The sequence below is a fragment of the Lolium perenne genome, chromosome 6 (genome assembly GCF_019359855.2).
Source record: "Lolium perenne isolate Kyuss_39 chromosome 6, Kyuss_2.0, whole genome shotgun sequence".
NCBI classification, from domain to species: Eukaryota; Viridiplantae; Streptophyta; class Magnoliopsida; order Poales; family Poaceae; genus Lolium; species Lolium perenne.
Window position 1 is genome coordinate 126,696,563 of NC_067249.2, and position 72,089 is coordinate 126,768,651.

General features: G+C 42.1%; 1 protein-coding gene and 1 non-coding gene across 2 annotated transcripts; both read right to left on the minus strand.

The window, feature by feature from the left end:
- Positions 1–45,813: 45,813 nt before the first annotated feature.
- Positions 45,814–45,893, minus strand: TRNAL-UAG (transfer RNA leucine (anticodon UAG)). Its single transcript has one exon. It is a non-coding gene; the product is annotated as a tRNA-Leu (tRNA).
- An 87-nt stretch (positions 45,894–45,980) lies between these two features.
- LOC127334602 (protein ORANGE-LIKE, chloroplastic) lies at positions 45,981–49,721 on the minus strand. Its single transcript, XM_051361102.2, has 8 exons — positions 49,427–49,721; positions 47,575–47,689; positions 47,353–47,466; positions 47,175–47,261; positions 46,968–47,044; positions 46,757–46,884; positions 46,525–46,631; positions 45,981–46,309 (listed from the first exon to the last, which is right to left on the minus strand). The coding sequence occupies exons 1-8, from the start codon at positions 49,642–49,644 to the stop codon at positions 46,232–46,234; spliced, it is 924 nt and encodes a 307-aa protein (XP_051217062.1). The 5' UTR covers positions 49,645–49,721; the 3' UTR covers positions 45,981–46,231.
- Between the last annotated feature and the right edge of the window lie 22,368 nt (positions 49,722–72,089).

Genomic DNA, 72,089 nt, shown 5'->3' on the forward strand with positions numbered 1-72,089 from the left:
CTGCTCTTGGAGGCCCAACACTGTCTACAGGAAAAGGAGGGGGAAGTAGACATCAAGCTACTACTTCCGCTGCCCGCTGGAACGGGGAGGTGGACGTCGTCTTCATCAACAACCGAACGTGTGACCGAGTACGGAGGTGCTGCCCGTTCGTGGCGCCGGAACCGATCGTGATCAAGATCTTCTACGCGCTTTTGCAAGCGGCAAGTGAACGTCTACCGCAGCAACAAGAGCCTCATCTTGTAGGCTTTGGAATCTCTTCAAGGGTGAGACTCGATAACCCCTCGTTGCTACCGTCTTCTAGATTGCATCTTGGCTTGGATTGCGTGTTCGCGGTAGGAAATTTTTTGTTTTCTATGCAACGTTATCCTACAATGGAATACTGTCAAAATTTGAACAACTCATTGTTTTCATTTGACCAGAACAAAACAACAATTATGAAGTTCTTTATTATAAATCTGAAGGGCTAGATAGAATGCCAACGACGAACATAATAACACTTTATTTTTGTTCCAGACGTGCATTCCTATCATATTCCTTGTCAATCACTTAGGCCATTGTATTCTTGTATTGCGTTATTTTGTATGACATTCATACCAACCAATATAGTACAAATACTCAAGAATTTCATTGTGTGACCAAACTAGGAATACAACCATAACATGTATATCATTTATATGCACCTGAGCTAGACTTTCTAGTCTTTTCTTTCTTTCTGCCAATAATCTTTTGTAGTTTCTCTTTTAGCTTTCCTCATTATTCAGAAAACACTTCAACATCAATAACTTCTAGGTTTGTTGGTCAGATACCAATAACCTTGAGGTTCTTACTTTGAAGTTGCTCATCATATGACAAGTATTCCAGATTTCACTATTAGTAACTTTGTAATATGATGAACAATTTAACTTATAATTTTATCCATCATGTCATGACGACTTTCCGAGACCACGTCTGTACATGCTAGGCTCGTAAAGTTTAACCTCAGTACATGTGCAAATCTGGCTTGCACCCATTGTATGCACACATAGAATCTATAACACCCGATCATCACGAGATCCTTCGAAACGACGAGTCTTAGCAACGGTGCATACTAAGGATGATCATTTCATGGATATGCGAATATCGTTAGTGCCCCAATAGTTGGAGGATTGGGATGCCTGGCGTCTTCAACCTTCATACATTCCCATAAAACTTATGAGTTTATGTAGTCTCACCAAATTATATTCTATCACCTTGCAATAAGGTCTTAGATATCACATATATCTCATACCTCGCTTATTTCTGAAAACAAAATTTTCAGCTCCTTACTTTTCAAACAGATTTGAACTCCAAGTTTCACGGAGACAAGATGATTTTAGGTACTAATTGAAACCATTCTTCTTTGAATTACCAATGTGAGGTTTACTAAAAGTTTGCAATAGGACTTAATCATTTCTTGATTCTTTAACAGTACGGTACCAGTCCGTAAAGTTTCTTGTCAGACTTAACAATATTTCTATCTCAATTACAAGACTAGCGCATGGTAGAAAACCGATGCCAAGTCTACAAATTTAATTCAAAATACTATTCAGACTATGTTCATGATAATTAGTTCATGTTTTAATCTAATTACTAATGAACTCCCACTTAATACAAGATCCCTCAGAGTTGTTTAGTGGTACACGATCCATATCCACTACACCAAAACCGGTCATCACGTGAGATGATGTAGCTTCAATGGTGAACATCAACATGTTGATCATATCATCCATATGACTCGTGTTCAACCTTTCGGTTTCCTGTGTTCCGAGGCCATGACTGTACATGCTAGGCTCGTCAAGCAAACCCAAGTATTTCCGCGTGTGCAACATGGCTTACACCCGTTGTATGTGAACGTAGAATCTATCACATCCGATCATCACGAGATGCTTCAAAATGACGAACTGTAGCAATGGTGCATACGAGGGGAGAACACTTTATTATCTTGATATTAATGTGAGGGATCATCTTATAATGCTACCGTCGCGATCTAAGCAAGATAAGATGCATAAAGGATTAACATCACATGCAATTCATATGTGATATGATATTGCCCTTTAGTCTTTGCGCCTTTGATCTTCATCTCCAAAGCACGGACATGATCTCCATTATCAACGGGGATGATCTCCATCATCGTCGGCGTAGCGTCAAGGTCCATGGCGCCATCTTCATGGTTGTTCACCACATGTAGCAACTATTACAACTACTTTGAAATAACACTACTACATGAAATATAAATACAACCATCAGGCTCCTGCCGGTTGCCACAATACAATAATGATCATCTCGTACATATTAATCATCACATCATGGCCATATCACATCACCAAACCCTGCAAAAACAAGTTAGACGCCTCTAATTTGGTTTGCATATTTTACGTGGTTTAGGGTTTTCGAGTAAGATCCAATCTACCTACGAACATGAACCACAACGGTGATACTAGTGTTGTCAATAGAAAGAGTAAATTGAATCATCACTATGGTGGGAGAGACAGACACCCGCAAAGCCACTTATGCAATACAAGTTGCATGTTGAGCGTGGAGCAAATCTCATGAACACGGTCATGTAAAGTTAGCCCGAGCCGCTTCATCCCACCATGCAGCAAGATGCAAAGTACACGAACCAAAGACAACAAAGCATCAACACCCACAAAACTATTGTGTTCTACTCGTGCAACCAATCTATGCATAGACACGGCTCTGATACCACTGATGGGATTCGTAGCATAGAAAACAAAAAAATTCCTACCGCAAGAACGAATAACAAGCCAAGATCCAATCTAGAAGATGGTAGCAACGAGAAGATCATGAGACTAACCCTCGAAGATTTCCAAAGCCTACGAGATTAGATCTTGTTGTTGCTGTAGTCGATCACTTGCCGCTTTCGAAAGCGCGTAGAAGATCTTGACGGTGCCACAGTCGGGCAGCACCTCCGTACTCGGTCACAGGTATGGTGTTGATGAAGACGTGCTTCTCCCCATTCCAGCGGGCAGCGGAAGTAGTAGATCCTCCTCGGAATCCCGCCAGCACGATGGCGTGGTGACGGTGGTGGTGGACATCTCCGGCAGGGCTTCGCCTAAGCGCTGTGGGAGGTGTATGAGGAGGGAGGTGTGCTAGGGTTTGAGAGAGAGGGAGGGGGGGTTAGGACGTCGGCCAGGGGAGCCCTAGTTGGTGTGGCCAAGTCATGGGCTGCACCCTCCCTCTCCTCCTCATTATATAGGTGGAATCCCAAGGGTTAGCCCAAAGTCTTCGAATAAGACCCCAATTCAAAAACTGCATTATGGACGAAACCTAGAGGGACAGGGACTCTCCCCTCCCCCCTTTCTTTGGTCGGCCAAGGAGGTGGAGTCCTCCATGGACTCCACCCTCCCACTTGGTTGGCTGGTTGGGTTTGGTGGAGTCCAACCGGGACTCCACCTTCCATGGCGATTTCATCCGGAAGGTTCTAGAACATTCTAGCGCCTTCCATAATTCACCGGATCATTTCCAAACTTAGAAAGTAACTTCCTATATATGAATCTTATTCTTCAGACCATTCCGGACCTCCTCATGATGTCCTGGATCCCATCCGAGACTCCGAACAAAACTTCGAACTCCATTCCATATTCCATATCTACTTAAAACAACATCAAACCTTAAGTGTGTCACCTTACGGTTCGTGAACTATGCAGACATGGTTGAGACTCTTCTCCGACCAATAACCAATAGCGGGATCTGGAGATCCATAATGGCTCCCACATATTCAACGATAACTTAGTGATCGATTGAGCCATTTACATACGATATTGATTCCCTTGGTCTCGCGATATTTTACTTGTCCGAGGTTTGATCATCGGTATCTCTATACCTCGTTCAACCTCATCTCCGACAAGTACTCTTTACTCGTACCGTGGTATGTCATCTCTTATGAACCATTCATATGCTTGCAAGCTAATTAGATGACATTCCACCGAGAGGACCCAGAGTATATCTATTCGTCATCGGGATGGACAAATCCCACTCTTGATCCATATGCCTCAACTCATACTTTCCGAATACTTAATCCCACCTTTATAACCACCCATTTACGCAGTGGCGTTTGATGTAATCAAAGTACCCTTCCGGTATAAGTGATTTACATGATCTCATGGTCGAAGGACTAGGTAACTATGTATCGAAAGCTTATAGCAAACTGAACTTAATGACGTGATCTTTATGCTACGCTTATTTGGGTGTGTGTCCATTATATCATTCACCTAATGACATAACCTTGTTATTAATAACATCCAATGTTCATGATCACGAAACCATGATCATCTATTAATCATCAAGCTTGTTATACAAGAGGCTTACTAGGGACTCCTTGTTGTTTACATAACACACATGTATCAATGTTTCGGTTAATACAATTATAGCATGGTATGCAAACATTTATCATAAACACAAAGATATATTATAATAACCATTTTATTATTGCCTCTTGGGCATATCTCCAACACGGGCAGGGCAAGGGTTTGGAAGGAATTTTGTGCATGGGGAGCCTAGTGGTGCAGCCGGCATGAACAGTGGTCAGGGATACTATGAAGACAATTGGGGTGGTGGCCATATGAATTATCAGAGAGGAGCTCATCAAAATAGCAACAAGTTTGGCTATGGATCGAATCCGCAAAGGTGGAACAGTAGCAACAATGGTGGCCGGGTGACATAGGCACACCCAATGGGCCTGCCGAAAGTGGTACCCGGGGTTTAATGAAGGCCCACGACCCGAAGAATAAGAAGATTCGGAAGCCCAAGATATTATTAAGGAAAGTTAGAGTTGTAATAGAAATCATCGTTTGTAATCTTGCGGGATGGGTTAGAAACCCTCCCGGACTCTGTAAACTTGTGTATTACGGATCCCTCGACTCCGCCTCCTATATAAGGGGGGGTCTAGGGACAAAGAAAGGATCGAATCTACTGTCAACACAACCCTAGTTTTTACGTTGTCCAGCACTTTTCGGCTGAAACCTTCGAGATCTACTTGCCCTCTACATCCAACGAAACCCTAGTCTACAATCCGTAGGCATTGACAAGTTAATCCCTTGTCAATTGGCGCCGTCTGTGGGATTTAGAGGTTGCAAGGAGCTGATCTCGATGGCACGTCCAGAATCATCGACTTCGTCGGTAGCAAGCAATGCGATGGATCGAGGTAAACGGGAAAAAACTGATCTACTCGATTTTATTCCTCACCCGCCCTCCCGTTTGGATGCATGTGCTTATCTGGAGGAGCCCATCGTCATGACGTTCGGAGAATTCCGATTTAGCGTCAACAAGGAAGGATCTTATCGTCTCGAAGTTCCGATCTCGTCGGAATTTTCAGCGATCGATTCTGACTTTTCATCGAGCAATGAAGAACTTTCGTCGCCACGATTCATCAACACCAAGGCAGGCGGAAAGCTCGCCAAGATATTCAGCGACACATCCTTCGGGTCGTCTGCGGACTCCTTTATAAGCAGCGACTCCGACGGCGTCGACAGCTTCAACTTCATCGACAAATCTGCTGCCTTTGGAAAGGTCTTCACCAATCTTCATGATGGTGTCACCAATCCTGACAAAAACCAACACCCAAAATATCATCAAGTCTATACAATCGAGGAGGCAAGCCGAGCAGCACCAGAGACGTCAGAGGCTTTCGACGATTTGGGAAACCCATACGTCGATCCCGCTGATCTCAGAAGAGGCCTAGGCACTAAATATGTCGGGTCTTCACCTCGTGAAAGAGTCCAACTCCCGCAAGCAGCATGGGATAGAGCCGCAAGAGCCATGGACGGTTCAGAACCAATGACCACAACTGCTACGGCAGAAGAATTACAAGCTTATCAATATAGACTTGCTCGTGTGAGTAGGGAACTGGAAAAACAAACAGCTTCCTTGAACAAGAGAAAGGAGGTAACTTCTGCGTCAAGCAGGCAAAGAGCAGAACTAAGCCGATAATCAGGAACCTCGGGAGATAGTCATAGAGAAGCTCGGAGAAGAGCAAGATCTCGACTGCAAAATATACCTGAAGCAGAGAGGGAGCATCTGGTTCAAAACCTCGACATGTCTTTCATGACGATCGACACCAGGGGAAATATTATCCCTAAAACACCAGAAGCTGGGTACATGGCAATGCAAGCTTATATCCTCGCGTCCAGACCACCCCCTGGGGATCCGAGAGAAGCGTTGTTCAACATGGCAATGGCAGGAATTGGAGTCATGGGAACAACATTCACAACTACACCTCCCGAAGGAACTGCAAGGCAAAATAGTCCATGACCCATTGCAGTAGTGCAAGATCCACCGAGAACAAGTGGAGCAAGAGATACAACGGCTCAAGTAAGAGTAGACAGAGCGCGGCAAGAAAGAAGAGAACATCGGCATTCACCAGAAGTAGCCGATGAAGATCTGTGCGGACTCCCGTGCTTTACGAGACGAGTCCGAAAAACTCGAGTCCCGTCAGGGTTCAAGCTACCCGAAAACTTCAAGAAATTTGACGGTTTACAGGATCCTGAAGATTGGCTCGTTGACTATCTAGAGATGGTGAAGTTGATAGGAGGAACCAGGGCAACAGCTATGCAAAGCATCCAGGTACATCTGAGTGGAGCCGCACGATCTTGGATAAAGAAACTTCCCCCAGGTTCTATCGACAACTGGGATAGTTTCAAAGACATCTTCGTGAAAAATTTCCGGTCCACCTGCAAGAAACCAGCATCATTGGAAGAGTTGAGGGCGTGTAGACAGAAACACGACGAATCTATGAGAAAATATATACAGAGGTGGAACATCATCAAAAACTCGGCAGAAGATATATCTGACGAGAGGGCAATAGATGCGTTCGTGGCAGGAATTCGACGAGGAGATTTTGTCGAGGACCTAGGAAGAACTAACCCAAAAACAATATCAGCATTGATGGAAATAGCAAACAAATGGGCAGATGGAGAAGATGCTATACATAACAAGCGACACAGGTTGCCAGAGGAGGACCGCAGTCGAAATTTTCAAAATAGAAGGCGATTTTCTCGCCAGTTCTACAACAATGATGCTCCTGGCCACATATCGGCTGAGTTCCGAGGAAACTCTGGAGGAAGCAATCAAGATAATTACCAAAGAAGTAACGAGCAACAAGGCGACAACAGAGGTGACTACCGCGTTAATAGGCAAAATAGTGGACCAAGGTTTCAAAGACCATATGTGTCTCCCGAGGAAATGATGAACGGACCATGTCAGATGCATTTTTACCTTGACAATGATGGGAAGAGGCAGTCAGGACATCTGCAGAAGGATTGTCGAAACTTTCAAGCAATGTTGTGAACCGCAGGAATGGCCAACGCTCAAGCGATGAACAGAAACCCCCAGGGGCCAAGAAGCGAGATACATCTCCCACCCCCTGCCGCAATTACGGACGAAAATCAACACCAGCTCAGAATAGCGGCAGCACCACAACCACCTCCATATGTTGACCCTAACTCTAATGGTGCAGTCTTGATGATTCTGAAAGCCAGGCCATCTAACAAGGTGCAGAAAGTAATTTCGCGGCAAGTATTCATGGCAGAAAAGATGCCTCCACCAACAGTCGAGTACCTAAATTGGTCAGGACAGGACATTGGCTTCACAATTGCGGATCACCCACAGCAGGTTCCTCGACCAGGGCAATCCGCACTTATCTTACCCGCAGTAATTGCTGGTTTTGACGTGTCGAGAGTCTTCATAAATGGCGGCAGCAACTTAAACCTTATGTACGCAGATACATTAAGGAAGATGAACATATCCCTGGCAAATTTAGCACCAACTGATACACGTTTCCACGGGATCACGCCAGAGAAACCAAGTTATCCGTTGGGCAAGATCAATCTCGACGTTCAGTTTGGGACCCGAGAAAACTACAGGATAGAGAAATTGGAGTTTGAAGTCGTGGATTTCCCATCGCAATATCACGCTTTGTTGGGACGACCAGCATATGCCAGGTTTATGGCGGTACCTCACTACACGTACTTATTGTGGAGGTTGCCTGGACCCAAAGGACCAATCACAGTCAAAGGAAGCTTTGCGTTAGCTGACAAGTGCGACAGAGATTTTCATCAACTGTCAGAAACTTTCGGGATGCAAGCAGAATATATGGCGCCAAGGCTCACTGAGTATGATGTGTTGCTAGACACAGGGAGGCCACTCAGAGAACCAACCTTTAACACGACAAAGGATTCAAAAGAGGTGCAGATCCACCCGACGGACCCGAAGAAAACGACGTCCATTGCAGCGAATATGGACCTCGCATAGGAAAGCGCGCTCGTCGAGTTCCTCCGTGAGCACTGGAAAATCTTCGCATGGTGTCCAGCTGACATGCCAGGAGTACCCAGGGAACTTGCCGAGCACCACCTAAACTTGGATCCTATTGCGCGACCAATCAAACAACCTTTGCGGCGTTTTTCGGAACCAAACCGCAAAGCTATGATGTCAAAAATTGATCGACTCAAAGATGCTGGTTTTATTAAAGAGATATCTACAGAAGCCACGTGGGTAGCTAACCCAGTGATGGTGCCGAAGAAAAACACGAAAGTCCTTCGCATGTGTGTCGACTTTACGTGCCTCAATAAACACTGTCCAAAGGATCACTTTCCCCTCCCAAGGATCGATCAAATTATCGACTCCACGGCAGGATGCGAACGTCTTTCCTTCTTGGACGCATATTCTGGTTATAACCAGGTCCGATTAAAGGAAGACGACGAACCCAAGACAGCGTTCATCACACTGTATGGCGTGTTTTGTTACAGAACAATGCCTTTTGGTTTGAAAAACGCGGGAGCAACATATCAGCGGATGATGCAGAAATGCCTAGCAACACAGATTGGAAAAAACGTACAAGTCTACATCGACGATGTCGTCATAACTTCAAAAAAGGGGGAAACATTGATCGAGGATTTGAAAGAAACTTTTGCCAACCTCGACAAGTTCTGTCTCAAGTTGAATCCGATGATATGTTCTTTCGGCGTTCCTGCGGGAGAACTTCTCGGGTTCCTAGTCTCAGCAAGAGGGATTGAAGCAAATCCCGAAAAAATCCAGGCTATCGTAACAATGAGGAAGCCAACAAAGTTGAAAGAAATACAGCAACTAACTGGGCGAGTCGCAGCTTTAAGCAGATTCGTCGCCAGGCTGGGAGAAAAGGCGCTACCTTTCTACGCCTTAATCAAGCAAGGAGAAAAGTTCCAGTGGAACGAAGAGGCAGACAGGGCTTTCGAGGATCTTAAACGGACAATTTCGACACCACCAATCTTGGTGGCACCAAAAGAGAACGAAGCTCTCCTGCTATACATTGCGGCTACACCCCAAGTGGTCAGCACAGCACTAGTTGTCGAAAGAGAAGAAGAAGGAAAACTTCACGGAGTGCAGAGACTAGTATACTTCATCAGTGAGGTTTTATCGCCCTGAAAACAGCGGTACCCGCAGTACCAGAAGCTCGCATACGGAGTGTTTACAACCGCAAGAAAATTGCAGCAGTATTTTTCGGCGCATCCGATAATAGTGGTTAACGAGGCTCCCCTATCCAATATACTAAACAATCCAGAAGCTACAGGCCGTGTCTCCCTTTGGGGAATAGAACTTTCCCCTCGGGACATCACGTATGAAAAAAGAAAGGCAATAAAGTCGCAAATTTTGCCAGATTTCATCGCAGAGTGGATGGAGTTACAAAATACAGGACCTCCGGATTTATCGAGAACTTGGACCATGAACTTCGATGGATCCAAGAGATTAGAGGGAGCTGGAGCAGGCGTGATCCTCATATCACCTGAAGGCGACAAATTAAAATACGTCTTACGGATGACGTTCCCAAACGCGTCCAATAACGAAGCAGAGTACGAAGCTCTTATACATGTAATGAAGATGGCGAAAGCTTGCGGTGCAACCCGACTAAAAATCTTTGGCGACTCACAATTGGTGGCACAGCAAGTCATGAATCAATGTGATGCAGTCAATGAGAGTATGATAGCATACAAGGAGATGTATAATGAGCTAGAAAAGCTGTTTGATGGATGTGAGGTAAATCATATCAGCAGATTGAGCAATGATGAAGCCGATGTTCTTGCAAATATCGGGTCGCAATGCCTAGCGATTCCTCCAGGTGTGTTTTGGGAAGAAATAAGTGAGAGATCCACCAAGCCGATGAAATCTAAAAAGAAGGAGAAGGATGCAAAACCCTCGGGTGCTGCAAGAGAATCATTGGACGAAGAAGAAGAGGAACAGGAGCTAGTCATGATGGTGCAAATTCCATGGATGGAAGCGTACATATCATATATCCTAAGGAAAACAATACCGGACGATCCAGTTGAAGCAAGGCGGATAATTAGACGTTCTAAAGCTTTTACTGTGGTCAAAGGGGAGTTGTATAAGCGAAGTATTTCGGGTGTGCTACAGAGGTGCGTCACACCCGAAGAAGGAAGAGTAATCCTGAAGGAGGTACACGAAGGAGTATGCGGCCATCACGCAAGTAGTCGAGCCATCGCGGCCAAGGTTTTTCGAGCTGGATTTTACTGGTTAACGGCAATTGAGGATGCAAAGGAAATAGTGCGAACCTTCGATGCGTGCCAGAGATTTGCCGCAAAGCCTCATTCTCCAGCAGCGGAATTAATGCCAATACCCTTATCTTGGCCCTTTGCTCAATGGGGTCTCGACATGGTGGGAAAGTTACACAAAGCCTCGCCAGGAGGATACGAGTATATGCTCGTCGCTGTCGACAAATTCACCAAGTGGATAGAAGCGAAGCCGATAAATTCACCAGATGCAGTGTCAACAATAAAATTCGTGAAGAGCATTGTTTTTCGGTTTGGGGTACCTCATAGCATCATCACGGACAATGGCAGTAACTTCACATCCAAGGAATTCAAGGCATATTGCGCCGAAGTAGGTATCAAATTGCACTTCACGTCAGTCGCGCATCCCCAAACTAATGGTCAAGTCGAGAAAGCCAACGGTATCATCTGCAATGGCATCAAGAAGCGTCTGTTAGGGCCACTGGAAAAAGCTCGACACACTTGGCCAGAAGAGTTGCCGAGCGTGTTATGGAGCATCCGAACAACGCCAAATACAGCGACACAGGAGACTCCATTTTTCCTGGTCCATGGGGCAGAGGCAGTATTGCCGATAGAAATAGAGCACGACTCTCCGAGAGTCACGGAATACAATGAAGAAACTTCCAGAAGAACACTGGAAGACGATGTTGACGCACTCGACGAAGCTCGAGACGAAGTACTGTCAAGGGTCACCAAATATCAGCAAGACTTGAAAAATTACCACAGTCGACGATTGCGACCCTGGTATTTTCAGGTTGGAGACTTAGTTCTGCGAGTCAATCAAGATCGTACGGAAAAACTCGAGTCACCATGGCTCGGCCCTTACATCGTCACAGAAGTCATCGAAGGAGGAGCATACAGGATCAAGGATAAGAAGACAGGGGTTCCCGAGAAAAACCCCTGGAACGTAGCGCAGCTAAGGCGTTTCTACGCCTAGTATCAAAATATAGCTCTCCTTTGTAAAAATACAATGTACTGAAACGCCCGCGAGTTTTCAGACGCAATCTTTTCCTTTTTCGGGGCACCGAATGGGGCCGGGAAAGGTTTTTAATGAGGCGGACTCGCGGTGCTGTAATATAATAAAGATAGTGGAATCATATATCTTTTCCGTCGACATGCTGAAGTTACAATATATATACAATATAGATGGGTTCAGCTGACAAAGTTATTTCGCCTTGGTACCAAATACCTCGCCAGATAAAGCAAAGATACAAAATAGCAGTCAAAACAGAGCAAAACACTCGGGGGCTAGTACCCGCAAAAATAATACAAAAACCCGGTTGCTTTGGTTTAAAACCTCGCACATACAACACAAGGATTCAATATCGAAACACTCGGGGGCTTGAACGAAGAAAAGTATATACAACTTACAACGTACACACAGTGAAGATATAGATCTTATCGACAAATACAAACTCAGTTACGACCCAACAAGTCGTCAATATTTACTCTGGCTTCTTCGGGAGCAGCACCCAAAAAGTCGGCATAATGGCCGTCTGAAAAAAAGTCGGCGTCCATCCGAAGAAGATCATCAATTATCTCCTCGGCTACTGGGGTGATCCGTGCATTGATTTTATCAACACCTCTTCGTCGTTGCCGCAGCTTAGTATGCACAGTCTCCACCACCTTTGTCATATCAAGTTTGGGGTGGTAGATTTGAAGCATAATAAGGGTAACTTTGGCACCAGCTATCAGTTGAGCCCTTACAAAGCCATGGATCTTTTGCACATCCTTAAATTTCTCCATCAGTTCGAGAAGAGATTTTGGTTGAACATTCCGAGGAAACATAGCATTGAAAATCTTGGATAAAGTACTGGAACAAAACTCGAGAAATCCCCGAACCTGGCACGAACGGTCTTGAAACCTGACAATCTGTCGGGTACGTTATGGAGTGGCCCAGAAAAGAGAACCGTGTTCAAGAGAAAGGTTAACAAGGAGATTTGTCCTTGCATTTACCCTTTCGTCTTCTGTAGCAGTGTCGACAAAGGAACCTATTCGGCGACAGCATAAGAGTCTCGAAAAAGAAATAACGAAGGAGTTTGGGTTTACAAAAGCATACCTGACATGTCCGCACTCGCTTCAATCATCAAATCAAGCATCGAGTTTTCTCGAGTAGTTGCTTTTTCAGCCTCCGAAATAGCAGCTTCCTTGGAAGTCATGGCTTCCTTAGCTTGTTGAAGGGCAATCCTCTCCCTCTCGGATGCTTTGCGAGATTGTTCCATCACCGCAAGAGTCTGCTTTTTCATGGACTGCAGTTGATGGCGAAGTTCTTGAAAATCTTGTGGGGAGTGTTTAATCGAAGAATCTTCGACAAGGTCATCAGCAACAAGCGTTTTCTTCAAAAAGGAGGAAGCAGGAAAAACGTCGGCAGGATGAGGATTCGCGGAGTAGTTATCAAATATCAACTGGAAAAGCACAATCTCAGTATCAATGATCAAGCAAAAAAGAATTCCATTGATTTTCGAGACATTCACACAGATCTTACAAGAGGAGTCTTCAAAATAGCTACTACGACAGTTGTAGCCAAAGTTACCATGGCGACAATTTCAGAAGAAACAAGAAAATAGAAAAAGATAAAGCATTCTACTAGACCTCCGGCTTTGATGAGCTAGGCGCAGCTGTAGGCGTGAATCCAAGATAAGCAAGGATCTTCTTTGTGTTGGGCTTCGCAGCCTTGATCAGCGATCGCCACTTTGTGGTCTCCATCTCCTGTGTGTCGCCAACTTTGGTCCAGTCGATATTTTGTTGGCTGTCAGCGACCAGGGCGACAGTGCTTTCAACGGCGACCTTCATATTTTCTTGGCGCAGCTTCAGTCCAAGATCTCCTGGTGGATTGAAACACTTGGCAAGAGCAAGAAAAGTCGTGGGTTCCTCTTTCTTCGGGAAGAAGTACGGGAAGAGCCGCGATAGTCCTTCCTTGGCCTGATTAATGCCCTCACGTGTTTCTGTCCCATGAAACTCAAGGAATGCAAGTGCATCAAGAAGAGGATCATTGTCGGGATCTTCAAGTTCAAATTCCTGAGATGTCGTATCTGTTGAGACAGAAATTTATTGCTCAACAAACGAATAAAGAAAAACAAGTCCAAAGAATACAGAATAGTTTAGGTACTCACTGGCAAAGCGACGGTTTTGCGACTTCAGGCGCTTAATAATCGCATCTTCGCGAGCAGATTGTGCGGTTATATGCTCGCTCAGCGAAGTATCGGCGTCGTGAAGCCTCTTCCTAAGTTCTTCGACACCAGCAGCGTCAGCTTTGGCCTTATCAGCCTCTGCCTTAGCCTTACTAGCATCTGATTCGGCCTTCTTACGAGCCTCTTCACTTTGCTCTAGTTTTTGGGCAAGGGTGTTGGGATGCTCGTTGGCCCTTGCCAGTTTTTCTGCCAAGATAGTTAAAATCACGACAAGAAAGGAATGAGAAGGCAACGGTAAAGAGAAGCAGAAAGACATTACCTTCAGCTTTGCTAGCATAATCACGGTACCCAACAAATTGGGCACCGAAGCGGATGAATTCCTTAATCAAAGGCTGTTAAAAAAAGATGGAGATAGAAAGTGTTGGTAAGGGAAAAAGTGCGATAGCACAAAATCAAAAAAGAAGCAACTAATGAAATCATCGACAACGTCAGAAAGCAGTTGAGGACTTACGTCATCCAAAAGAGGAGTCGAGGAGCTACCCAATTGCAAGGTAGGCTCCATGATTGTTTCAACCCTTGCCCTTTTTGGAGAAGGGACGAGAGGGCTTGCAGGAGGAATAGGTGCGTCGATGTTTTGTTGAGGAGGCGAAGATTCTTCTCCTTCAACTGGCACTTCAGAAACAACTAGAGTATGCGACGTACTCGTTCGAGTAGGCGCATCAATAGCTGGCACTTCTTACTCATCACCACTTCAATTACATTGCGGAAGTATAAGAAGGTATATAGACGAAAACTTTCAAGAATTAAAACAGCGAGAGCCACGGAATAACTTATGAACTAATGAGGGCGTCAAGGTATGGATCGAAAGCTGCCTTCTGACGTGAAGGGGCAGGTTCTTCGGCTTTGGAAGTGCCGGAATTTTCGACGTCTGCCCTTTTCCTTTTGTTCTTTGGAGAAACAGCAGGAGGAGGAGATTGTGCCGATGCGGTAGCTTCAGAGGCAGCCTCTTTTTCAGAGGATCCCGCAGATTTTCGAGAACCTGCGGGTTCATTCTCAAAGGAAGGAGCATCTTGGTTGTCATCAGTGACAACAGCTCGTTCTTCGACTTCTCCACCCTCAGGAAGGGGAGGAAGAGAGACAAGGTTTGGATGATTCTATAAAAAAGAAAAAAAGAGATGTCAATAAAAGAGTTATGGAAAGGATGTCAAACAAATATGAGAAAATCGACAAAGGTTACCTTGGGAAGCGCATTGGTGGCGCTATATGGTTTTACGCGACAAGAAGAAGGGACAGGATCTTTCTTGCTGAGGGAAGAGATTTTTCGGATAAGTTTTTCTAAATCTTTAACCGATAAATCCACCGACAAACGATCCACATCATCGTCGCCAGTATACTTCCAGGGAGGATTTTTGCGAGCCTGAAGAGGCTGCACTCTGATTCTAAGGAAATACGCTGTGATCTGGATACCCGACAGTTCTTTGCCACGGGTGTTTTGCAGATCATGGATACGGGTCATCAATGCCTCTGTCGCCGTCTTTTCTTCGTCGGTAGCCTCGGCATCCCAGGATCGGCGACGGCAGATTTTTTCGGCACCATCAAAAGGAGCGATGTTGTCTTCAATAGAGCCATGATTCTCCTCATGGATGTACAGCCATTTTTTGCGCCACCCTTGAACTGAATCAGGGAATTTGATGTCGAAGTATTCGACGTCAGGGCGGACGCAGATCACAACGCCGCCTATGTTATAGGCGACGCTGGGAGAGCCATTATGGCGACAAAGAAAGATACGTTTCCATAGGGACCAGTTAGGCTGGATCCCCAGGAAAGATTCACACAATGTGATAAAGATAGAAATGTGGAGAATGGAGTTGGTAGTAAGATGGTGAAGTTGCAGTCCATACATGAAAAGCAACCCGCGAAGGAAATCATGGATGGGGGTGGAAAGACCACGGATAAGGTGGTCGACAAAACTAACCCGATATTGCATTGGCGGGGCTGGGTAGCTTTCTTCCTTGGGGAAGCGCAGCACGTCTTGTTTCCCGCTGATGCCAAGCTTCTTCAGCATATTGATATCCTGTTGAGAGATTTTGGATCTCTCCCACTCCAAGTTCCCCAGATCTTCCGAAGCCATCTTTGATTCTGGAGTGCTGTGCCTGGTGAGTTTGCGCGGTGGCATCAACAAGCGTGGAGTAGAAGAGTAAAAGGGCGAAGGAGCACAAAGAGTTCTGGGCGCAGCGGAGAATTTTCGTAAAGAAAGAACAGAGGTGCGGCGCGAGCGAAAATGCCAGAGGAGGAAGAAGATAGACCTAAGTAGAGGTGCAGCGAATCAGAGCAACCGTTGGATGAAGGAAATTGTGTGGTAGATGGACTACACGTGGACAAAGGGTAAAAGCGGACTTTTACTGAGAAATGAAGAGACAGGCGGCACAGTGCGTGTGCCGGAAAAAACGGACGACGTGTGTCCCCCACTTGCACGACGTGTCAATTGGATAGGAAAATTGGACCCACAAGGCAGAGAGAGAAGCGGTTCTCGCATGTTCCCAATACAGTAATCGTGGCTATCGTAAGCAATGGTGTCACCGTGAGAAGAGAAAATTTCGACAAAGACGCTTGACAAGAATTTCGACAAGAAAAGATCATTGATTATTTCGGGAGCCTTTGAACAAATACAAGTTTTTGCCCAAATGCTCGGGGGCTACTTCGGGAAAAAGAAATGTTCAAGTGTGACTAAATAGAAATAGCAAGAGTCTATGATCAAATACAAGTATTTGTTCATAGCCTCGGGGGCAACTCCCATCGGGAGCGCTGGTCGCGCACCCGAGAGATTTGAAAATTTTGGGAGAGAAAGAAAATATGGCGGCATAGAAGCGTGGAGCCTACACCCAAACACAAGTCCTTGGTTGTAGCCTCGGGGGCTACTCCCATCGGGAACGCTGTTCGCGTGCCCGATGAAATTATAAAAAAAAAAGATAGAAGAATAAGAGAGTATATTTCGAGTTAAAGAAACTCTACATATACTCCCATCGGGAAGACAAAATAAGTCATCAAATATGACTCAATAAAATGTGCTATTCCAACAGCCGAATAAGCACTCGACAATATATTCTCAGAGCGCCAAAGTTGCGACTAAATCTCTGAATGCCGCAAAATTCGCGAAGGTAAGACCCCAGATCCGTTATGTGCGGCGTAGCGCCGTCTCTGACGTCGGTTTGCTACTTTTTTCCGTATCAACAGATACGAAGAAAAATCCTAACGGACGCGTTAGGTACCCGATAAATATGACTGGGACTCGACAGAATGGTAAGACCTTAAGCGGCACCTGTCGAAGTTTACACCAGTATCCCGAAATCATGTCCAGGGACGTGATTTTGAAGTAGGTTTTTGCGGATTGCCACTAGAGCAGTTAACTAGTACCTGATCCGTCAGATGAACTATCCCCAACTACCATTATCCCTGTACAATATAGAAATTTGTATGCAAAGATATGTGCGAAAATTCAGAGTTGTCGAATAAATATAAAAGTGGAGATTTTCCCTGATTCTGCGATTCAAGCAAAATCTCGGGGGCTACTGACATAGGCACACCCAATGGGCCTGCCGAAAGTGGTACCCGGTGTTTAATGAAGGCCCACGACCCGAAGAATAAGAAGATTCGGAAGCCCAAGATATTATTAAGGAAAGTTAGAGTTGTAATAGAAATCATCGTTTGTAATCTTGCGGGATGGGTTAGAAACCCTCCCGGACTCTGTAACTTGTGTATTACGGATCCCTCGACTCCGCCTCCTATATAAGGGGGAGTCTAGGGACAAAGAAAGGATCGAATCTACTGTCAACACAACCCTAGTTTTTACGTTGTCGAGCACTTTTCGGCTGAAACCTTCGAGATCTACTTGCCCTCTACATCCAACGAAACCCTAGTCTACAATCCGTAGGCATTGACAAGTTAATCCCTTGTCACCGGGGTGGATATCAAAACCGCTTCAGGGATAACCCGAATGGAGCTGTGGCAAAGGGTGCTATTGACGCATACTTTTTACAGCAAACGGTGCAAGCGGTGGTGGCGGCAGTGACAGCGGCTCAGAAAGCGCCAAAGGTTGCTGGGATGTCGCAGGTGCAGACTGTAGTGGGGACTGAGGTTGGAGTTCCAAACCAAGAAGCAGTGGTGTCGGTTTCGGTGCCCACTATACTGCAACAAGAGGGTGAAGCTGCAATTCAGGAGTTGAGTGATCCTCAGGTGGCAGCAGCAAAAGGGAAGAAGAATGAAGGACCGGGCCCCTTGAAGAAGAAAAAAGAGGAGAAGATGGCATGCTTCAGATGCAATAAACCAGGTCACTATATCGATGATTGTCCTACGCCTTTTTGTGATCTATGTGAATCTATTAATCATACAACTTCTGCTTGTCATCTTATTCATGCTCCTAAACCCACTGCCACCATAGATGGATATGCTATTGAAGCCCTAATGTTTTTTGAGCTTCCATGTGGGGCTTTCAAAGCAAAAGTTGAGAATCCTAAGTTGGCCAGGGTTACTGTAGATTGTGATGCTATGACTATACCAGAAATAATTAATCAATTGAGGAAAATTGTGCCTTATGAGAAATTTAATTCGGAGGTTTATCACTACAAGGATAATGTTTTTAGAGTCAAGCTACCTAGTAAGCAGGAAGTTCAGAGGTTGAAGAACTTTGGCACCTACATATGTACATATAGGGAAGCTTGTCTATCTTTTGACCTTTGGTCATATCTGGAGGAGCCTCTATATATGTTGCCAGAGGTTTGGGTTAGGGTCTCTGGTTTGCCTTCTGACATGAGATCTGATAATTTATCCTTATGGGGGTAGGAACTCTTGGAAAACCCTAGATGTGGACATGGCATATACTCACAAGAACAAGGTGCTTAGGACCAAAATTGGTTGCTTGGATCGTAATCTTATTCCTGCAGACAGTGATGTGTTTATTAGAAGGGGTTTTTCAAATTAAAGTTTGAAGTGGAGACAATTCATGGGTCTCAAGAAGTGATCGAATATGGTGGATGCAAATAATGGCAATGATGAGAATGATGATGCTCATCATGGACAAGGAAATAATGGTGGCAATGCTATGGACATGGATCTTAAGAGAAATGATGGGGATGAAACATCTAACAATAATGATCAAGATGGTCCAAATGGAAATAATGGAGGAGATGGGATGCAAGAGCAACTTGAGCATTTTGATGCAATTCAGATTGGGTCAATGAATGTCAAGCTTACTCCTCCACGTAGTTCTCCATTTGATTCAAATTTGAGCAAAAAAGATCCATTTTATATGCCTTTATTTCATGTTAAAAATCTGCCATTAAATGACAAAAGTTGCACTGATTTTTGGTGCCCAGGAGATCTGCATCGGGATTGCACCGAGGCGTGCATGCAGGCTGCCACTGCACGCTGCAGCAGCCAGACAGCGCGTGCACTATGCAGCAGGTCGACCCAGCGGGAGCAGCGCAGTTGCGGCCAACTAGTGCCTGCTGCGTGTGCGTGTGTCGCCGGGGAGAGGTGCAGCAGCGGCCATCCACTGACTACTGCATGCGCGCCTGCGGATGAGATGCGATCGAGGTGGGATCCTCTGTGGCTGTGGGTGGCGATGTCTCGCCGCAGAAGATCCGATGGGACAATAATGGGGGGCCAGGGCTGCATAAAGCTGCTGAAACCAATCATGAGGCCATGATTGGCGATGATGAGCAATCATTGCTGGCACCTGGTGGATTTTATGTGGCTGGTTTTGATGCAGCAAATGGTATGGTACAGGTTTCAAAAAATATAATATTTTCGAGTTTGAATATTGATGATCATTCTACGGTTGTTTGTAATTCCAATTTCTTGCTCAATGGTGGGAACACTTGTGATACAGGGTTGGCAAGGAAGCCTAAGGGTGGCATAGTGGAAGATTCGATGGTGACTACAACAGAGGGGCCGGGTACAGGTCTTCAGGGATCGATGGGGATTGCCTCATCTCCGAGGACTAATGCTAAGGACTCTGTTGCGACAACAGATTCATCAAAAAAATAAAATTCTACATGCTCATTGTCTTTAATTGAGAGCTCATCTGACATTGTGTCACTATATCCTTCTACGGAGGAGGTTATAGCATTTGGGGGAATTCCAAAGCCTACACATGGAGGGAGGTCTAGTTCCCGGTTGGGTTTCCAGCCTAATGCAGACATGCCCCAAACGAAGAAGGCGATCAAGAATGCACAGTTGCATGATGATTCTTTTAATGCAGGTAAGTTTGCAATTCCGAAACATTCTATTATTAATATTCCAGACTCTAAAGTTATTGAGAGAGCGGATCGTTTAGGTATTTCCTTAGGAAGATCAGAAGGAGAGATAGGAAAATCTATTAAAGGGCTCAAAATGGTAGAAGAGGAACAATTTTTAACGATTTTGAAAAAAAAAATGAAATTGAAATTGAGAATAAGGACGAAGGACTGGAGACTCTTGTTTTGTCAAAAGTATCTACTCTTTGTGAGGATTTGATTGAGGATGATGACATCCCACTTGATTTGGATGATCATTTGGAACATCTTAAGCCAGCTGTCAAGGTAAAGAAAACTAGACAAACAAAAGTTTATGATACTAGTAATATTCGCAAAAGTACTAGGAAAAGAATTAAAAAACAATTTTCATAATGCAGAATCTTAAAGGAAATAACTGGAATCCAGGGGGTTTTGGTGATACTGCTAAGCATTTTTTGTCAAAGAGCCAATTAGGGAGCATAACTTAGACTTCATAGCCTTGTTGAAGACCGGAAGATCTAATTTCTCTATACCCTTTTTGAACCAACTTGTTGCGGAGTATAATTTCTCTTGGTTTTGTCTACCACCACATGGTCGATCGGGGGTATTCTAGTGGGAATAAATTTCAATACACTTCATGTGTTAAAGGTCAGCACAGAAGATTTCTGTGTTAAGCTTCATATTAAATGCAAAAGAGATGGTTTGAATGGATTCTAGTACCGGTCTATGGGGCTGCCCAAGACACGCACAAAGTAGAATTTTTGTCGGAGTTAGTGTGAACTTGTGAATCTCAAACATTACCTATGTTATTAGGTGGTGATTTCAATATTATTCGTAAGAGGGAAGAAAAAATAATGATAATTTGAAGGTGCGTTGGCCCTTTGTCTTTAATGCAATCATTGAGCATTTGAATTTTACGTGAAATTGCACTAACTGGGAGACAATTTACGTGGGCAAGTCGACGAGAAGAACCCACATATGAGAAGCTAGATAGAGTACTTGCATCAATCTCTTGGGAAAAAATTCCATTAGTGACTGTGAGCATTAACAAGAGCTGACTCTGATCATACTCCTATACTTATTGATTCAGGTGTGAAAGCACATATGGGTAATCAGTCAAAAATTTCTTTTGAGCTACACTGGTTGTGACAAGAAGGTTTTTTTGATATGATAGTGAAGGAGTAGAAATCAGTGTTGGGGGGAACGAGTCTCATGGAGGTTTGGCATGGAGGTTTGGTTGAATAAGCTAAGACATATACGAAGATTACTTAAGGGATGGGCAAAAAATCAGAGTAGAAAATAAAGAAAAATATTGTTAAATATAATTGATCAACTAGATTTGAAAGCGGAAACAAATCACTTGAATGTCAATGAAAGGGAGGAGCTAAAAAACAAATGATAGCCTGAATAAATTAAGAAGAGATGAGGAGTCTAAATGGACTCAAAGAGTGAAAGTTAAACATATTCAGGAGGGGGGAATAATACGAGATACTTTCATTTAATAGCAAATGGTAAACATCGAAAGAAGAAAATTTTCCAATTAGAAGAGCAAGAAGGAACTATTGTTGGGGAAGATAATTTGAAGGTCTATATTACTGAATTCTATAAGAAATTGTTTGGGGCACCGACACCAAGTAATATATCTTTAGTTGAAGAGGCAATACATGATATCCCGCAAATTTCATCGGCGGAGAATAAGATTATGATAGCTCCTTTTACGGAAGAGGAGGTGTTTGAATCAATTTCTCAGATGGAGCTTAATAAAGCTCCTCGACCGGATGGTTTTCCAGCTGAGTTTTATCAAAAAAATTGAAAAGTAATAAAAGTTGACTTGATGGCTTTGTTTTTACAGTTTAGCAAAGGGGATTTGCCCCTTTATAAACTAAATTTTGGTGCCATCACATTACTACCCAAGAAGGAGGATGTGGTACAAATACAACAATATAGACCTATTTATTTGCTAAATGTATGTTTTGAAATCTTCACTAAAGCTGGTACAAATCGCATTTCGGGGATTGCCCCAAGAGTTACAAAGCCAACTCAATCAGCCTTTATGTCAGGCAGAAATATTTTGGAAGGGGTGGTTATCCTTCATGAAACGATCCACGAGCTCCATACTAAGAAAATGGATGGGGTGTTATTTAAAATCGATTTCGAAAAAGCTTACGATAAAGTGAAATAGCCCTTTTGACAACAAACTTTGCGAATGAAGGGCTTTGCTCCAGAATGGGGTAGATTAGTGCATCAGTTTGTTCAAGGGGGTAGTGTGGGGGTAAAGGTGAATGATAACATTGGTCATTTATTTCAGACAAAAAAAGGTCTAAGACAAGGGGACCCTCTGTCTCCAATGTTTTTTAATATTGTATTTGACATTCTTGCCATCTTAATTTAACGAGCAAAAGAGGATGGACAAGTCGGATGACTTATTCCCCATCTAGTTGAGGGAGGTCTCTCCACACTACAGTATGCCGATGATACGATTCTTTTTTTTTGGAACATGACCTCCACAAAGCTATTAATATGAAATTAATTTTGTGTCTCTTTGAAGAGCTATGAGGACTTAAGATTAACTTCCATAAAAGTGAGATATTTTGTTTTGGAAAGGCCAAAGAGGAGGAGGATCAGTACAAGCAGGTCTGTGGATGTGATGCTGGATCGCTTCCCTTTAGAAACTTGGGTATTCCGATCCATTATAGAAAACTCAGGAATTCTGATTGGTATCCGGTGGAAACCCGGTTTGAGAATAAATTGGGATGCTGGAAAGAGAAATTACTATCCTATGGTGATAGGCTCGTCCTTATCAATTCAGTCTTAACTAGTTACCGATGTTTATGTTCTACAAATACCTGTTGGGGTAAGGAAACGTTTGGACTTCTATAGATCTAGGTTCTTTTGGCAGTCCGACGAAAACAAAAGAAAATATCAACCCACAAAATGGAATATCGTTTGTCGTCCCAAAGATCAAGGGGGCTTAGGTATTGAGATTCTCGAAATCAAAAAATTAATAGATGTTTACTGAGTAAATGGATCCTTAAACTTGTAAATGAAGATGGGGTGTGGCAAGAACTGCTACAGAATAAATACCTAAGACAAAAGACCTTATCTGAGGTGCAGGCTAGGCCTACTGATTCTCCTTTTTGGACATGATTGATGGAGGTCAATGATATCCCACAAGTATAGGGGATCGTTTGTAGCCTTTTCGATAAGTAAGAGTGTCGAATCTAACGAGGAGCTAAAGGTAGGATAAACATTCTCTAAAGTTCTATCAACCACTGATACAACTCTACGCGCACTAAACATTTGCAATATCTAGGAAATAAAACTACAACGGTGGAACGGGTTTGAGAGGTGACTTTGCAGGAAAATAAATACACGGAAATAAATGTTAGTGCTGCAACGGTAAAATAAACTAAGTAACCAGTAACATGAGTGTGGAAAAGTGGTGGTAATAGTGGTGGTTTTGCTCAAGACAAAATAGTGATGATCTCGGATTCACTGTCCTCGAAGGAGCTTTCTACGTGGGAGAGGCTAAATATACATGCACTCCGCTACTTGGGATTACAAGCACTATATGATTGGCTTGCTAGCAAACATCCGTAACTACTAACAAGAATTAAGGTTTCCCCAACCATAGCCTTAAGCTCTAGGTCCCTTTACTCCCATACGTGCAACTAATCGGTTCGCGTTCTGCGTTCTCAGGTTTCTGTCGCTCCGGCAGAACTCCCCCCGCTTCATTACAAATACTACCAACCCAAGGTGTTTGATCCATGCGCGCATAAATATAATGGACACCAAGGACAATAACATATCAGATCACAACTCTAATGAATCAAAGAAAATCACCCATCCAATCTAAGAAACATGACATAGATCATAGGATAGAATATAGCATCGAACACCATGTTTACATAGGACGGTATAGAGGTTTATGAGAGGATGGACCCCTGAGTACAAGGAGGAGCTGGCGATGGAGATGGCGGAGAGGGCAGCGTGGAGTGCAGCCCCTCAACTACCTCCTTCATGGCTTCTTCGGAGCCCTCCCCCATGGAGATCATCTCCACGGGGGAGGCAGCAGGAACCCCCCGAACTAGGGTTTGAGACGGCGGCGGGACTTTTCGTGGAATTCTTTCTTGATATCTGATAATTTCTCCGCGAGGGAAATATATAGGCGAAAGGGCGATGTCAGCGGAGGCCGGGATGGCCAGTACACGGGCCAGGCGCGGCCAGGGGTGGGGTCGCGCCTGCCCTGTGTACTGGCCCGTGGCAGCTCCCTGCGTGTCTCCTTCTGGCTCAGGCTTCCCCTCGAAATTATAAGGTCCTGGATTTTTGTCCCGTGCAATTCCGAGAATATTTCCTGTACAACTTTTCTGAAACTCAAAAAAATCAGAAAACAGGAACTGGCACTTCGAAGCAGATTATGAGGAGTAATTACTTTCGGCCCCGTCGGCCGAGTTACTCCACGAGTCCTCCGGCAATTTTGAGTTAGTACTCCCTGGGCTGCTTGTGGAGTACGAGCACTCAAGAGCCGCCGTTCGATCAGTCAAAATGGATGGCTTGTATCAGCTTGGAGGTACTCTAAAAGTCCTTAAATAAAAACTCCTGCTTGAATTATTCGCAGGGAAAAAGCTCATTGCTTGAATTATTTTGTGGCTTTAATCACCAGTCTATTTCTCCTGTTTGTATTTGAACATGCATGTACATGATGAAGAGTATGGAGAATAACAACGCCGACATATCTCTACGTGCCACCTCTCACGCTAGATCTTGTGAGGTGAGGTCAACTCAAGGGAGATGATGCACGCCATGTTTGTCCTCGCATTTGCCTTGGCTTGCAGCCCATCAGATCGTGCATGCCGCGATCTTTCCGTCGAAATGATTGTGATATGGAGACGACTTGCATTCACTACAGTTCGACGCATGGCGTACATGCACTTGTGCGCATGCTGGTGGCACGCTCAGACGGCTAACCGCATGGACCACCTGTACAAGGATCGAGAAGATCAGCAGCGAGGTAGAAGAAGGCACGATCAATCGAGATTTTCCGGCTGCGAAATGGACAGCCACTTATTCCCACTTGTACCAGCAAAATGTCTAGCGGAACAGCTCTGTCGAGATCTCTCTCCATTTCCAGCCGGCAACGTACACAAGCAGGCAAGCATGGAGGTCAATCGGGTGTGCGCGATCGCAGAGACGTACGGTATGAACAGTTTGAGTGGCGACTAGCTAGACACCACCTCGATCGATCGGCCGAACAAGACGTGCGACAGCTCGATCGGAATTGTGGCATGCACGCCTTGATTCGGACTAGAGTGGAGCAAACAATGATCTGATGATATACACGATTTTGCTAGTAAGACGGTCTAAAAATCTATTTGTAATTTGTTTTATTTTTAAGGCTCTTTGTACTCTGTTGATAAGTATATTGGTCGGTGTTTTTTTCGCAAAAAACAGTAAATTGTGCAAAGTTTGACCAATTATATGTAAATATATATTATTATTTAGAAAATAAAAATAATACAGTAATGTTGATGTGGTACAATCATATCATTTTATTATGTATATATCTTTATATCCGGATTGTTAACTCCCGATTAGCCATGAACTAAGTTAAAACCCGATCAACTCGACGACAGTTAGATTTGCATCGTGATTCGTGTATACAATCCATGTGTAATTGCACATGCATGTGCAATTGCATATCCATTGGCTAGTTGCATGTGAATTACACATGAAACCAGGTTGATCGGGAATTGAGCTAATTCCTGGTCGACCGGGAATTAGCCGCATCCTATTTATATTTTATCATGGATAATTGGTGAAACAATACAAAGTTTAACTTTTACCAAACTTTATATGCAAAGTAAAATGAAAGGGAGGAAATACAACGTAAGACCTCAGTGCACAAGCGTAGGTAAGGCTTTCTGAAGATTTCCATGATTTTTCTCTTCTCCTGTTCTTTTGGTTGGTGTTTTAGACACGCATGATTAGGAGCAGCTCAGGCTACACGATGATATATACTCTTTCGGATTGCCCTTTTTGACACGAGTACGTATCAGCGTCCATCATTGCATTGAAATTATATATCGCTAAACCAGCTTGTGGCAGCCTGACAGGGCGGCGTCATACTCAAGTGGGGTAATGCATTTCAATGGTTTTTATGATTACTTGCTTTATATACTACAGGTTCCGTCAAAATCATCGTTCTGCGAACAGACATTGAGAGGATTAAGAGGAATTTTAACTTAGATGGGATTTAATCCCCTAATCTATGGCTATCTCGTGCAATTTCATGAAGACCGAACAATAGTAACTGGTGAATGCAGAACAAATTCCAAATCAACTGAAAGTGGATTTTAATTTGAATATTAATAGACCTTTTATTCTGGTTTTGTCAATTAAGGATTGCTTCTCGACAAAACTCAATTAAGCACTAATTACATTTTTCGAATGTTTTGGAAACTTACTATTTTCATTAACTAGGACTGTTTGTTCTTCAATAGGTGCAAAAGACTTTCAGTTTTCATTAACTAACATTACAAGAGCGTATAGCCTTTGAGGACACCTTCACTTAGATGGCCCATGGCCTGCGTGCCGTTAAAAAACTTTTCACGCCTATTCGGCTTTTACTGGTACTAGTTTTCTGCCACTACATTTTCTGTCCGGAATTGGTTCAATTCTAAAAGAGTCATCATGACACGCACACATTCCTTTCCTTCCGAAAGCAAAACCAAATCGTACATAGCAACCCAGATCAGTAAAGATCATTAACATTGCATTTTGATCGAGTTATAGTACTCTACTACATGCAACCTGAATTCTTTAAAATTCTGAATCCTTTCTTAGTAGTCTTATGGGCATCTTAATCATGTCAAGTGTGTAGGTGAGGCTGTAAAAAATGAATTGATGTGCATATGCATGTAATAGCCTTTTGCATACAAATGGATATATATCTTATGCTTCTTAGAGCATCTCCAACAGACGAGTTAAATCTTGGCGCTGTAAAAGCGCTTTGCAGCGCGCTCTATCCATGTTTTGCGCGCGAGGCTATATTCGCCTCCAACAGAAGTTTTTGGAGCTTTAAAAATATGTACTTGTTTCTGCGCGCACGAGATAGCGCGCGCTCTTTCCGGAGCTGTAAATATAGTGCACGAGATAGTGCCTTTGCCCCAAGCTCTATTTTACAGCGTCGTTTAGAGCGTCTGTTGGAGCATTAATTTGCACCCACGCGCTAAACTAGTCACTTTTTTGGATACAACGTCGTTTAGAGCGCCTGTTGGAGATGCTCTTACCTTGCCCTTTGAGTCATAGTACAAATTACAAGCAAACTGGATTGTACATAAATTTGGAAACTTTTCCGTATAGCCTCAATAATATGATCAATTCTTCCCTCAAGTTGTCTGAGAAAATATAACAATGTTGGAAGAAATGAAGAGATTGTGTCAAATAAAATCTAGCAAATAAACATACAATAACTCAAACTGCTGCAGTCCTAGAAGACAGACCACCAATCTTTTTCTTGATATATAGTCAAATATTAGCACAACTCAGGAGATATTTTTATCTCCAGCAATGTGAAATGACAAGGTTTTGTAGCTGAATTTCAAAAAATAAAAGGAAAATGTCAAGTGTCATAAATTTTTAAACATAGGAGTTCGATTATATATATATAAATCCCTTCCTTTTACCAGGCCGTCAATCATTTCCCCGTAAAACCATAAGGTGAACATTTTTATCTAAGTAAGTGCTATAATAATTGAATAATAAGGAATGTAGCCTATATGGTGGAGTGGGTTTTCCACACACACATTGTCGGAACCACCTTGATTTCTATGTATAATAAATTCAGTGCTAAGACGTGTAAACCCAGAATGACCAAAATATTGCTACATTGTGTTCCTTTTCCACTTACACGATCATCTGATCATCTGTGGACTTGGATAAAGTAAGAAACTATGAACTAAAAGAATAATAGGTAATCACATGAAGCTCATGTGCTGTGGAAAAGAAGTTGTAAATATCATTACAGAACTCGAATGTTACCTAAAATAGATATAGTTGCAACTTCCTTGCCACTTAAAATGGTCTCAATTTATATCCTGCAATTGGAACAACCGGATCCATCAAAGAAACCATGTGAGTATTGAATCAGGATTCAACTAACTAATAGGTAATGATAGAAACAAAACTTATTAGAACTTCATGTACACATGTGGGCAAAATCCGAAGTGGTGTCCTGGCGGCAGCTGGTCTTCTTCCTCCACCCAGCCTTCTTTGCTCCTCCCTGGCCGCACTGGTTCCACCCCGCCTCCTTGTGGCCCGCAATAGTTCCCTATTTTGGTGGCACGCTGATCTGTTAGGTGGTGGCGCTGAGTGGCGAGGGACGAATCAGGACGCGTGGAGTAGACAACATACCTGGACACAGATGTTAGCTTGCACCTTCCAGTAGACGATGACACGTATCCCCACCACGCCCGCTTCCGAGAACTTCCACGACCATGCGCGCGCCTTCTGCGCATTATTCACCTCGTTGCGCATATTCGAGTTATCCATCGCCTGATGTGACTGGTCCTCCTCGCTTGATGGAGGTGCAAATGCCTTCATAGAAGGTAGATGTGCGAGGGCCTTGGTGTGGAGGAGTCGCTGCTCTCGTGTAACCATCCATGTCCCCATCATCGGCGGCGGCGGAGTGGTGTGAGACTCGGGGCTATGCCCGTGATTTCTTTCCATATATATTTTCTGAATTACCTTGATAGGTGGTCTGCTTCCCATTGTTTTTCAAAAATTACCTAAACTGTTCAGTGTTCATTAGTTTCTATTGGACGTTAATTGGCATCTGCTAGAAGATCCAGTTTATAACTTTCCAAATCAAATGTTTACACCTTGATTATTTCCTTAATTGTGACGATCTGTTTGGGATTGTATTGCACTTGATTGGCTCCTTGATTTTGGCGATCTAAGCGTATCAATGCGAGATCGAACTGTTATGATTTTTTTCAATATTTTGGTGGCCGTTTTCGAGGGTAATCAATGGTTGTGATCTTCCCAGTGTTTGATGTCAAAGTGCACACCATCCGCAACTGCAATATAATAGTAAAGATGTTCAGTGTTCATTAGTTTGTATTGGACGTTAATTGGCATCTGCTAGAAGATCCAGTTTATAACTTTCCAAAAAAATGTTTCCACCTTGATTATTTCCTTAATTGTGACTATCTGTTTGGGATTGTATTGCACTTGATTGGCTCCTTGATTTTGGCGATCTAACGTATCAATGCGAGATCGAACTATTATGATTTTTCCAATATTTTGGTGGGCGTTTTCGAGGGTGATCAACGGTTGTGATCTTCCCAACTACAATATAATAGTAAAGATCAAACTAAGACAACGATATTAAGCGCTATTATGGAGTTATTTGGCGCAGGCCGGCCTCTTTCTATGCAATAAAGGATTTGCTAATTCTCAGCTTAGCATAGAGCGCGGTCAATGTAATAGCCGTTTGGATCGTTCAAGATTGATGCTCTTGTTGTCTATTTTCCGGTGTGAGCGACGCATGAATATTTGTGTGCACTGTTTGCTAAAATGCTTAGACTCTTGTTTTCTTTTTCGAGGCTAACGCATGGACTACATCACCTATGTTGTGACATAGGGTTCTATCATTAAGTCTTGATTTGTAAAATAACAAAAGGTGATCCAAGTTCTTATTGGAAGAACATGTTCTGAAGTATTTTCCGTGAAAAATGCTGAACACGGTAATTCTCAAATTTCTAGAAAATTGTGAATACCACATCAAGAGGTGAAACGGAAGATGGATGAGCATCTGATGCATCACCATCAAGATCTATATTGATACGAGGCTGAGAAAATTAGATTTTCGCAAAAGTATGTTTCCGAGTATTCATGACAAATGCAGTAAACGTCATTTTGACTAAACCAAACGTCATGTGATAAAAGAAAGTAAAGTCTCACTTAAGAAGCCAAAAGTTGATAATGGATTTATCACTTCGATTAAATAATGTCAAATAAGGTGGCATTATGGATTTACAAAGAACATAGAAATTTGAGGATCCAGAACACTAAAACAACGTGCTCCACAACTAAGCATAATCATGAGCTGATAAGTGTATGGCGTTATGATGAGTGACAAATATGACTGGATTATGTGTACTCTAGTGTAAGTGGGAGACTCTTGGAGTTAGTGCTCTAGAGACAAATAATAATGGATATATTATATGTCTAAATGTTCGTAATAAGTTTCGTGCCATGATATAAATGTATTGTGAGAAAAACACTAATACACGTGTGGTATTGTAAACAACCAATTGTCCCTGGTTAGCACACAAGTGCATGACCGGTTCATTGAGGTTGATAGTTGGTCGAGGTTTTCTCGATCATGGACACACACGTCATTGACAATAAAGTCATATCATTAGATGAATGATATATGGTGGATATAACCGCAACATAAGTATTGTAACACGATCATACCGTATGGAGTTCAGTGTTACGATGTTTATATCGAGTGCATAGTTACTTAATCCTCAGACCATGAGATCGTATTTATCACCATCTCATCGTATTTATCACCGTCTCCTGAGGTCGCCTTAGTTTTTTCAACCGCCAAACCGTGATAGGGTGGTCATAAAGGCTCAGCTAGGTATACCGATGGAATGGTAGAGGCCTACTATTAAGAGCGGGATTTGTTCCGTCCACGTGACAGGAAGATACTTTATAGGGGCCCACTCGATGGGATTATATCCATGAAAGCTGCGCAACTAATGACTAGGTCATGTGGGTATAATCGCATGTGAACGAGTGAATAAGCCATATCGGTAACGAGATTAAACTAGGTATTGTGAAATCGATGATCATATCTCGTACAATTGCAAGTATCGAATGAACAAAGGATTAAGACTATTTGCATAGGTTCAAGATAATATCTTCGTGGATTTCATAGTGATCGAAATGGTTCTCTAGACCCCCATAGTGATCATATTGTCGTTGACCCGATCATAGGTATGTTATTCCCAAACCATAGGGTAACACACTTAAGGATTCAACGAAACAACAAATGTTTTTGGATTCATCGGAGTTGAGAGAAATATCCAGAATAGGATTTCGGTGAGTTCCGAAAGAGGTTCGGAATACTTCGGGTTGTGTGCAGACTAATTGCTAATTAAGGATATGTTTAATATTTGATTGGTTGAATCAATATATTGAAATATATTTATTTTTATAAAAATGTGATTTTTATATTAATTAAATGGGCATCCGTATTTTATTAGGCTCCCCGGAAGGAGCCAAATAAAAGAAAGAAAAAATGGGCTGGGGGACCGGCCCGGTCAAGTGGGCCGGCCCACCTGGGCGGGCACGCGAGCGGGTGGGGGAGAACGCGCGCGCCAGGCGCGGCTGACATAGGTATGTGATACGTCTCAAACGTATCTATAATTTTTGATGCTCCATGCTTGTTTTACACCAATTCATATATGTTTTGCTGACACTTCGTTGCACTTTTATATGATTTTCGGCACTAACCTATTAACAAGATGTCACAATGTCAGGTCCCTGTTTTCTGTTATTTTTGTATTTCAGAAAAGTTGTACAGGAAATATTCTCGGAATTGGACTAAACAAAAGCCAAAGTCCCGTAACGAAGACAGAGTCTAGAGGGGAGTCGAAGGGGGGGGGGGGCAGCAGGGCGGCCACACCTGCCCTAGGCGCGGCCTGACCCTAGCCCGCGTCTAGTGGTGGTGTGGGCCCCCTGGCCTCCACTGACATCGCCCCCTCCACCTAATTATTCACGATCTCGGGAAAACCCTGGAGACCCGAGCCTCCATCCACGAAAAGTTCCATCGCGGTCGCCATCGCATAACCCATCTCGGGGGGGGGGGGGGGTCTGAAGCTCTTCCAGGCACCCTGCCGAAGGGGGAAATCATCGTCGGAGGCATCTACATCGCCATGTCCGCCTCCAAAATTATGTGTGAGTAGTTCATCCCTGGACTATGGGTCCATAGCAGTAGCTAGATGGTTGTCTTCTCCAATTTATGCTTCATCTATAGATCTTGTGAGGTGTCCTACATGATCAAGATCATCCTTATGTAATCCTACATGTTGTGTTTGCTGGGATCCGATGAATATTGTATACTATGTTGAGTTCGATTATATATTCATGTCATATGTTATTTGTGATCTTGCATGCTCTCCGTTGCTAGTAGATACTCTGGCCAAGTAGATGCTTGTGACTCCAAGAGGGGGTATTTATGATCGATAGTAGGTTCATGCCTCTAGTAATCTGGGAGAGTGACAGTAACTTCTAATATTATAGATGTGTTGTTGCTACTAGGGGAAAACAAAAATGTTTTATCCAAGGGTATTCTATTGTTTACTTTACACACATTTCTTAATGAGATAATCTGTTGCTTGCAACTTAATACTGAAAGGGGTTCGAATGATAACGGAAGGTGGATTATTAGTCATGGACGTGGTTGGATTACGGTCTATGTATTATGTTGTAATGCCCAAACAAATCTCATAGTAATCATCTTGTCATATATGGTCGATATTCTGTGAATAACCCAGCTGTAATTTGTTCACCCAACATACTATTTATCTTTATGGAGAGACACCTCTAGTGAAATGTAGACCCCGTTCCTTTCCGTTACACTGATAAATTCAACCACTGCAATCCTTCTTTGTTACTTACTGCAAAGCTCTGTTATCTTTAATTACTGCAAACATCTCTTTCCACTCGATACGTCTAATCATTTGTGTTCAGCAAACCGGTGAGATTGACAACCTCATTGTAAGTTGGGGCAAAGTATTTTGGTTGTATCGTGTGCGGGTTCCACATTGTTGCTGACGCCGATAGTGCGCTCTATCACTAGTCAACTAGAAACACCTTCAGAAGTTACGCCTTTCTCCTACTGGTCGATTAAACCTTGGTTTCTTACTGAGGGAAAACTTGATGATGTGCTCATCATACCTTCCTCTTGGGGTTTCCCAACCGCTTCCACAACAACCGCCACCAAGATTATCTGACGTCATCACCTGAGCATCATCAAGATTTTCTAGCGCTGTTGCCGGGGAACAAATCAAGACACTCCATCAAGCCCCGTAACACGTCTGCAAGATTTTCTGGCGCCGTTGCCGGGGAGAAAGAGGATTTCTGCAAGGGGAGTCTCTCATCTCCAATCTCTTTACTTTGTTATAGTTTTTCTTAGTTTACTTTATTTTGTCTTGTTTGCTTTATTATATCAAAAACACACAAAAATTAATTTTGTTTATAGTTTTCTTTATATCAAAAACACAAAAAATTAGTTTCTATTATAGCTGTTATTTCTGTTGCTTAGTTTTAATTTTGCTAAAATGGATTCCGCTGAAAATACTAAGTTGTGTGACTTTACTAGCACCAACAACAATGATTTTATTTGTACACCTATTGCTCCACCTGCTCCCGAAGCAGCCTTCTATGAAATTAAACCTGCTTTATTAAATCTTGTTATGAAAGAGCAATTTTCTGGTGTTAGTACTGAAGATGCCGCTTCTCACCTTAACAATTTTGTTGAACTTTGTGAGATGCAAAAATATAAGGATATAGATGATGACATTATAAAACTGAAATTGTTTCCTTTCTCTTCGAGAGGTAAAGCTAAAGATTGATTGCTATCTTTGCCTAGAAATAGTATTGATTCTTGGGTTAAATGCAAAGATGGTTTTATTGGAAAATATTATCTTCCTGCTAAGATTATATATTTGAGAAGCTACATAATGAAATTTAGACAATTTGATAGTGAACATGTTGCTCAAGCTTGGGAAAGAATAAAATCTTTGGTAAAGAATTGTCCCACTCATGAACTGACTACTTGGATGATCATCCAAACTTTTTATGCAGGACTAAATTTTTCTTCAACAAATCTCCTGGATTCAACTGCTGGAGGTACCTTTATGTCCATTACTTTGGAGGTTGCAACTAAATTACTTGATGATACGATGATAAATTATCTAAATGGCACACCGAGAGAGCTCCACAAGGTAAGAAGGCAAATTATGTCGAACAATCCTCCTCTTTGAGTGATAATATTGATACTATTATGTCTATGCTTGTTAATGGTAAAGCTCATGTTGATCCAAATAATATTCCGTTAGCTTCTTTGGTTGCTCAAGAAGAGCATGTTGATGTGAATTTCATTAAAAACAACAATTTCAACAACAATGCTTACAGGAATAATTTTGGTTGCAACAATTATAGGCCATATCCTTCTAATAATGGTAATGCTTATGGAAGTTCTTATGGTAATTCCTACCGTAACAATAAAAGTGCATCATCTGATCTTGAAGTCATGCTTAAGGATTTTATTAGTAAACAAACTACTTTCAATAAAACTATTGAGGAAAAGCTTGGCGAAATTGATATTCTTGCTTCTAAATTTGATAGCCTTTCTCATGATGTTGATTTTCTTAAATTAAAAGTGTTTCCTCATGATGTTAAAGAAAGTAAAACTTTGAATGCCATTCAAGTTAGAATTGATGAAAATGTTAGGATGTTGGCGGAATTGCATGCTAGGTGGGAAAGACAAGATGAAATTACTAGAAGCAATAGTTTTACTAAAATTTGTACCATCACCACTACCAGTAATAATGAATTTTCAAATGATATCCACTCTCCTACTATTAATGGTAAAATATTTGGTGTAGGAAAAGTCCCCTCTCCTTCTACAAAATTGTCTAGAACCACTGAAACTGCTCCTGATAAGTGTGCTGAAATTTTTCGGAGTATGGGAGACAAGAGTCCTTTCACCTTTGATAAAAATGACTTTGATTTTAATGATTGCAATATCTCTGAAGTACTTAAGTTCTTACAAAATCTTGCTAGAAGTCCTTATGGCTTCTGATAAATATGGCTTTTACAAGGCACGTTACAAACGCTCTTAAGCAAATTAGAGAGGAGAAATTAAAACGTGAAGCCTCTATTCCTAAAAAGTTAGAAGATGGCTGGAAGCCCATCATTAAAATGAAAATAGATGGTTTTTATTGCAATGCTTAATGTGATCTTGGTGAAAGTATTTCTGTTATGCCTAGAAAAATCTATGATGTGCTTGAATTGCCACCGTTGGAACAATGTTATTTGGATGTTCATCTTGTTGATATTGCAACCTTTAGGGAGAGTTCATAATGTTCTTATTATGGTTAAAAATAACATGGTCCCCGTTGATTTTGTTGTTTTGGATATTGAATGCGATGCTTCTTGTCCAATTATATTGGGAAGACCGTTTCTTAGAACTATTGGTGCTCTTATTGACATGAGAGGTGGGATTATTAAATATCAATTCCCACTTAAGAAAGGTATGGAAAACTTGCCTAGAAAAAGAAATAAGTCACCTTATGACTCTATTATTAGAACAAATTATGATGTTGATGCTTCTTCACTTGATAATAATTGGTGATCGCTCTTTTTCTGCACCTAGCTGAAAGGCGTTAAAGAAAAGCACTCTTGGGAGATAACACATATTTATTTACTGTAATTTTTATTTTCGTTGAGTCTTGGAAGTTAATACCTCTGTAATAACCTCTTCTTATCATTTTTATTTTGTTTTTGTGCCAAGAATAGCCTCTAATAGGAAGAAAGTAAGATTTGGGGAAGTTGTTGTCCTGAAAACAGATTCTGTGATGTTACCATCAAATTTTATAAACATATCTAGGCCGGAATTTTGAGCTGACATTTTTTATGCGTATGCCCCAGGTTATTATCTAACTTTCGTTAGTTGACCACTTTTCAGATGATTAATAGAGTATTTTCGGTAAAATCGATCTTTACCTGCTGTTCTGTTTGACAGATTTCTGCACTATTTGCATTTGCCTCTAAAATCTCTTTCTTTTTTAGTTCTTTTGATTGAAGAGATTTTTGAAGACTTGCTACAGTAGCTAATACTTTAATAGATGTTTGATATATGTTAGTACTGAACCCAAGTGGATTTGTTTATTTTGATTGTACTAATGCTGCTAATAGAGAATTGTGTGAAGTTTTGTATGAAGGAAGTTTTCAAGTGTAGGGAGAGAAGAATGATGTAATGAGATGAATAATGGACAAAAGCTCAACCTTGAGGATACTCTTGCACCCCAAGAAATATTCAAGAGGTACAAGTGTCAAAGCTTGGGGATGCCCAAGGCATCCCCTCTTCATCAACAAAACAACAGGTCATCTCTCTATGCGCTATATTTTTATTGCTTCATACGCTATGTGTTGTTTTTGGAGCGTATTTTTGTTTTGTTTTGTTTTGTTTTCTGAAGCGTATGTTGGATCCCGGCATATTTGTTTTGCAGAAGGACCCGCTCCATTTTAATTGCATAGAACGCTCTAGTTTTCACTGTTATTGTTCTGCGAGTGTTCTAGTTTTCTAGTATTGCGTTTAGCTCTTGTTCTTTCACTTGAATTTTGTTCAGAGCTCGTTAGTATTATTTATTTGTGTATGATTAGCTCTCTGTTCCATATTGTATTTCATCTCTGAGAGTTATTTCAAATAAGTTGATTGGTGTTGGATACGAGTAAAATATTTCATGTCTATAGTGATACAAAAGGAAGTTTGTCTAGACTATGGCATAGACTTTGGCATGTCATGTTGGATATTATTCTTGTCATATGCTTAGCATTTATTGTTGTAGCATGACTTGTCCCAAATAGTTGAGAGTGCATAATGTGTCATTGAAATAATCATGTGTTGTTTCCATCATAAAAGCATAATATCGTGGTATTCTCCTTTGATGCTTTATTGGGTGACTTGGCACATGCTTATACCATGTTATGACTATAACCAGTCAACTAAAGCCTATATGATCATTTAGTTTTTTACTTGTAATATCAATTTATGCTTTGATTGATAATGTTTTGGCGTTATGCATGATTATGGCCATTATTGCTCTCGTAGTTGGTCGCTCCAGTCTTTTGCTAGCCTCCGCCTGTACTGAGTATGAACTCTACTTGTGCATCTAACCACCAATAACCAAAGTATGCCAATTGTGTTCATCATATCTACCTACTAGCATTATTGCTATTCCAAGTATATTCATCATGTTTTTATTTATCTTCCAAATTAAATTTTGGCATGAGAAAATTATTTAGTAAAGCTCTCACAAACTTGATGACACATTTACTTTCTTGCACTTATAAACTTGATCATTGTGCTTATCTTATGAAGTTTATATGTTTGCAAATTGCAACTTGGGAGTTAGTATAACCATGATTTCATGGGGAACACTTTCAACATTGCACTTATATTTAGTTGATGTCATGTTCTTTTGTCTATGGATGCCTAGCGGTGTGAAATAAAATGGAAACTTGTAAGCCATGGAGTTTGTATTATGAGTTAGAGAAACGCCTGGGCCGCTAATCTAAGCCATGCATCATTCATGGTGGAAATTTACAAAACCATAGTGAGCATTCTATGAAGCAATTTCAATAAAAAGCTATACCCATAGTAAGTAAACATTGTTGAGATGCTCATTGTCTGTTTGTCTTGTCATTTTGGCATGGGATTGCTCTTACAAGAGTACCTCCATATCATCAGGCAAGAGGTACCCCGTTCGAGGTTCTCAATGATACATGTATACTTATAATGACAAGAACTTATTTGGGACCTAAGTTGAGTAGCATGAGGTTTAGGTACTCGCATTCAAGGGGCATGAGATTTTCAACTTGTAATTTGCAAGCATATAGCACATATTTGACTTACATTAACTTTAACCATTCAAGATGCTTATGATATGGGCCATGAGAGCTCAAAGCTAATAAGTACCATACTTTTTTGAAGGTTTATAAAACTTGTTTATCTTGCTTATGTATGGATTTGTAACATAGAAAGCAAAAAAATTCCTACCGCAAGAACGAATAACAAGCCAAGATCTAATCTAGTAGATGGTAGCAACGATGTGAAGATCAACATACCCTCGAAGATTGCTAAGCGTTAACGAGATAAATCTCGTGGTGGATGTAGTCAATCACTTGCCGCTTTCAAAAGCGCGTAGAAGATCTTGACGGTGCCACAATCGGGCAGCACCTCCGCACTCGGTCACACGTACGGTGTTGATGACGACGTCCTTCTACCTGTTCCAGCGGGTAGCGGATGTAGTAGATCCTCCTCGGAATCCCGCCAGAACAACGGCGTGGTGACGGTGGTGGTGGTGATCTCCGGCAGCGCTTCGCTGTAAGCACCGCGGGAGAGGATGGAGGAGGGGAGTGGCTAGGGTTTAGGAGAGGGGGCACTTGGGCGTCGGCCTTGGGTGCCCTTTGGTGGTGCGGCTCAAGAGGTACCCAGCCCTCTCCCTCTCTTTATATAGGTGGAACCCCCTAGGGTTTACCCAAAATTCGAATAAGAGTCCAACTCAAAACCTTCCATATGGGTGAAACCTAGGGGAAGTGGGATTGCTCCCTTTCCTTCCCCTATGGTCGGCCATGGTGGTGGAGTCCACTATGGACTCCAGCTTCCCCTTTGGTCGGCCGGCTAGGGTTGGTGGAGTCCATCCGTGACTCCACCTTCCATGGTGATTTCTTCCGGAAGGTTCTAGAACATTCTAGCGCCTTCCATAAATGCACCGGATCATTTCCAAACTTGGAAAGTGACTTCCTATATGTGAATCTTATTCTCCGGACCATTCCGGAACTCCTCGTGATGTCCTGGATCCCATTCGAGACTCCGAACAACATTCGAGCTCCATTCCATATTTCATATCTACTTATAACGAGACTATGCGGACATGATCGAGACTCCTCTCCGATCAATAACTAATAGCGGGACCTGGAGATCCATAATAGCTCCCACATATTCAATGATGACTTCGTGATCGAAAGAACCATTCACATAAAATAATAATTACCTTTGTCTCGCGATATTTTACTTATCCGAAATTTGATCGTCCGTATCTCCATACCTAGTTCAACCTCGTTACCGATAAGTACTCTTTAATCATACCATGATATGATATCCCTTGTGAACCAGTCACATGCTTGCAAGCTAATTAGATATCATTCCACCGAGAGGGTCGAGAGTATATCTATCCGTCATTAGGATGGACAAATCCCACTATTGATTCACGTGCCTCAACCCTATACTTTCCGAACACTTAATGCCACCTTTATAACAGCCCATTAACGCAGTAGTGTTTGGTGTCATCAAAGCATCCATCCGGTGTAGGTGACTAACATGATCTCATGGTCGAAGGATTAAGTTACTATGCATATTAAAGCTTGAAGCAGAAAGAACTAAATGACTTGATCATATGCTACGCTTACTATGGGTGTATGTCCATCACATCATTCACCTAATGATATGATCTTGTTATTAATAACATCCAATGTTCATGATCAGGAAACCATGATCATCTATTAATCAACAAGCTAGTTTAACAAGAGGCTTACTAGGGACTCCATTATGTTTACAAAACACACAAGTATTAATGTTTCCGGTTAATACAATTATAGCATGGGATGTAAACATTTACCATGAACACTAAGATATAACAATAAACACTTTTATTATTGCCTCTTGGGCATATCTCCAACAGCTTACTCTGCAAACAGTCTCTCTTTTACTTTTACGTTGAGTCTTCATCTTCTACTTTATGCACCAATTAAGAGAGCATAGTTTCATTCTTAGTGCAATGTGCATAGTCCCAAAATTATTATTGATTGATTCATGATTATGCTATTGCTTATTCTTAAATTACTTGTATCTAGTCAGCCTTTGAACTTTGAAGGTGTCCTAGCATTTATGTTTTTCTATTCCATAAAGGACATGTTGAGTACCACTTTGTTATGTTTACTCTATGCTCATAAACAAACAGTTGCTTTCAATGCACTATTATTCATGATCCTTTGTTTGAGTTACTGATGTCTACGCACGCTTCTATTCCTGTAGACAGTGTTGGGCCTCCAAGAGCAGAGGTTTGTAGAATAGCAGCAAGTTTCCCTTAAGTGAATCACCCAAGGTTTATCGAACTCAGGGAGGTAGAGGTCAAAGATATTCCTCTCAAGCAACCCTGCAATTACGATACAAGAAGTCTCTTGTGTCCCCAACACACCTAATACACTTGTCAGATGTATAGGTGCACTAGTTCGGCGAAGAGATAGTAAAACACAGTTGGTATAGATGGTGGTAATATTGCAGGAAGTAAAGATGTAGTAAAACAGTAAACAAGCGATGTTTGCAGTATTTGGAAACAAGGCCTAGGGATCATACTTTCACTAGTGGACACTCTCAACATTGATCACATAATAAATAAATAACTTCTCCTCACTTGTACTACATACACTCTCTTGTTTGATAATAAACACCATTCATTGTGTAGGGCTACAAGAGCTCCCTCAAGCCGGAGTTAACAAGCTCCACAACATTCGGAGTTCATATTTAAGTAACCTCTAGAGCATAATAGACCGTTGCAATTTAGACCGAGTACTAACATAGCATACACACTGTCACCTTTAAGCTATGAAAGGGGGAATAGATCACATCAATACTATCATAGTAATAGTTAACTCCATAATCTACAAAAGATTACAATCATAACCTACGCCAAGTACTACATGATGCACACACCGTCACCTTTACATCATGAAGGAGGAATAGACTACTTTAATAACATCACTAGAGTAGCACATAGATTAATAGTGATACAAAGCTCATCATATGGATCTCAATCATGTAAAGCAGCTCATGAGATCATTGTATTGAGGTACATGAGAGAGAGATTAACCACATAGCTACCGGTAGAGCCCTCAGCCTCGATGGAGAACTACTCCCTCCTCATCATGGGAGACAGCAGCGGCGGTGAAGATGGCGATGGTGTCGATGGAGATGCCTTCCGGGGGCACTTCCCCGTCCCGGCGGCGTGCCGGAACAGAGACTTCTGTCCCCCGAACTTGGCTTCGCGATGGCGGCGGCTGCGTAACTTTTCTCGTCCCGTGGCTTATTGTTTTAGGGTTTTCGCGACGGAGGCTTTATATAGGCGGAAGGGCAGCCTCGAGGGAGTCCTGGTGGAGCCACACCATAGGGGCCCCCCCTTGGCCGCGCTGCCATGTGGGGTGGGGCCCCCAGGGCTCCCCTCTGGCCCCTCTCTGGCTCTCTGGAAGCTTCCGTGAAATATAAGATTGTGGGCGTTAATTTCGTCCAATTCCGAGAATATTTCCTGTGTAAGATTTCTGAAACCAAAAACAGCAGAAAACAGGAACTGGCACTTCGGCATCTTGTTAATAGGTTAGTTCCGGAAAATGCATCAAAACGATATAAAATGTGAACAAAACATGTAGGTATTGTCATAAAACTAGCATGGAACATCAGAAATTATAGATACGTTGGAGACGTATCAGTTACTCTTCATGTTATAACATAGTTGCTAAGTTCTATTGAATTATATCTATCATCCTTATGTTTAGAGTACTTAGATCCCAGCTCACAATGCTTTACAATGCTTGATCAAGATTGTGTTGGCTTCATGTCACCTCAAAAATTATTTTGTTATCACTTACCTACTCGAGGACGAGCAGGAGTTAAACTTTCAGATGCTTGATACGTCTCAAACGTATCTATAATTTTTGATGCTCCATGCTTGTTTTACATCAATTCATATATGTTTTGCTTACACTTCGTTGCACTTTTATATGATTTCCGGCACTAACCTATTAACAAGATGTCACAGTGCCAGTTCCCTGTTTTCTACTGTTTTTGTATTTCAGAAAAGTTGTACAGGAAATATTCTCGGAATTAGACGAAACAAAATCCGAAGTCAATATTTTACCGTAACGGAGACAGAGTCCAGAGGGGAGTCGAAGGGGGGCAGCAGTGCGGCCACACCTGCCCTAGGCGCGGACTGATCCTGGCCCGCGCCTAGGGGTGGTGTGCCCCCCTGGCCACCACCGACATCGCCCCCTCCGCCTATTTATTCACGATCTCGGGAAAACCCTGGAGACCCGAGCCTCCATCCACGAAAAGTTCCGTCGCGGTCGCCATCACAGAACCCATCTCGGGGGGTTCTGAAGCTCTTCCCGGCACCCTGCCGGAGGGGGAAATCATCGCTGAAGGCATCTACATCACCATGCCCGCCTGCGAAGTGATGCGTGAGTAGTTCATCCCTGTACTATGGGTCCATAGCAGTAGCTAGATGGTTGTCTTCTCAAATTTGTGCTTCATGTATAGATCTTGTGAGCTGCCCTACATGATCAAGATCATCCTTATGTAATCCTACATGTTGTGTTTGCTGGGATCCGATGAATATTGTATACTATGTTGAGGTCGATTATATATTCATGTCATATGTTATTTGTGATCTTGCATGCTCTCCGTTGCTAGTAGATACTCTGGCCAAGTAGATGCTTGTGACTCCAAGAGAGGGTATTTATGCTCGATAGTAGGTTCATGCCTGTAGTAATCTGGGAGAGTGACAGTAATTTCTAAGATTGTAGATGTGATGTTGCTACTAGGGAGAAAACAACAATGTTTTATCCAAGGGTAATTCTATTGTTTACTTTACACACATTGCTTAATGCGATAATCTGTTGCTTGCAACTTAATACTGAAAGAGGTTCGGACGATAACCGGAAGGTGGATTATTAGTCATAGACGCAGTTGGATTACGGTCCATGTATTATGTTGTAATGCCCAAACAAATCTCATAGTAACATCTTGTCATGTATGGTCGATATTCTGTCAATTGCTCAGCTGCAATTTGTTCACCCAACATAATATTTATCTTTATGGAGAGACACCTCTAGTGAACTGTGGACCCCGGTCCTTTCCTTTACACTGATAAATTCAACCACTGCAATCTTGCTATGTTACTACAAAGCTCCGTTATCTTTAATTACTGCAAACATCTCTTTCCACTCGATACGTCTAATCTTTTGTGTTCAGCAAACCGGTGAGATTGACAGCCTCACTGTAAGTTGGGGCAAAGTATTTTGGTTGTGTTGTGTGTAGGTTCCACGTTGTTGCTGACGCCAGTAGTGCGTCCTGCCACTAATCATCTAGAAACACCTTCAGAAGTTACGCCTTTCTCCTACTGGTCGATTAAACCTTGGTTTCTTACTGAGGGAAAACTTGTTGTGGTCATCATACCTTCCTCTTGGGGTTTCCCAACCGCTTTCACAACAACCGGTACCAAGATTGTCTGGCGCTATCACCGGAGCACCATCAGTATGCCCGAGGGGCATACCACGAGTATACCCCTATTTATGTTCATAGATTCGAAGATGCGTGGACCCGAAGATTTGCATGCCCGCGAAGCCGAAGATGTAAAGCCCAAGAAACTAGATTCAATATAGGAAAACTTGTAATATCATATGGAAAGGCCCAATACGGTCCGATATTTTGTATACTTGTACGACACGGAAAGTCTCGGCTTCGCCTCCTTTATAAGGGCGAAGTTGAGGGTGAAAATAGGATCAACCAATTGTAAACCCTAGCCACTGTATTGTTACTAGTTGGATGCCTTTGTTCGACTGACCTTCGAGTTCTACTTGCCCTCTACTTTCCGCGAACACTAAGTCTACAATCCGTAGGCATTGACGAGTTAATACCTCATCAGTGGAGGTGGCTCGGCCGGCCCCTTCTCCCTCATATTTTCCTCCTTTTTAGTCCCACCTTGCCCCCTTATGAAACCTAGTGCCCACTTTGCCCCCTATATATAGAGGCCGATTGGGGTCAATTAAATACACAATAACTTAGGGTATTTCCTCTCTCACGTTTCCGACTCAATGCGGTTCCCCGAAGAACTGCGCAGGGCGGGAACAACTCAATCCTGTTGTCAAGCCTACTACTATTCGGTTGCTGTTATCCATGGCTCTCACTCATGGTTGGCATCTTCGCCAACTGGACATCTAGAACGCCATTCTGCATGGAGATCTTGAAGAGGAAGTATATATGCGCCAGCCTCCTGGTTTTGGTTTTGAAGATGTCAGTAAACCTACTCACTTATGTCGCCTTGACAAGGCCTTATATGGACTCAAACAGACTCCCCGCGCTTGGCATGCTCGGCTCAATTTTGTTCTTGGTGGCCTCGATTTTATTGGTTCTACTGCTGACACATCTCTCTTCATTCTGCGTCGCCCTGACATTACCCTTTACCTGTTGGTCTACGTCGATGATATTATTGTGGTCAGCTCCTCAGACTCTGCTATTGATCGCCTTATCCATCAGTTGTGCGGTTCCTTTGCTCTTAAGGACCTTGGACAGCTTCACTATTTCCTTGGTATTGAGGTTCAGTTTTCGGATGGTAGTCTTCTTCTCACTCAGCGCAAGTATGCCGCTGAATTACTCCGGCGCGCTGGTCTCATGAAGTGTGTACCATCTCCTACTGCGATGATCTCTTCTGAGAAGTTGTCCTCCACTGATGGTACTCCCCTTTCGGCTGAGGAGTCTACCAGATATCGCAGTATTGTTGGCGGTCTACAATACCTCACTATGACACGACCTGATTTGTCCTTTGCAGTCAACAAGGTGTGTCAGTATCTTCACGCCCCTCGGAGTACTCATTGGTCAGCGGTTAAGCACATTCTTCGCTTTGTTCAGGCAACTTTGGGTGATGGTCTACTTCTGCGACGTTCTACTGTGTGGTCTACTGTGTCTCCTGGCCTATTATCTGCCTTCTCTGATGCTGATTGGGCTGACAATGCTGATGATCGGCGATCAACCGGGGGCTATGCTATCTTCTATGGTGGCAATCTCATTAGCTGGAGTGCTAGGAAGCATGCTACTATGTCTCGTTCGAGTACGGAGTCTGATGCTAGTTACATGGTTTTCTTCTGCCAGTGTTAGTGAATTGGGCCAGTTTGTCCTTCAGGCCTTGAGTAGCCAGAGCCGCTGGAGTTGGCCTCGCCGGGCATGGCACGGAAGGAAGCCCGGGCACGGCACATGGAGTAGCCACTTTTTCCAAGCTGGATTTCGTCTCAGCTACGTACCGGCGGAAGCGAAGCCCGGGCAAGGGCCGGGTAACAGGGACGCTAGGTCCGCCTGTGGGTGCACGCCTCTTCTTCATATGCAAGGGAGTGAGAGCTATTTGGCGTATGGTTCAGATGGAGGAAACCCGAGTCAACCTTCTGTCTTGTTCCAGTCCAAAACATGTAATCATGGAGATCATGAAATTAGATACAAAAAATAAGTTGAAGTGCATCACACTTTTTTGGTCATGGTGGAAAGCAAGGAACAAGGTGAATGCAGAAGTGAAAACCTGGCAGACGGGTCATGTTGAATCCCACGTGAACAGACTTGCACTGGAGTATGATGAATTCTTTCTGCATAATGGTAACCAACAGGCTAAATCGGATCAACGATGGAGGCCCACTGAAGTAGATTTTCTGAAACTAACACTGATGGTTGCTATAACCAGGGTGCCGGTACTGTTGGCTGGGGTTTCGTGGTCACAGATTCGACGGCAGAAGCTGTTGGGGCGGCTGCCGGGCGATTAGACCATGTCCAAGATGCGTTTCATGCTGAAGTGGAAGCTTGCAGCAGAGCCCTGCATTTGGTTCAGGATTGGGGTGCTGATTAATGAGATAAAGGAGTCTTTATTTCTGAACTTTGTTTATAATAAGTTTAGTTTCTGTCCAAGAGCATGTAATGCTGTCGCGGACGTTCTCACTGATTTTGGTGCAAAGCTCAGAGATGTACCCCAAGCTGTATGGCCGGGTCATGCTCCTGACTTTGTCCCTGCTACTAGCCAGTGATCTTGCTGGGTTATTTGAGCAACGGAAAGTTTTCCAGTTATTAAAAAAAAGACACCCGAGATGCCGTGTATAAAGCTGAAAAACCTTATTATGAGCGAACTCTTTGGAATACTTACGTTAAAAAGGTGGAAAAAATATTGACAGCTGTGGGATTTGAACCCACGCCCTTTCGGACCAGAGCCTAAATCTGGCGCCTTAGACCACTCGGCCAAACTGTCTTTGTTGACACGAATAATATAATTATTAACATGACTATTTAACGACGCGAGCATGCTGAGGAAACAAATCAGATAGGAAACCATACGGAGCTTCTAAAATCTGAGATCGAGTTGTCATATAGTCCAGTATCATGATATATCAGCGTTACAACTTTTTGGTATTTGAGCTGATCGTCATAACTGCCAGGCAGGCTCATCTCGCTGCAACTCCTTAGATATACAATACTTGGGATTAACAAAGACTGATTCAGCCCTACGGGTCTACCACAGCAACAGAAACAATTTGCTACACATCAAAACGTGCAGCAACAAACATGCACACTTCAAATTGCTCAACATTAATCAAATGGATCTATACGTGGATCATGCTCACTTGCCATCGCCATTCCCGTGCACAAGCATGTTGGGCACATCACCTGGAAAGCGCGTACATGCGTGAATTAATATTGTCTGGGTACTGAGCATAAGTATAATCTGCAACATTATTTTGATCTACAGCATCCCAACATGAGTAGGTCAATCTCGGGAAAAATAAACTTGAGCATGATACGCCATTCGGTTATTTTCAACTTAATCTTCTAAAAAGCATCAAACTGAGTATTGTGAAATAAAATTGAGATTAGAGGCATACCTTTCCAGCTCCTGAACAATTGGAACACCGTTCAGTTGTCGATAATGAAAAGCGTTTGGTGCTCAATAACGTCTTGCTAGCAGAACAACGGGCACATGGCAAGTATCCTATAAATACAGAAAACAAGTTCATGTGTGCAAATAAAGTACAAAAAAGAGGGACTCTGAAGGCTGTGTGTGTGTGTTTTTTTTTTCCTTATTTGCCAGATAGTTAAAAAGGAATTCACTCATACCAGTCCCATGGCAATACGTGCATCTTTTCTTCTCTTGCTGCCTCACATTTTTAACTTCAACCAACATTAAGGCTGAAATTACACCAACTGCGCCGCCGGAAAAGGATGCCACAATAGGATCTACCTGACTATAGAACAGCCGAGGAAAGTTATTAAATCACTATTTTAAACACTACTAAAGAATTACGTAAAAAAATAGCTCTTGAAGCACCTTAATTGTAGAGGCAAGTACATGTTCCGTATAAAATCTTCATAAGACGTACCACCAAGCCCCAATTTCAGTTCAAGCTGCATCAACATTTTTAAGAAGATATACAACAGTACCTCTTGTAAGGACGAGAAGCTCTTTGAAAAACTAAGGAATACAACATTGTGTAGGTAAGAAAACAAATTACAGAGAGATGGAGCTGGCACTTACAATTGGAGCTATCAAGCCTCCAAACATGATTATCCCAGATATGAAAGAAAATGATGTCAAATAGAGTTGCTTCATTGTTTTCGGTGACTACTTCAGAAAAAACAAAATGAAAGAATGTTACTAAGAACAACTTAACGAAAGATTTTTGCAGATAAACTACATAAGGGCTGGGGATCACCGTATAAGGCAAGAACGGAATAGTAGATGGCATCTCCGGCATTTCATTTTCTTCAGTGCTGGCACCTCTACTTTCAGCAGCTCTTATTCTCTGCTGCACCCGCAATCGTCTGACCTGAGAATATTACACATATTGAGGTGAGCTACAGAATGCTGTTAATTAGCAAGCTAAGAAATACTGTTAGGATTATTAAAATGATGGTAATGTGCGTAACATAATCACCTCTTCCATTAAAAGGAAAATCTTGTTACGCCGACTCTTGATGTTGTCTTGAATCTCTTGCGACTGCATCTGAACGAAGTCTTGTATTGTCTCTGGACCTTCGATTATGCAAAAACTACAGAAGTGAACCATTAGGGAGTGCTTACGGATCTAGCGGGTATCTTTGTTAAATTGAATGTACACAGAAGGTTAGTGGAGATTACTCTAGCAAGCAATCAAGAAGATCTACGTAAGGCCTTCACTGCAGATCAAATCTACATGCAGAGTTTTGGCTATGATACTAATCTTTGACAGGATATGCACTCTTAACTCAGAAGTGAATATTAAAATCCTCACACTATACCAGGAATCTGTGAATTGGAGGAAATAGCACATAACACCATATGTTGGTGAATCTTTTGCACAAAACCACAAGTTGCAGTTTGTTTTGCACAGAACACCAGATTTCTTGGTAATCTTTGCAAAAAACACATAATACTTGATTAGTCTCCGTTGACACAGTAATTAGATGATTGGACCCAGTAGTAGTAAGGGCATCTCCAACGGGCGACGCAAACGAACGCTGAGCGACCGTTTGCGTCCGCGCATGCCGAAAATGCGTCTGGTACCCCTCCAGCGGTGCGACGCAGAGTGACCAGAGCGTCCGCATCGACACAAACCTACCGCATATTTGCGCTTGGAATGTGTCGCGGTGGACGCCCCAAGTGACCGCTCGCTTCTCCACTGGGCCCGCCTGGTAGCGAGCCTGTATCGAGGTCAGCGCTTCCACGTCTGCGCCGCAGCCTTCGCCATCAATGTTGCGGTTGCCTCTTCTACGCGCGCACTGGCTGGCGGCGGCTGGGCTTCTGCGCCGCTTCAATAGCATCATTTCCCTCGAGCGGCCGGCCTTAAAAGTCGACCGGCATCGTTCCTGCCATCGCCCACACCTCCACTCCCACCACCACCGCCATACCACCATGGGAAAGAAGAAGAATGATTTCGAGGCGTCCGACAGCGGCACCAACAAAGTTGTAGGTGCTCCAGAAGTAATCAACTGAGGCTTATAAACGGAGTCCGAAGTGGCGGCCGCCGTCTTCCTCTCCCATGACCTGGATGCCGCAGTAGGGTACCCAATCTTGGACCATAATTCATCAAGATGCTCGCCCTCGCCCTGGCCGTCGATGTTGCGGAGAGGCAGCACATGCGGCACATCGTCGAGCCCGCGCCATGCAACTTCCTCGGCCACCGAGATCTCGTCTTCGTCGTCGGAAACCTCGCCGATGGGATCAAAACGCGACCCCGAGCCTGGGGGACCCACCACCGGCGTGAGCACCGGCCCGATCGGCGGTAAAACCAGCCGCCGCCGGAGCCTAGACGCCGGCGTGACCCACGCCGTCTCGGTCACCTCGGTCATCGCCTCATCCTAGCCTACGTTGGTTAGTAGGAGAATATACTGGTCGAACCAGATTGATCGAACCAGACCACTCCTCTAATTGCTGTGTCAAATAGGCTAATTATGTTTTATGTGTTTCTTGCAAAGATTACAAGGAAATATGGTGTTCTGTGCAAAACAAACTGCAACCTGTGGTTCTATGCAAAAGATTCACCAACAATTGGTGTTATGTGCTATTTCCTCGACTGTGGGAACCTCTCTCAGGCACCAGGGTATGGGGCACGCATTTCCTGGTCCATTTTCTTATTGTAAAATTTCGTACCTTGTATTCCATGTAGCTTATGTAGAAATCTCAACTTACACACCTTGTTCAGTTAAGCACAACCCAACAATCCTACTAACTATTGACTTAACGATATGACCGTCCATCCATTTCCTAAATAAACAAGAAATAAGGGGAAATTTTGGTGTGCGGGCTACCTGGATAGGCTGCCGTCTCCGGCCGCCCTGGAGTCCCCGGCGGAAGAGCACCGCGGCAACATGGTTACAGCCCTGGGCCCGGCGCCTTCTCTCCTCCATAGAGCGCGATGAGGCTGAACGGACCGCAAGGGAGAAGGAGCCGCCACTGCAACAAGCAGGCGCAGGGACGCGGGCCTCGCAGCCGGCGGCGTCGCGGCGGACGCGGCGAGGCAAGTCATGTGGCCGGCCGGCGGCTTCCGTGCCACTCGCGGTGTGGCGACGGACGTATGGGAAGCGGTGCTGCTACGACGGCTTCGGATAAAGACCGCGCATTTCGGGTCGACGGGCCGTTTCGCCGTGGGATCCGACAAGGCGAGCGAGAGGTAGATAACAAAATGTGAGAGACGAAGCATCTCTGCAGGCAGTTTGCGACCCGTAGCCAAGGATGATTCTCTATCTGCAAACAAAAAAGTAGTAGTTCAACTGGTCGAATTTTGTTCATTATGATATGCCATTTTTCATATCCTTCAGATTTAATTCAATTCAGTTTTGTTGAGTTTGCGTAAACTCACCTGCCCCATCTACGGTAGATTTTTTCAAGATTATACTACAGTACCTCAAAACATATTTTAACGCAAATTCCATCTGACAACGTACGGATACAAGCTAGGCCCAAGCTACGGTAGATATGAAAAGAAGTTGGAACTTTGATCCTTCGGAGACTGCTTTGTATACTCGAGCAGACCGGACAAATACGGGGAGATGAAAGCATCTCGGTTTAGTTGCATCGGAATATTTCGGGCGCTCACGTCGGTGCTATGAACTACCTAATATAGGCGTGAAGTTTGGCTTTAACATTCTTGGCTTGAGAATCGTTTTTTTTAACAAGATGCAACCTTTATTAATTAATCAAGTAAGGTTACATCGGTCATCCACCAAATATGGATATAAGAACAAGGGCGGCTCATCAAACCATACACGAGTATCCTGATTCTCTATTGATTTAGCTAAACAATCTGACGCCTTGTTTGCATCCCAAGGACAATATGATACTTGTGACGAAGCAAACCCTGCCATGATTGTTTGACACTCGTCTAGATACATCATTCGAGTTATCCTGTTCTCCAATGGGCATTGGAAGGCATTCACCACCACCAAAGAGTCTGATTCGACGCCTATAAAGTTACGCTCAATTCTTTCAGCAAGCCGAATATAATTTCTACAAGAAATTGGCAACTCAAGTCTCCGATTATACATCTTTTAGACACCTTCCTGGTCTCCAAATTAACAACAACATCAGTGTTTAGTTTTACTTTTCATATCGGTGGTTTTGACCAACCCTTGTTGACAATGCAAATGTTGACAAAAAAAATCAACAAAACTCAACAGAGTGCATACACTGTATGAGACAGACTGAAAAGTAAAATTTTAGTGTATGATGAATGAAAGGAAGATAATTTAGTGTTTCCAAACTTCATATAAGCATTAGACTAAGCTGGTAACAATATCAGATAATTTAGTGTATGATGTATGTATGTGGTTTAAGAAAATATATACCCGTTTCCTTGAAATGGTTACGCCCCGACTGGCTCTTGGACTTGCACTTATAGACACATGTAGAAGGTGGGGCTGACAACAACTTGGCAGCAGCCTCTGCAGATACCTCATAAGTAGCAGTTGTAATTCTTTTGATAAGTGAATGCTCGGGAGTTTCAGTATATATATATATATATATATATATATATATATATATATATATATATATATATATATATATATATATATATATATATATATATATATATATATATTTATATTTATATTTATATTTATATTTATCCTATATAGGACATATTCATACTACACCCGGGTGTAGTTACACCCACGCGTAATTCTCATAATCTAGAGACTATCTATCATACTGGAGAGTATGTACATGTAGTATGAAGTATATAAGATTATTTTGGAAGTATATATACTACTTTGTAGTCACTATGTACATTTTTTTACGTAGAATCATTTTTTACGTATACATATGCATGTATTTCGGATATATAGTGTAAACTATGGGTTCCCTTGCATTTTTTCACGAAACTTGGTTTGGAGTATCTTAGATATAGTGTACGAACATACTCAAACCAATAAAGTATGTTATATACTTCCGTATGGTAGTATATGAGACGTGGGTGTAGTTACACCCAGGAGTAGGAAGTATTTATCCTATATATATATATATATATATATATATATATATATATATATATATATATATATATATATATATATATATATATATATATATATATATATATTCTTGTTTCGACGGACAGTGTTTCAAGGGTTATTTTTAAACCGAATGTCAGAATGATGCATATGATATACCGTTGGAAAGATATGCAAATTTCGCATCACTTTCATTCAGATTGTTTTCCCAAATTCGTTATAATTTAAAAACAATTTCAAATATTCTAAACTCTCTTTTCGCGGAATTCATTGTTTTCGTAAAGTTATTTGGCCGCTATTTTGAAGCCGTTTTCTGGATTGAGGCATATGATATACCATTGGAAAGGTATGGAAATTGCGCATCACTTTTGTTCAGATTGTTTTCCGAAATTTTACACGGTTTAAGAGCAGATTTAAATATACTCAAGTTTGTTTTCGTGAACTTCTTAGTTTTCTTACTATTTTTAGGCACTGTTTTCAAACTACTCATCGGATTGATAGATATAATACACCGTTGGAAAGCTATGAAAAATGTGCAACTTTTTCATGTTCAACGTTTTTCCAAATTACAAACAGTTTAAGATTAATTTCAGAAATACCCACAATCGAATATAACGCCAACTCGGAACATTTTAAAATTGGTTCGCTTAGATTGGTTAGGTGTGGCATGTGAGCACCCTAGAGTATGAATAGAGCCATATCATTGCCAATTGCATGGGGTGGTGGTCGATTTGGGCAACCGGAGGCTGTACACACGATTTTCATGTGTATTATTTCCGCCGGGAAGATACAGAGCAGTTTAAGTGCCCTCAATATGAAAGTGAACTTCTCAAGACGTGCTAGTGAACTTCCTGTCGGAGTATATAAATTGTCAATTTTGCTTTCAGTTTTTGTTATAGTTTTCAAAATCTCAATCAAAATGATACGTCATTGTAAAGTTTTGAAAGAACCAAATTTTCATATAGAATATTTTCTGATTTTTTTCATGGTTTAGGAGCAGTTTAAAATATACTAAAGTATGGAATTTTTGAATTTCTCTTTTTTCGTTCTATTTCCCTTAGTGGACTTCGAATTTCTCTTGTATCATTTGTTTTTTAATATTTAGGAAAAAGATACATCTGCTTTACATTAGATTTTTTTCTGATGAAGCACATGGTACCATCATGCGTAGTACAAAGCGTAGACTAAACTTCACTAGTTCACGTGCTTACATACTGAACTTTCACACATATACAAAGTGAGCTTCCATAAACAAATTCGACAAAAATCTTAACAGTAAGGGAACTTCACATACATGCAAACCGAAGTTCCTAAGAAATAAAGAGGAACTTCACAGAATAATTTGTTGAAACAAATAGCTAGCAGCATCACAAAATACAAAATATCAGTATACAACGCAATCTTCCAAAATATAAATAAGCTGGACGAGGTGAGCTTATTTTTCTATTTGAAGCCAATGAACCGATCGACACAAATACTCAATTAGATAGAGAATCAATTAGAGAGTGTGGTACAGAACTTTTTAGGCAAGAGCCAAAATAGAAAAACTGAAGCTAACTGCATCAGGTACTAGCTGTTCGCATATGGGATTGTCCGTCAGTTATAAAAATTGTGTCGGTGGTGCACTTCCTCGTCGTTGGTACGCTGCTCTGGAGCTGCTGCCGTGTAATGAGCCTGGACTCGGGGTTGTCTATGAGCCACCCATTGTGTAAGGCTGAGAGCTTGGGATGGTAGCCATGTCGTCGGTGAGGTGCACGTATGAGCCCAGAACTGTTGGTGCCAATGGACGCCTACGCGTGGCTTTGTGAACTTCCGTGGGTGGAAGGCGCAGTCGACCAGACGAGTACAAGAGTGAGGCCACTGAGGCAGGAAACAGGGTGGATGCCAGGCAGGCACGGAGGAGGTTTGGAAGGGACCAGACGAGTACTTAGGACCATGGCTTCAAAGGTATCCCAAACACCATCTTAAGGGAGCTCCAAGTGTTTTTCCTGGAACAAAAGGTAGAGTGTACTTGTATCAGTGTAATGATTATACTTGAATGGGAAGACTATGGTGAGGACTAGAAAAGACATCAAATAAATACAAAGACCACAACACGTTTCTACTTGCTATCACTAGGTATTCACTTCAATTATTTATCGTGTAATAATACCATGTGTGGATTCAGTTAAAGAAAATGAAGTTATGGATATTAGAGGAGGCAGCGTCCCCTGGCGCAACAATGTTTTTTATGTTAAACTTTCTGATGTGGGCTTTAACTATTGGACAAAGTGAACTTCCATTTAAAAATTGGTAAACATCATGTGTGGACGAGGTAAACTTTTATTTTTTTGGAAGAAAATGAATCAATTGATGAAAATGATCAACTATATAGAGAATCAATTGGAGAGAGCATGCTACAGAACTAACACCACCTCGCCTGCATGTAGACCACGTAGCTAGAATAGAAACTGAACCTGACCACATCAGGTACTAATTTCTAACATATTAGAGGAACTACAATTTCCCAGATTAATGAGTAAACATATGGCAATTGTTCTCTCAATGTTTCATTAGCCAAGATCATTGATCAGTCTACATTTCACTAGTTGAAACAGATTGACAACACTGAACAGTCGTAGTACTTCAGTTATTAGGGATGAAATTAACTTGGAATGAACTTTGCCAACAATGGACCAGAACTTCGATTAAAATTTTAATGTTATGGAAATAAATAGCAAGTGCACTGTCTAAACCGAACGAATGAACTTCCTAAAATAAAATAAAAGTGAACTTCACGTCTGCAAAAAAAAGTGCAATAATGAAATATATGTGAACTTTGATAACCATTATGATAATTTGTTCACAAGATATATTTGGCTTTCAGCACACCATAGAAATCTAACCTTGATCTGAAAAGGCTAGTACATACAGAGAGCAGTTTGCAGAACAACATCATTGCCTCAAGATGGATCTTGCTATTCTCCGAATAAATCCCAGAAGTGAGCTGCACAGATTAGGAGAAGTGAGCTTCACAGATTATGAGAAGTGAGCTTCACAGATTATAAGAAGTGAACTTATTAAACACCATAGCTATACAAAGTGCACATACAACATAAAAGTGAGCTTTAATCATAGACGTATTGAACTTCCCCGTAAAAATGAGTTTTCTGTCTGGAAGGAGTGAATTTTGTGTTAACTAAAGTAGTATTGAACAAACAAAACAAACTTCTGTCGCAACAAGCGCCTACAAACTGCACTTCAAGTGCCGAAGATCTGAACAATGTCAAAAGGTGAAGTGAACTACAGCAAAATACTTGCTAAAAAGATACAACATGCCTAGCTGTTGATTTTCTAGGGCCATCTGTGGTGCTAGTAAATTTAAATATATATGTATTAACTGCACTGCCTCTAATGAGCATGCTAACTTCCTGTTCTTTGATTATGTGACTGCTTGTTCTGATAAAAGTAAAATTACAGAGAAGTAAACTTTCCAGGGCCTTAGGATGAACTTCTCACATCAGTGAACCTCTATAATTAAAGATGTGGAATTCTAATTTTTCTTAAGCTTTTCCTCACTATTATCAGAAAAGTAGGAAACACCATTGTATGGGTGGTAGAATGTAACATAAATTAACTCAGAGATGAACTTCTCATGTACATGTAGTGAACTTTTTGTACAAATAAGAGAAGTGTACTACCATGATAGCCTAGATCATATCAGTTTGGAAGCAGCGACCACCGACCAAGAATTCAGACAAGTGCACAAACCAGTTCACAGTGCACTTCACCGGAACTAGGAAGTTCATACCTGGGAAGCAGGACAGAGAGAGGATGGTGCACTATTCATACCTGCGGTGGCCTTGCAGCGATGGAGGCATCGAAGGTCTGGACGGAGGCAGCGTTCAGGTGATTCCCGTGCAGTTCACATGGCGGTACAGGGCGGTTCACCCTAATATTGGGAGTTTGCCAATGACCAGGGTATTGCGAACAAAGTTAACTTTCCCATTGATATAAAGGAATATTTTTTGTTGGAGAAAAGTGAAGTTTCAAACAAAAAACAAAGAAAGGTAATATGACAGCGCAAATAAGAAGTGAGCTTCAGGAAAAAGTTTTAATGAACTTCCAAATATCTACTACTTTTTCCAGATGATATTTTCAGGATATTCCAAGCGAACCTCTCTTGTTGACAAAAGAGAACTTTCACATAAAAAATACAGACTCCCACAGATCGAGAGTTCGACCCAAATTTAACTTCTGATAATAGTTCAAACAAACTCCCAACATAATATAAGATTTATTTTTATGATGGCAGGTGGGACGTTTTGGTTATCCATAATATCTATCCCTAAAGAATAAGGCCATGGTGTATACTGTACATTCGTAGCAAATGATGAACTGTAGTAGAGTTAAAGGCTTTAATTATATTTTATCTCAATACTAATTTCGATCAGTTCAAATTAGTCACTTTGAACGAGTCGGTAGTTCATCTCGTCTAAGCCTTTAATTATATTTTATCTCAATACATTCATAGCAAATGATGAACTGTAGTTCAAACACATGGGAATAGCCATTGAAGCAATAGTTCACCTCAGCGGTTAGCAGCAGTACTCTGGATGCATTCGAAGTTAAATTCCAAGCTAAGTGCACTTCTCGAAAACAAAAAACCGAACTTCCCAAATATTGTTTATAGATTGTTGACTACGTATAGGAAGTTGAATTCACAATAACACAAAGTGAACTTTCCTATCTGTGTTTTTTTCGCATAATCATTTTCATTAATAGCAAATGGAATAGCATAAAGCTAGAAATAGTGCTACACTCACAGAACAACATTGGTATGAACGTTGATTCACAAGATACATTTGAGTTTCAACACATTATAAAAAGCAAGTGAACTTCACCTCATAGACGAACTGAACTTTTACCAATTAAAATAGTGAACCTCAGAACCACACTGTTTATTAATTAACTAGAATTCCATGTACTTGACTGAACTCTGTGGTAGGGAGGAAGTGAACTTCAGACTAGAAAAGATTTTTGTTTGTTTATTTGTTTGAAAGTAGCTTATCACGTGTACCACGCGATGACTAGAAAAGATTTTAACTTCCAGTTGTGTGTTATTACATCATCATGAACACAGGATTGCAAATTTTGATGGTCTTTGCCTAAGAAGCAGTGACAGAAAAAAAAAACTTGGCTAAGAAAGACAACAATGCATTCCTAGACGTGCTCCAGGGAACAATCCACTCTTTTTCGTCGTCTACTGCCAACAACACCAGGGGAAGTGCAAACGACCACCACGACGAGCGTATTTGAGGTGCAGAACATGAAGTGAAGTGAAGCTTGTATGGTGAGCTTCCAGGTTGTAACCAAGTGGACCTCTGGACATGCAATTTTATAATGGTTATTTTTATTGGCAAAAGAACGGAGGGAGTATGATCCAAAGTTTCAAGCACAGCTGTACTACAAGCCACAGTTCATCATACTGCAGTCTATTTCAATCAGACTTCACATTTTATCAGTGAGTTGAACGGTGCACTATGAAAGATAAACATGTAAACTGCCCCGCCACAGTAACAATCAACTTTAAAAAATAGACATAGCGCTATCACTCAAATTGAACTAGAGCACATCCCTCTAAAAGCTGCTAATTGGACGTGACTCGCTGAATTAAGTACCCGTACACCTACTCCGACCTGGCAATACGACGAACAGCTACTGCGCGGGACGCTCAGGCAGGCAAGGGAGCAGATCACCTAGGTGCAGACAAGTAGGAAAGTGGTGTCTTACGGTGTCCAGCAGGGAGATTGCCTCGCGGGTGGCATGTTGCTCGCGGCCGCCGTCGCAGGTGATGAAGAAGCCCTGCACACCGGGGCGCAGCGGTACGCGCCCTTCCTCCCCTTGGTGTCGCCGCCGGCGTTGGGGTTCGGCTTTCGCACGGCGGAAGCCATCATGATCTGGTGGGCGGTGGCTGGCAGACCCAGACCCAGATTCGCGTGGATGCAGGGGGAGGTTGGAGTCCACGGCGCCACCGGTGTTGAAGGAGGTGGTGGGGCACCGCCGGAGAGGAGGTGGTGGGGCGCCACCAGGGAGGAGGTCCTGGGGCGTCGCCGGGCAGGAGGAGGTGGGGCGCCGCCAGGGAGGAGGTGGTGGGCCGCAGCCGGGGGAAGGTGGTGGGGCGCCGCCGGGGGAAGGTGGTGGGGGGCCGCCCGGGAGGAGGTGGCTGGTGGCGGCGCGCTCAGGGAGAAGGGGGCGGGGTGGCGCGCTACGAGAGGAAGGGGGCGGCGCGCTGCGGGAGGAAGTGGTAGCAGGCGATGGGAGTTGGGGTCGGGCAGAATGGAAGAAGGTGGGCGAGGAGAGGTGGGTTGGTCGAGTCGGGCGGTTTTTTCGGGTTGGTAGAAAGGGGTTCGAGAATAGCTATTCTAGAACCCCTCTTAAGGGAGGTTCGAGAATAGTTGGGTTCTATATATAAATATATATATATATATATATATATATATATATATATATATATATATGAAGAACTGAATAGCAATAGACAATGACTCTGTGAAATAGACTGATGCATAGTGCTCAATGTAAATGAAAGAGTTGGGTTGTGTATAGAGTTTTAGTGTGCATATCTCGGCCGTGTCAGAGATCATCCCAGGACCAAACTGGAGCACCGAGTTTTGATCCTTCAGAGATCATCCCAGGACACTACTGAGCTCGGACACCGACGTAAAGCATATAAATATCAATAGTCCTCACCATCGCTGAGCTCGGACACAGGCGTTCCTAGCTTCCAGTAGGCTCCGTCAAAGATCATCCCAGGACCAAACTGGAGCACCGAGTCACTGTGCTCTAGGCCATGTGCCTCACTCGAGGTACGAATCCTCCATTAGTCCACATACCCGACAATGCTTTGGCAACTTTTCGTACTGCACTTGCAAGAACATTTGCTCGCTCCCTTCCAACGCGAGCGGAACAAACCGTGTCAAAGGCTTGGTTGAATCCAGCTTCACCCGAACACGGTGAAACACTCCAGTCCTAGTTTGTACTACAGCCAAATTGGCAACGATAATTTCTACAATCCTCCTCTCGAACTGAGTTAAGACCTCTTCGTTGCGGAAGAAGGGCGGCAGCTTATATGCATTGCATTTATGGATAGAAAATCCGGGGAATTTTCGTGCTTTCAAATAAAACTTGTCACGGTATCTGAAGTTTCACTTGAGTTGATGGAATAGAAGTAGATCATCAAGTTAAGCGCTATAAACCTCAATGTGACCTTTGCTAAAACCTTGTTTTGGGTATAGGTGATTTGATCTGAGGGGTTAGATCAAATGGAACTAAAACTAACACAACAACACCTTAAGCAAGGATTAATGACCAGATCTTCTGAAGGATCATACTATGATATTCCTTGCAACCACATATAGATATCTACTCAACCACAAATAAAAGAATATGAAATAATTAGGAACCATTCTTAACTTGTATTTTCCATATCTTAAACAAATAAATATTCCTACCATGAACCTCATGGTATTTCTTGAACTAAACTCTTGAACTCAACACCAACACAAGCTTATCATTAAACCCTAGAGATGGGAGAGACCTACAACCATAAGATAGATAAGAATCAAACTCTAAGTTATTAACACTTAAAATTTAAGAAACTACCTTTGTGTAAAACCTAGTTTATTTTAAACTTATTACCAAATATGGTAAACCCCGGGGTCTAAAGTGCTTAAAAGCCATATATTATTATTTAAATCATAACTTATTAAATATATGGAATATCACAAAACTAAATCCATTTACATTACGAATTATAATTCAAACTATTTGAATAAAATTAAGTATGATTATTTTGAAACTCACATGATCATGCCTTGGTGTAATCAACCATAAGCCATTTAGTAGCAAATGCCACTTGGATGCCAAAAATAAAGAAAACTAAAGGATAATGATAAGGCCACCTAAGATGGAAATATCTACATAGCTTGCATCCTCAGTTAAAGGATTGCTATGGATGAGAGCATGACAACCAAGCACCTTACTCATCAAACCAAAACAAGATCAACCCACCTATGTGTCATGATATTAGAGCATGCTCAAGCCTATAAAAGGAACACCCTAACTTAGCCATTTGATTATCTGGTATCATACTACAAGAATAACAAAGGATTAGGCCACCACACATTAGATAGGACCAAGATGAAGCATCTAGGAGGTGGAGGCATGCAACAAGATGCAGGTTTAACAGATTTTCTGAAGAACAAGCTACATAAGATAACAAGGTAGGATTCGTAGAAAGAGAGGTTATTGATACTAGCCTTAGCCATCTCTATCCAAGAGAGTACAAGAGAAGTGCTACACTCTAGATTAATTTGAGTAAACATTGATCTTAGAGGTGGGAACCATATCTCACTAAAGACAACTTAGAATGCCAATACCATGATCATCACAGCTTGGTAATGATCATAAACTCTAGGAATTGAGGTGAGAAGTTATGGAGAATAATTTGATCATGTGTAGTACATGATTATGCTTTGGAGATATAGAAGTATAAGTTAAGCCCTAATGTGATAAGCAGATATCATCCATCTCATGAAATCGTAGAGAGACTACTAGTGAGCAACACTAGATCATTCTCCACATCTTAAGTAGTGAAACACATGAAGGATATCAAGACCTTGCCTAGTCAAGCCTCTAAATAAACCTAAGTGATCTTTTGAAGTAACCATCCTAATAATGGGAGGAAGATAAAACCTTAGTCAACTCAACATGCTATCAAACACATTTGGAACCCTAGACCACATTTCAACCCTAACTTGTGTATCATTTAGTAAACACAAGTAAATCCAAGACCATGTCCTAGACTCAAGTACAAGGGAGTTCATGAGTTGATCAAACCTAGTACTAAACCCACCTTTTAATCATGAAATTCAATCAAACAAACCATTGTTAGAATTTCACTCAAGCTTGTGAGACCAGTAAATAAACCTAAATCTTAAAGTGTATTCCAATTCCAAATCTAATAAACTATATGGATGGAATAATGAGAAACTTTAAGAACCCCAAGATCACACCTTTATATCTTCCATCAGTGAACCTTTGAACATCATTAAGAATTCCCAAGTATTTAGAAGATTTTGGACACATAAAATAATTCAAGTAATCCTACTCTCACATAAGAAATCAAATGATATTTTCATTATATAAATTATTTCTTGTAAAGAAAAACAACATAAAAATCTACCTATAATTAGGTAATTAAAATGGATTTTTATCAATAATTTGAACTCACCAATGTTGAAATTCAAATTTTCTACTAAACAATAATAGTTTGGATGTATTCCATAAACATACACACACTCAAAATATTTTATACAAGACATGTTTCAAATTATAATTTAAATAGAAAATAAATAAACAGAATGTACAAAAAGAAAATAGAAAAGGGAGAGGACTTACCAGATCTGGCGCAGCAGCCCGACGCAATAGCCCAGTGCAGCCAAATAGCAGCCCAGCAACCACCCCACGCCAACCCAGTGGCCAGCCCAACACCGTTTCGGCCGCGTGAAACGCACGCGAGGGAGGGAACCGTCTTCTTCCTCTTCATGTGTATGGTCGACACCGAGTCAGCGTGACCGACTTCGCCGACCACCTCACCGTTGACGAATCGGCCATCATCGCATGAAATCCAAAACCCCAGCGTGATCTTCAAGCTTTGCCGCGTCAGTACTTATCCCAACTGCGCCAAGATTCATGCCCAAACCATGCGCCTACATTCACCGCTGCATCTTGACCACTACCGCCGGTGAGAGGGCGTTGTCAACCATCTCCAGCGCTACAAAACCACAAGGATGACCGCTGCGGAACCCTAGAAGCTCTACGCCATCTCTCACTCTCTCTCGCTCTCTCTACTCTTCACATTCCACCGGAGTATGTCGTCGGCATTGATTAAGGAGCCGTCGATAGGAGCCATCCCAAGCTTCATGGAGTAGTCGAGGAGAATTGCCTCGACGTGTAGATCATCCACAAGAAGTGTAGCATCAAGGGGAGCCCTAAATCAAGCCAATCGACGGATTTTCTTCCACAACTCATCGTCGGAATCGGCGAAGTTGAGGACGTCTCTGACCACCACTGTCGCCGTTGAGCCTTCTGGAAGCCCCACGGTGAGCTTGAGCGCCGATTGCACCCTTTTATCCTTCCTGGCATACAACCTAGCCGAGTTGGGAACCTCGCCGGAGTTCATCGCCGCAGTTCATGCTCGCCGACATGATTCTGACAACCCTTAGTCTATTCCGCCGCCACCAGATGGTTCCCCATCGTCTCCTCTTTCGAATGGAGCAAACCGCTCATCTGCGGGAGCCTCGTAGCAACCACGTCATCATCTCCTGCCCGCCGGCGTTAAGCCGCCGTCGAGAATGACGTGGCCTACGGGACCCATTGACCGGGTTTGACTCAGCCAATGCCCGTGTGGCATCTGACCTGTCCATGACCCCACCAGTCAGTAGCTATGGGTAGGACTTGACCGGTACACATAGTATTTTCCATTTTAATTCCAATTCCAGAAAAATGTAGAAAATTTGGAAATTCATAGCAAATCGAATTCAACTCAGAAAACTACAAATAATATATCAAAATATTCAGAAAAATAAACTCTATCCACTAAAAATATGATCTCAATTTTTTAACAAAAACATAAAATTGAATTATTTAGCACTTATTATAATAAGTATTTTCTCTTATCCTAAATTCCAAGAAAATTCAATAATTAGTAAAATTTATTAAATAAATAATAATCATTTAGGAAGTAAATAAAACACAAAAGTAAATTTTCGTTTATCATATTAACATTAACATTATCATTATTAGTATTTGAACTTCTAAATTGTATTTACCTTATTTACCCTTTTATTTAAATAATAAAAATAAGAAACATGATAAACCCATTATTACCTTGAAATTAAAAGTTGCTCCTTAATTTCAACTTTACTCAACAAGTTATTATTTTAGAATGGTATACCAAATAGGAACTTTTGAAATATGATCATATGGACTTAATACTTACTCATAGAACTATGCTAAGTAAATAAATCTATGCTCATGTTCTACTAAAATAGTACATTCCCAAATGCAAATAAAATTATCATTTCCTGTCCTCATTTTGAATAGACCTTATATGATCAACTTATGGTAAACCTAACTTGTTTATTGCATGTCATCAACCTTAATTACCATTCCTTAGTATAAGCATGGTAATCTACCATAATAGCAACTTTGTGTAGTAATTCACTTTTATGTGGGCATGCAGAACTAAACCCTACAAATACTAGATGCATCTAACTTCATTTTGCTTAGGATCCATATAATACCTATTTGGGAAACTCAATTGAAAAGTATAGTAAACCATAGAAGCAAATAGTCCCTACTTGAAATACTTATTGTTCCTAAGTAATATGTTCTTCAAAAGTTATTCTTTTGAAGTAAATAACGAGTAATCATCAACCATGCTTATAGGACTTAAAGTTAACCAATGCTCCTTACATGTTAAGTATATGACCACTACTATTCCTTGTGTATTATTATTATTATTACTATTATGATGTATTACACCACTCATATATGATATCAAGTTAACCAAACACTAATAATAACCTTGTTTGTGAAACCACTCTAAAAGTGCAACACACTCTACAGAAATCATTACAACTCACTAAACCTAAATCACCAGGGTTAGGATTCACTTAGAGCGATTGCATCACATACTTATGCATTATAGCATATTTGCCAATCTTTTAAACATTATCCTTACCAGACGATGATGCTACTTCAGAATTTGGAGTTATATCGCCTCGAAGCTTTTGACTGCATAATCTTGCAGTCAAGAAAGACCAGTTCATCACTTGCTCATGTCACCTTGATTATTTTTATCAAATTACTTACAAAGTACTATACTTATCACTCCTTCATTTAAAAGCAAAGTATTACTTTTACAATTGTTAATATGACTATGTGGTGGGCAATGGAACCATGGTATGAGGGCCTTTTTGTTGTCGTTGGTTGTGGGTGCTTTGCAGAAAACCTGCTGTCTAGGAGAAGCTGCTTTTCTGAGTGGAAGTCTTTGGCAAACCAGCTGGTTGTCTGGCTGTAAACTGTTGAATTGTCTGAAACACCCTTACATTCATGAAAAGTCGTACTGTCGCTGCTTCACGTGTAATAAATAGAATATGCATCTAAAATTCAAGCCGGACTTTATATCCATACAGTTGTCATTACATAACCATCAGGAATATAGTTGTCCAAAATGCATTTTCACTACATTATACTAGCACGTTGTCTAGAAATGAACAACGTGTTGGAAATGTCGTCACGTGTTCCGTTCATGCCTCTTGTGTGTAGTTCACCCGACAAATGATCACTACGCAAGGTAATTGTTTGCCTCTGGACCTTGGGCATGTAATCCTCATATGCATCACATCAATCAAACTGTTTATCACGCAAGTTGGAGTCTCTAATGAAATTGTGAAGCACACAACAAGCAATGACAATTCTCTTCTGTGTAACTGATACGTCTCCAACGTATCCATAATTTCTGATGTTCCATGCTTGTTTTATGACAATACTTACATGTTTTGCTTGCACTTTATAATGTTTTTATGCGTTTTCCAGAACTAACCTATTAACAAGATGCCACAGTGCCAGTTCCTGTTTTCTGTTGTTTTTGGTTCCAGAAAGGCTGTTCGGGCAATATTCTCGGAATTGGACGAAATCAACGCCAAACATCCTATTTTTCCCGGAAGGTTCCAGAACACCGAAGTAGAGTCGGAGGAGAGCCAAGGGGCCACCACACATGTGGGCGGCGCGGCCCCAGGCCTGGCCGCGCCGGCCTAGTGTGGGGCCACCCTGTCGCCCCTCCTGCGCCGCCTCTTCGCCTATATAAGCCCTTTCGACCTAAAAACGCGATACCAATTGACGAAACTCCAGAAAGACTCCAGGGGCGCCGCCGCCATCGCGAAACTCCAATTCGGGGGACAGAAGTCTCTGTTCCGGCACCCTGCCGGGACGGGGAAGTGCCCCCGGAAGCCATCTCCATCGACGCCACCGCCTCCATCATGCTCCGTGAGTAGTTCCCCCATGGACTACGGGTTCTAGCAGTAGCTAGTTGGTACTCTCTATCCCATGTACTTCAATACAATGATCTCATGAGCTGCCTTACATGATTGAGATCCATCTGATGTAATCGGTGTTGTGTTTGTTGGGATCCGATGGATGATACATTATGATTAGTCTATCTATAAAGTTTGTGAAGTTATTGTTGCTGCAATCTTGTTATGCTTAATGCTTGTCACTAGGGCCCGAGTGGCATGATCTTAGATTTAAGCTCTATAATTATTGCTTAGATTGTATCTACAAGTTGTATGCACATGTCACTGTCCGGAACCAATGGCCCCGAAGTGACAGAAATCGGGACAACCGGAGGGGATGGCGGTGATGTGAGGATCACATGTTTTCACGGAGTGTTAATGCTTTGCTCCGGTGCTCTATTAAAAGGAGTACCTTAATATTCAGTAGATTCCCTTGAGGCCCGGCTGCCACCGGCTGGTAGGACAAAAGATGTTGTGCAAGTTTCTCATTGCGAGCACGTACGACTATATATGGAAAACATGCCTACATGATTAATGAATTGATGTTCTTTCTTAATGCTTTATCAATCCTATCAATTGCCCAACTGTAATTTGTTCACCCAACACTTGTCACTTGTTATTGGAGAGTTACCACTAGTGTAGATCGCTGGGAACCCCGGTCCATCTCTCATCATCATATACTCGTTCTACATGTCATTGGAAGTAGTATCAACTATTCTCTGGTGCCATTGCCACTGTGTTACTATTACTGCTGCTGTGTTACTGTTACTATTGCTCTCATATCATTGCTACTTTCACATCACCCCTGTTACTAGTGCTTTTCCAGGTGCAGCTGAATTGACAACTCAGTTGTTAAGGCTTATAAGTATTCTTTACCTCCCCTTGTGTCGAATCAATAAATTTGGGTTTACTTCCCTCGAAGACTGCTGCGATCCCCTATACTTGTGGGTTATTGATGCGTGTGGTTGGCACGTCCGTTGGGAACCCCAAGAGGAAGGTGTGATGCGCACAGCGGCAAGTTTCCCTCAGTAAGAAACCAAGGTTTAATCGGACCAGTAGGAGTCAAGAAGCACGTTGAAGGTTGATGGCGACGAGATGTAGTGCGGCGCAACACCAGTGATTCCGGTGCCAACGTGGAACCTGCACAACACAACCAAAGTACTTTGCCCCAACGAAACAGTGAGGTTGTCAATCTCACCGGCTTGCTGTAACAAAGAGTTAACCGTATTGTGTGGAAGATGATTGTTTGCAGAAAACAGTAGAACAAGTATTGCAGTAGATTGTATTTCAGTAAAGAGAATTGGACCGGGGTCCACAGTTCACTAGAGGTGTCTCTCCCATAAGACGAACAGCATGTTGGGTGAACAAATTACAGTTGGGCAATTGACAAATAAAGAGAGCATGACCATGCACATACATATCATGATGAGTATAGTGAGATTTAATTGGGCATTACGACAAAGTACATAGACCGTCATCCAACTGCATCTATGCCTAAAAAGTCCACCTTCAGGTTATCATCCGAACCCCCTCCAGTATTAAGTTGCTAACAACAGACAATTGCATTAAGTATGGTGCGTAATGTAACTAGTGACTACATCCTTGAACATAGCACTAATGTTTTATCCCTAGTGGCAACAGCACAACACAACCTTAGAACTTTCTGTCACATCGTCTCCGGTGTCAATGCGGCATGAACCCACTATCGAGCATAAGTACTCCCTCTTGGAGTTACAAGCATCTACTTGGCCAGAGCATCTACTAGTAACGGAGAGCATGCAAGATCATAAACAACACATAGCATAACTTTGATAATCAACATAACAAGTATTCTCTATTCATCGGATCCCAACAAACGCAACATATAGAATTACAGATAGATGATCTTGATCATGTTAGGCAGCTCACAAGATCCGACAATGATAGCACAATGGGGAGAAGACAACCATCTAGCTACTGCTATGGACCCATAGTCCAGGGGTAGACTACTCACACATCACACCGGAGGCGACCATGGCGGCGTAGAGTCCTCCCGGGAGATGATTCCCCTCTCCGGCAGGGTGCCGGAGGCGATCTCCTGGATCCCCCGAGATGGGATCGGCGGCGGCGGCGTCTCTGGAAGGTTTTCCGTATCGTGGCTCTCGGTACTGGGGGTTTCGTCACGGAGACTTTTTATAGGCGGAAGGGCAGGTCAAGAGGCGGCACGGGGGCCCCACACCACAGGGCCGCGCGGCCAAGGGGGGGGCCGCGCCGCCCTATGGTGTGGCCCCTCCGTGGCCCCTCTTCGTCTCTCCTTCGGACTTCTGGAAGCTTCGTGAGAAAATAGGCCCCTGGGCTTTGATTTCGTCCAATTCCGAGAATATTTCCTTACTAGGATTTCTGAAACCAAAAACAGCAGAAAAAAGAATCGGCACTTCGGCATCTTGTTAATAGGTTAGTTCGGAAAATGCACGAATATGACATAAAGTGTGCATAAAACATGTAGATAACATCAATAATGTGGCATGGAACATAAGAAATTATCGATACGTCAGAGACGTATCAGCATCCCCAAGCTTAGTTCTGCTCGTCCCGAGCAGGTAAAACGATAACACAGATAATTTCTGGAGTGACATGCCATCATAATCTTGATCATACTATTTGTAAAGCATATGTAGTGAATGCAGCGATCAAAACAATGGTAATGACATGAGTAAACAAGTGAATCATATAGCAAAGACTTTTCATGAATAGTACTTTCGAGACAAGCATCAATAAGTCTTGCATAAGAGTTAACTCATAAAGCAATAATTCAAAGTAGAGACATTGAAGCAACACAAAAGAAGATTAAGTTTCAGCGGTTGCTTTCAACTTGTAACATGTATATCTCATGGATATTGTCAACATAGAGTAATATAATAGATGCAATAAGCAAGTATGTAGGAATCAATGCACAGTTCACACAAGTGTTTGCTTCTTGAGGTGGAGAGAGATAGGTGAACTGACTCAACATTGAAAGTAAAAGAATAGTCCTCCATAGAGGAAAAGCATCGATTGCTATATTTGTGCTAGAGCTTTGATTTTGAAAACATGAAACAATTTTGTCAACGGTAGTAATAAAGCATATGCATCATGTAAATTATATCTTATAAGTTGCAAGCCTCATGCATAGTGTACTAATAGTGCCCGCACCTTGTCCTAATTAGCTTGGACTACCGGATCATCACAATGCATTGTTTTTACCAAGTGTCACAAAGGGGTACCTCTATGCCGCCTGTACAAAGGTCTAAGGAGAAAGCTCGCATTGGATTTCTCGCTATTGATTATTCTTCAACTTAGACATCCATACCGGGACAACATAGACAACAGATAATGGACTCCTCTTTTATGCATAAGCATATACCAACAATTAATAATTTTCTCATTTGAGATTTGAGGATTGTTGTCCAAAACTGAAACTTCCACCATGGAGCATGGCTTTAGTTAGCGGCCCAATGTTCTTCTCTAACATATGCATGCTTAACCATATGGTGGTAGATCTCTCTTACTTCAGACAAGACGGACATGCATAGCAACTCACATGAAATTCAACAATGAAAAGTTGATGGCGTCCTCAGTGAACATGGTTATCGCACAACAAGCAACTTAATAAGAGATAAAGTGCATAATTACATATTCAATACCACAATAGTTTTTAAGCTATTTGTCCCATGAGCTATATATTGCAAAGGTGAATGATGGAATTTTAAAGGTAGCACTCAAGCAATTTACTTTGGAATGGCGGAAAATACCATGTAGTAGGTAGGTATGGTGGACACAAATGGCATAGTGGTTGGCTCAAGTATTTGGATGCATGAGAAGTATTCCCTCTCGATACAAGGTTTAGGCTAGCAAGGCTTATTTGAAACAAACACAAGGATGAACCGGTGCAGCAAAACTCACATAAAAGACATATTGAAAACATTATAAGACTCTACACCGTCTTCCTTGTTGTTCAAACTCAATACTAGAAATTATCTAGACCTTAGAGAGACCAAATATGCAAACCAAATTTTAGCATGCTCTATGTATTTCTTCATTAATGGGTGCAAAGCATATGATGCAAGAGCTTAAACATGAGCACAACAATTGCCAAGTATCACATTACCCAAGACATTTATAGCAATTACTACATGTATCATTTTCCAATTCCAACCATATAACAATTTAACGAAGGAGAAACTTCGCCATGAATACTATGAGTAGAAACCAAGGACATACTTGTCCATATGCTACAGCGGAGCGTGTCTCTCTCCCATAAAGTGAATGCTAGGATCCATTTTATTCAAACAACACAAAAAACAAAAACAAACCGACGCTCCAAGAAAAAGCACATAAGATGTGATGGAATAAAAATATAGTTTCAGGGGAGGAACCTGATAATGTTGTCGATGAAGAAGGGGATGCCTTGGGCATCCCCAAGCTTAGACGCTTGAGTCTTCTTAGAATATGCAGGGGTGAACCACCGGGTGCATCCCCAAGCTTAGAGCTTTCACTCTCCTTGATCATGTTGCATCATACTCCTCTCTTGATCCTTGAAAACTTCCTCCACACCAAACTCGAAACAACTCATTAGAGGGTTAGTGCACAATATAAATTGACATATTCAGAGGTGACACAATCATTCTTAACACTTCTGGACATTGCATAATTCTACTGGACATTAATGGATCAAAGAAATTCATCCAACATAGCGAAAGAGGCAATGCGAAATAAAAGGCAGAATCTGTCAAAACAGAACAGTTCGTATTGACGAATTTTAAAATGGCACCAGACTTGCTCAAATGAAAATGCTCAAATTGAATGAAAGTTGCGTACATATCTGAGGATCATGCACGTAAATTGGCTTAATTTTCTGAGCTACCTACAGGGAGGTGGACTCAGATTCGTGACAGCAAAGAAATCTGGAACTGTGCAGTAATCCAAATCTAGTACTTACTTTTCTATCAACGGCTTAACTTGGCACAACAAAACACAAAACTAAGATAAGGAGAGGTTGCTACAGTAGTAAACAACTTCCAAGACACAAAATAAAAAAACAAAGTACTGTAGGTAAAAACATGGGTTGTCTCCCATAAGCGCTTTTCTTTAACGCCTTTCAGCTAGGCGCAGAAAGTGTGTATCAAGTATTATCGAAGGGTGATGCATTCTCAGCGGGGTGTGGAGTTTTCTCAACCAGGCATAGTATATTGGATACATAAGTTTCAGCATCTCCCTTTTCATTAGTCTTAGGCGTGCTACTCTCATCAAACAAATTTTCAGGAACTAGCCAAGCATAGTTATTTTCTAATGCATCATTCATAGCTAAGAGCTTACATGGTATTGGTGCTTTGATCTCCCCTCCATCATCAATATTATTAGTGTATCTTATTCTATCCATATCCATCCTTTCAAGGAGACTAACAAAATTAGTAGGAGAACCAAGCATATTAAATTTAGCAAACACCTTTCTAGCTTCTCTTGCTAGACCACCAAATTCTCTAAGAAGGGTTTCTAATACAAAATCTTTCTTTTCCCCCTCTTCCATATCACCAAGTGTGAAAAACATGTGTTGGATTATAGGATTAAGATTAACAAATTTAGTTTCCAACAGGCAAACTAAATGCGCAGCAGCAATTTCATAAGTAGGCGCAAGGTCTACCAAGTGTCTATCTTCAAAATTTTCAATAGTACTAACATGATTGAAAAATTCTTCTATATTATTTCTCCCAACTATAGACCCACGTCCTACCGGTATGTTTTTTGTGGTAAAATTAAAAGGAAACATGATGAATAAAGTAAATGCAAGTAAACTAATTTTTTTGTGTTTTTGATATAGCAAACAAGATAGCAAATAAAGTAAAACTAGCAACTAATTTTTTTGTATTTTGATTTAGTGCAGCAAACAAAGTAGTAAATAAAACTAAGCAAGACAAAAACAAAGTAAAGAGATTGAGAAGTGGAGACTCCCCTTGCAGCGTGTCTTGATCTCCCCAGCAACGGCGCCAGAAATTTGCTTGATGCGTGTGGTTGGCACGTCCGTTGGGAACCCCAAGAGGAAGGTGTGATGCGCACAGCGGCAAGTTTCCCTCAGTAAGAAACCAAGGTTTAATCGGACCAGTAGGAGTCAAGAAGCACGTTGAAGGTTGATGGCGACGAGATGTAGTGCGGCGCAACACCAGTGATTCCGGCGCCAACGTGGAACCTGCACAACACAACCAAAGTACTTTGCCCCAACGAAACAGTGAGGTTGTCAATCTCACCAGCTTGCTGTAACAAAGAGTTAACCGTATTGTGTGGAAGATGATTGTTTGCAGAAAACAGTAGAACAAGTATTGCAGTAGATTGTATTTCAAGAAAGAGAATTGGACCGGGGTCCACAGTTCACTAGAGGTGTCTCTCCCATAAGACGAACAGCATGTTGGGTGAACAAATTACAGTTGGGCAATTGACAAATAAAGAGAGCATGACCATGCACATACATATCATGATGAGTATAGTGAGATTTAATTGGGCATTACGACAAAGTACATAGACCGTCATCCAACTGCATCTATGCCTAAAAAGTCCACCTTCAGGTTATCATCCGAACCCCCTCCAGTATTAAGTTGCTAACAACAGACAATTGCATTAAGTATGGTGCGTAATGTAACTAGTGACTACATCCTTGAACATAGCACTAATGTTTTATCCCTAGTGGCAACAGCACAACACAACCTTAGAACTTTCTCATCCTTTGTCCCGGTGTCAATGCAGGCATGAACCCACTATCGAGCATAAGTACTCCCTCTTGGAGTTACAAGCATCTACTTGGCCAGAGCATCTACTAGTAACGGAGAGCATGCAAGATCATAAACAACACATAGCATAACTTTGATAATCAACATAACAAGTATTCTCTATTCATCGGATCCCAACAAACGCAACATATAGAATTACAGATAGATGATCTTGATCATGTTAGGCAGCTCACAAGATCCGACAATGATAGCACAATGGGGAGAAGACAACCATCTAGCTACTGCTATGGACCCATAGTCCAGGGGTAGACTACTCACACATCACACCGGAGGCGACCATGGCGGCGTAGAGTCCTCCGGGAGATGATTCCCCTCTCCGGCAGGGTGCCGGAGGCGATCTCCTGGATCCCCCGAGATGGGATCGGCGGCGGCGGCGTCTCTGGAAGGTTTTCCGTATCGTGGCTCTCGGTACTGGGGGTTTCGTCACGGAGACTTTTTATAGGCGGAAGGGCAGGTCAAGAGGCGGCACGGGGGCCCCACACCACAGGGCCGCGCGGCCAAGGGGGGGGCCGCGCCGCCCTATGGTGTGGCCCCTCCGTGGCC

What these genes read in the sequence shown, in the direction of transcription:
- LOC127334602 (XM_051361102.2), bottom strand. Translation starts at nt 49,644, where the DNA reads ATGACTTGCCTCGCCGCGTCCGCCGCGACGCCGCCGGCTGCGAGGCCC. An exon ending in GAGGCTTGATAGCTCCAATT is followed by an intron (nt 47,045 to 47,174) that starts GTAAGTGCCAGC and finishes ATGTTGATGCAG; the next exon opens with CTTGAACTGAAATTGGGGCT. An exon ending in CACGTATTGCCATGGGACTG is followed by an intron (nt 46,632 to 46,756) that starts GTATGAGTGAAT and finishes CTGTATTTATAG; the next exon opens with GATACTTGCCATGTGCCCGT.